This window comes from Leptosomus discolor, chromosome 3, assembly GCF_034619465.1.
Source record: "Leptosomus discolor isolate bLepDis1 chromosome 3, bLepDis1.hap2, whole genome shotgun sequence".
Taxonomy (NCBI): Eukaryota; Metazoa; Chordata; class Aves; order Leptosomiformes; family Leptosomidae; genus Leptosomus; species Leptosomus discolor.
In genome coordinates this window covers 39,437,519-39,509,323 of record NC_141393.1, presented here as the reverse complement: position 1 = coordinate 39,509,323, position 71,805 = coordinate 39,437,519, and the positions used below count along the sequence as shown (strand labels likewise).

Sequence of the window (71,805 nt, the reverse complement as noted above, 5' to 3'; positions counted from 1 at the left end):
GTCTGAATGCCTGGATCTGGAGCTAATGCAGTAACACATTTTGTGCATGATGACATTTAACAGATGGTTTAGATTCAGTTCTGATGGTGTGCCTTTGTCCCTGCCACATCATTCAGTGAGACACAGTTGCTTGAACAAGGATGTCTCCAAGCTGTCTTTCATCTGCTGTCAGTGTGAAAGCCAGAACAACATGGTTTTGATTCCTAGGTTGTGTGTTTGATTCCTAGGTTGTGCCTTTGCTCTTCTCTGCCACCGAGCCATCATTGCACATTTCTCTGCTTTAAGAAATGTAGCTGCACTGGTGAAGGACTATGCACGACAAGAACTTAAGTTTCATAATTTCCTTTGAAAAGAGATTTTTCTCTAATGTGGGTACGTGCAAAAAATCCTACACCCTTCCAGCAGATACGGAGACTGAACAATGCATAGTCATGTATTCCGTTCGAACTGCTGTAGTGATGGTTTTTTGTGATAAACTGGGAGGGGAGTGGACAGGCAGTCAATTAAGTAGTTAGAAATAATAGCTTGCAAAATGAATCGCCTTTTCACTTGTTTTAACAAAAGGTGTCTTGCAATGTTTTATCTTTCAAACTGTCTTTCCCCTCCTTCTCCCCAAATCCTGACTGCCTCAAACTAAACCAAGTATTTCAATCTTGTTTTGCAGAGTAGGATTCTGTCCTAAAAGAATCAGACTTTCTAGCTGAATTTACTCACTTGTCACAGTCACAAGGTTACCATGATGTTCAAGCTGGCCTCATCAGGAACAAAAAAATCTAGATGCATCGTGGCAGATAAATTTCTGCCAGCAAATGCAGTTTCTGCAGAAAATGGCAGGAACACAAAGCACTGGGGCAGAATATAAAAATAAAACTAGCAGTTTTCTAAGCAGGGGAATCTAACCACTGCTAGCAGAGAGGGAGGATCCTAAGTGAAAGCTGCCAGGGTCAGCATGGATGCAGAAAGAACACAGTAGCAGATGCTTTAGGCTGAGTATTTTTAGTTTTTCATTTGTTGATGTGTAGGCAAGGATTGGGCATACAAATTCGACAGCGCAAATCTTATGTAAGCCTTTAGCTGTAAATACTCTCAAGTGAGGAAATCATCCTGTATTGCATTGTGTTCCTTGGATGGCACATGCTGGAGTAGTACATATAAGTGGTGTTCTGAAAGCCCATTGCATACCTTAATGAAACTTCTAGTAGCCTTCCAAGGCTAAGCAGATTAAGGGGAAAGAGGGCAGGTTTTTCTATACTATGCAGCTGCAGCTCGTATGATAAATTAATCTGCTGTTTCCAGTGAAATTTGGACATGCTTGGCCCTTATGCATGGCAGAAAAAGGAGAGGCTGTCCTGCTGAAGCTAGGCTTAACAAGAACCTAATTAATTGTAATGTGAAAAGTTTGCAGGCATGTTGGTATCAGGCTCAAGCAGACTAAGCTTTAGCAAAAATGCTGGAGTGAACATGGCAACAACAAACATCAGAGTATCTTAACAAGGGTTAGCAAGCTTTATCCTCATGCTTGGACACAATTGACACTACAGTTTGCTCTGGCAGGGAAAGAGGAAACAATTGTGACTAAGGATGAGCAAAGCTCTGGGGCTTTCAAGTAGACTTCAACATGCTTTGTGGCTCTTCACTACTTAATCTGAAATCTTATTAAATGGCATGTGATTTACTTTCTGTTAAGTCTTCATTAATTTAACAAAGAACAAATCCAAGCGGAATGAAAAGAGGCAGGATCAACTGATAGCACTCCAACACAAAGTAGAACAAAACCATAATCGCTTTACTAAATATAACCAAAGCCTGTACACTTCATGCCTGCAAAATTTGCTCTGAAATTTGTTCCTTCCTCCCAAAATCATGCTCTAGCATCTTGACTTTGATAATAAAACATGGGTTTGAATATTAAAAAAAAAAAAAAAGCCTGAATGGGTTTACCTGTCACAGATTGCAGCCAATATTAAAAGAACTATCTCTCACGGATGTGAATGTCTTGTGCCATTGTGTTCTCCAACAGGACCCTGAGCCAATAGTCGGAGAACTGGTCATTGTACAAAGAGCTTACTATTTTTGCAGCAGTGTGGCATTTTTGGTTTTAGTGATCTTCCTGCAGTGGTATCTGGCCTTTTAGTTTTTTCTACAGATAACCCCAGATCTTGCAGGACCCAGTCAGAGGTAAAAGGATCTTCTAAGCTGGTGGTTGTTCTAAAGGACAGTTGTTCTTGAAATGGCTCATGATGATGATTTGTGACTGGAGAAGCTGAGGCAAAGGACAAGGTCTTATGTTGTAGGGGAAGGAAGGAGGCAAAAGGCAGGAGGTTTCTTTGCTCTTGTCTGCCTGCAGAAGGGAAGGGATGGGTGGAACAGGAAGCAGCACTGAGGTGAATGTGGATCAGAGCTTTGCTGGGATGCCACAAGAAAAAAAGGAGAAACTGGCAGAGTGGCCACAGAAGAGGAAATACCCTGGCTGATACCTGATAGTGCAGCTGCTTTCTGCCAGCAAAACAGAATGTGGGGTCCTACTTGCTCTTGTCCCAAGGACCTCCACATGCAGACAGTCTCCTTTTCCTCCTTACCCTAAGACAGAGCCCTCACTTTTCACAGGGGCTCCTTCTCTGCTCTTCTTCAGGACTACTGTTACTCAGTTCAAGTTTCCTACCTTCCACCCTGTCCAAAGCTTCTGTTCCCAGAACCCTCCTAAATGAGCCTTCTAGGTCTCTTGCCTTAGAGTCGCTGTACTCGCCTCTATCGCCATGCTATCATCTCCTCACGGGTGACTGGTAATGCCTCTGATGTTAATGTGTTGCAGCATCTGTGGAGGAGAGTCCACTTCCTGCTCTGCTGGAGTAAAAAAGCAAACCAACCCTGAAATACTGATCTGCTCAGGGTGATTTTGAAGCCAGAGAAAGGAGGTTTCCAATAAAGACCAAACCTAGGGTTTTCACACTCTATCTGGTGTGAAAGAGAGAGGCAGAATTTGCATCTATCTGTTTTTGAGGGTATAAAGGGCAGGGTAAGTGACTAGAGTGACAAGAAGCAAGTACAGCAGCAAAGAGAGATGCCCCGTCACCAGCTTTGGGTCTCAGCCCCTGCCAAACTGAGCGAGAACCTTGTCTCTATAGACCAAATTATCTCATTACAACTTCTTCCAAACAAGCAGATGTCAGTGGTGTCTCTGGGCAGGAAGAGCCTTTCAGGCAGGCTCTGTAGCACAGCTGTAATTTCTGCTACTCCTTCATTTGCTATTTCTGGGGCAGTTTCAGGACTATCTCAAGTCAGCACTGAAAGGATTTTAAATTCAGACCTGCTCAAGGCAAACCCAAACAAATTCCCTCCATAGGAGGTATTGCACCAGTAACATTGCTAACTCATGAGTGAAACTTCCGGGTATACATATATAGCTTTATTAATTTAAAAACTTTATTCTATTCATCATAAATATAGTCCTACAGCAAGTGAAGGTTTTCTGAAGAGCCTGCCCATGCAGTCGCTGCTGGTGGTAATTATCTGTGGTGGTATCAAGGTTATACCTGTAATGTTTTCGTTTCCTTAATTAAGTTTTTGTGTCAGGGAGTAGCAATGTCAGGTGCCGCTCCCTAAGGGAAGATGACCTGGAGCAAAGGGTGACAGCAGAGCAGCGGCCTCACCAATGCAGTCCTGGGGTACCTGAGCAAGGTGAGCAGAGCAGATCCAGTGACAGTAACCAGGGCCAGTCACAGTCCAGCGATTGCCAGGTAGGTCTGTAGGAATAAGGCAGGTCCAAGATCAAGCCAGGAAGGCAAGAATGGGTCTGGGTCAGCAAGGTACCTGGGCAGGCAGAGCCATGCTCATAATTTCGCTGAGGCAAGGACCATGGGCAAGAAAATGTGGCTACCTAGTGAAGGGGGGGAGGCTGTGCTGAGGTTTCTCACAGCTGTTGTCCCAGCAGTAGTGTCCAAGGCCACACAGCTGTATCCCTCTGAGCTGGTCTTGAGCCCAAGCAGCTAAACCTGTAGAAGGTGGGAAAGTTGTTACAGAGGCTGTTGGGTACTCAGGGGGGCAGACACCTATTTGATGACAAATCTATTATAGTTCATAATTATCTTGGTTTGTGCTTGTCTAGTTCTATAGTTCATCACTGTAATCAAGTGCAGTTGGAGGAGGAGAGGAGGGCCAGGACCCAGGAGCTTTCACTACCACTGGGGGTTTCAGAACCTCAGTTTTTGCTGAGTCTGGCGGAAGAAGCAGCTCCTGCAGCCTCAGTGCTTAGTGCCTCCAGTACAAACAGCTGAGATGGTTAAAAACCATTCTCCTCCTCCATGCAATTTTCCATCTTTGTAATCCAAGCTCCTTCTCTGCAATCAGATAGGTTTCTCTGGAGCTGTCATAACTGCATTTTTCTCACCTGCATGCAATTCTAACATTAGGACCTTGCTGTTCTTGCAGCCACATGTCAGCTCTTCTGGGTGAGCCTGAAGTATTTCTTGCTTCACAAATTACATGTGAGGTAAGGCAGCCACTTTTTTCTCCCTGATTATGCACATACCTTCAAGCAGTGCCATTTCAAGCAATGTCCATCATTCTCCACCTGCCTAGAGACATGGATGAGGAATTAACATTATCCATTCTTAATTCTGAGGTAGCATCACAGCAACTTAAGTCTTCAGGGTTCCTCAACTTAAACAGCCGTCACAGATTCTTTCCCATCCACCTAAGCACAGAATAGATTCTTTAAAACCTGTTGTTGGACAAAGCTGAAAGTGACTGGAGAGCCTAGAAATTTGCTGGAATAACCTGCTACTTATGCAATTCCTTTCTAGGCTTGTACCTACACAGTCTTCAGGATGTAAGTGCTATCTAGTATCTCTCCAGTAAAACAGGGCTTTCGGGACTAGGGAGGGCCAAGGCAGAAGCTGCCCTGAAAGCCTTTGGACATCAATGATGTTAACTATTGCATGAGCAACCGGTAAGGCTGTTGGAAAAGGTTTTCCTTCCCTCATCTAAACCGTGTGGTGGTTGGGTAACAGTTGGCAGGCTTGCACACAAGCTTTCTAGCTCTCTAGAATAAGAGCAGAGCTTTGGGACCACATGGCTGAGGAAATCTGAGGGCCTGACCAGCTCTGTGCAGCTCCCGTTTTGTCTCATCCAACAGAAGATTCCTCTCGGGGCTGTACAGCAGGTCTGAACCCTGATTTTGATCCAGTTCTTACCACTTTGAGTTCCATCTCAGAGTGGCAGTCTTTGTAAACTTAGTCTTCTCCAAAGGTTTTGGTGTGCATTGATAAGTTCCCTGTATATATTCCAGCTGAGAGCAAGCTATGCTGGTCTGTAACATTCCCATCAGCCTCTCTTTTGTGGCTGAAGCGCTGTGTAAACCATCACTTTAAGTGCCATAGACCTAGCCCTGTAACTCATACAGCCATCTTCTTTGCCCATGGGTCTGTTTCAGTTTGCTGGTATTGGCTGCTGAGATCCACCACGGGAAAGCAGACTGAAGATGGGAGACCTTAGAGCTGGCTGAGTGCTTGGATTAATCTTCCCAATGTGTTTCCTACATGGTTCATTACACCCCTCCTTTAACTGCTTTTAGAATGGGGATGTTTGTTATACACGTACTTCTCAGTAGACCACAATGCACAATATAAGATTTTTTAAAAATTATTTTCCCTGTGTGTAGGAGTAAATGTGATTTAGATTATACGTGTCTCTCACCTTTATTCAGTTTTCTTTTATCTGAAGTGATTCTTTGCTAAATTGACTGAGATGATAGTTGAGTGTTTCTCTTGATGGGTAGTTGAAACAGAAGCTGTTGGAGTTTGTGTCCTGTGGTGACTATGCATATGGGAAGGTAACCCTCTCTGCTGGCATCTAGAAAAGTTTTGCAGGTACTGCCTGCGACCCATGGTTGGGTCTATTTGCATCCCACCCAAGGCTTTCATGGGACAGCAGGTTAAGCTGCTTGGGCCCTGCAGCTTCCCCCCAAGAGCCATAGGGGGTGCAGGTCTGGCTCCCACCGTGGGTTGGGTGTCCCTTGGGAGGTTCCACAGGAGGGAGGGTGCAGGTCCCACGGGGTGTGGGTGGGCAGCGGGACAGGGGTCACAGCCTCTGCCCCCCCATCCCTTAGGAAGGGCGTAGCTTTTCTTGTCATTCAAGCGTATTTGCCTGGCACCCCCTGCTGTTATACCCAGGTACCTGGTGGACGTGTCTAAGCTTTTCAATGCAGGCAGGGGAGCAGAAAAGCAGCAGGACTTGGCCAGAGGTGCTGGTGACCCTGAAGCAGAGCCCTTGTCTCAATCACTCTTCACAGGTATGTATGCACATCACCAGGCTGGCAAGCGGCACAAGAGCCCTCACTAAGTGCAGCCCAAACGCACACCTGTGTGTTTCCTTTGCTTGCTCTTGCCTGTGTGAGGGATAGCACACGGGTGCGTATAGTGCTCTTACTGCCTGGGCTGGGCTCCAGGGTGTCACTGTTAGCCAGAGTTTGTCCCCATAGCATCAATGTTCCCTCTGTGTGTCTGGAGACTCTCTATCCTGACCTCAATTCTAATCAGGAAAACAATAAACAGGGAAATCATTCTGAAGCCCACACCTGGATCCATGTGGGTGTGCAGAGGGGCTGAGTACCTAGCCACGGGTGAGTCAGAAATGCACAAATTCTTCTTGGCATTCTGCTCTGTATCAGCCTGACACCGACTTCCTATGCCTCGAAGACCTCATTCATCCTTACTTACATCCCTACCTTTGGCTTTTAATACAGCTCAGTGACTGTGCCATGTATTTATTCTGTGATAGGAATAAACACAGTATTCATCTAGATCTTGGCATCAGGCTGGAGTCTGAGGGACATGTATTAAATTTAGAGTTAAAGGGACAGGCAAAATACATGGATTGAATGTGCAAGGTGTATAGGATTCTTCACCAGCTGCACTAAAGCATGGATTAATTTTATCCTCACAACATGCAGGGAAAGAGTCAACACCTCATCTCCCTGAGAGTCACCATGCGGCCTGCCTAGATTTCTTCTTTTCTAGAAGGAAGGGTTTTGGTGAACACAGTGCTGCTGCAGCTGGGAACAGTGCTTAAAATAACACCGAGGCTCCGGCTCAGATTGGTAGCCTCTGGCAGCTGCATTGTGGATTGCCAGGAAGAAACTGTTTGCATCCTCAAACTGTAGGGGATGTTCCTATCAGTGCAGAAATATTATTAATTGCTAAATGCTTTGTGCCATGACAGGCTGGTAAGGAAGTGGATTTACCGTAAAAAGGCAACCCAGGATATAAACAGCAAGTTTGTGCTGCTGTGAGGCTGGATGACTCAGGCTGTGATGGTCTGTGTCCTGCTTAAGAACTTGAAGGACAAAATTTGCTGCAATGACTGTTTCATTTCAGCACTTTAATGCCCGAGAAAATTTACCACATGTGCATCTCAGTGCAGTGCTGTGTCAGTGCGAGGCCAAAAATAAAATAGTTTCTTTTATTGCACGAGCATTAGACAACATGGTAAAGAAGCCTTGCTCAGATAGGTCATTTGGTTTAATTTGCTTCAGCTCATGTAGTAACCAGCAGTCACTCTTACGCACCAAGCACTGGGTGGCTCTGTGCTGTATGGATTTTGGTTCCCCTAGTCAGTCCCAACACAGAAGCTACTACCCCGTCCAGTTCCTGTTGTACACCTGAAGGATGCTTTATCCAGACATTACCTTACACAGGCCTGCTCCCAGCCCAGCCACGCAACTGCTTAGTAACCCTTTGTTAACGTGCATGAGCCTCAGTTTTCATCCCTGCAAGCAAAGGGCTCCTGCTCCCTCCCAGGAGGCTTATGAGGACAGAGACTTTTCTGTGGGAGCAGGGGACATCTTGTCCAGAGCCTTTCCCTTTGCTGGTAGCTGTGATGGTGGCGGTGGGTTGTAATTACAGCTGACTGTGTGCTCTTTTTTCTGCTAGTTGCCTCACTCCTGGGCAGAACTGAAGGACACAGGCTGAAGGTATCTATCTCAGGGCTGAAAGCTCCTTATTTCCAGGACTGCGCAGCATCAGAAAGTGGATGTGAATATCATAGTGGCCATCTTGCATAACCTTTCTGGCACTTGTATTGGAAGACCCTGGGAACACATGTGTATTTTCTTTCCCATTCTATGTTTTTAATTCTATTCCTTGCCCCAGTCCCTCATCTTTCAGAGCACTCAGCCTTTATTTAAAAATAGATTAAGGGTTTCTTGCATGATTACTAGCCAAGAAGCAGTCTCTGATGTGGCTCATTCAGTGCCAGTTCAGTGCAGATGAAGGGGAAGTGGGAAGAACCGCACTAGCAGGTGATGAGTCACAAGGGGCCCCACGGGTGTCACAACACCCTTTCCCTTCAACACTCCTTGTCACTAGTCCGAGATGGTTAGTGAAAGGGCAGGGCTGTTCCCAGGGTGTTACACCAGGCAGCAGATCTGGGCAGTTTGCTGATCCTCACCCTGGACATAGCACAGCGCAAGGGAGCTGCTCAGGCCCTTTGGGGGTCACACAGCTGCATACGGGCAGATAAGGGCTGGGAGCTTAAACATGCCTGTGTCCCTGATGTCTCTGGCTGATAGTGAGACTTGCTGATTGTTTTCCTGTCAGGATCCACATGCCTCTCTGGCAGCTGAAAGATAAAAGGAATTCTGTGGCCAGAAAGGAAAACATCCAGAGCTCCCATTTGGGTCCTGCAGCCTGAACCGCACCGGAGCAGGGCTCCACAGTGAAGAGACGATACTATAAAGGATCCACGGGAGAAACAGGCTGGGCTCCAGCCTTTGTTGCCCAGGCAAGGAGCAGGTGTGTGCTCAGTCCCCGCGCCTTGCTGCCCTCTCCTCATCCAGTGTGCAGCTTATGCAGAAATTTTATTTCACCGAGGGCTTGATTTTACAGCAAGCGTTCAGTGACTCGCCAGCATGCAGCTTGTGCATTCACAAGCTGCAAAATGCCAGCTTTCACAGGTGCTGTTGGGCTTTCGGTGGTTCCTGCAAAGCCACCTTACACACTGGTCAAGTGTGAGTGGTCAGACAGAAGGATGCCTGCACAACCCAGTCTGGTGTCTGAGCACCGTGAAACTGTGTCCCGTTGCTAACTCCAGGAGTGATGACTCCCCATGTGCTCCCTCTGTACCCCTCCTCTCCTCCTCTTGCTTCCATGTGTACCCGTTCAGCTTCCCCGTTCCCACCTGACCTTCTCGGATGTGTTTCCAGAGCCTCACCTGCTAGCACTCAGTTTTTCAGCTTATGTAGCTGTGCCTTTTTCTGTGTTTTCAAACAGATGAGATATTAATTGGTGTAGATTATATCTATTTCCAGATGAGCTGACTTTATTTATAGGCACCAATCACAGACTGGTAACTAGGTACAAGATAATGCCCAAGGTGAGTTCATGACCACCACAGAACTGGGCTTTGCTCTTGCAGCTGCTTACATTTGATTCTGTAATGGCTCTTCAGATTTTTTTTCTTCTGTTTCTCTTTATCAAGGCTTGGCTTTTTGTCAGTTTTGTTCCAGGCACAGGCTAAGGCTTGTGCTGATTTTGTCTGGCAGTGCGCATTATGATTCAAATGCAAAATTATGTGCAAATTATGTGCTTCCATCTCCCCAAAGCATCTTCCTGGCCCTTCTGGTTTCTGTAAGTTGTTCACTGGCTAAATCACCTCGGTGAGCTGTGAATTGTGTTTTGGCTACCTGTACACATCTTTGAGGTGGTTAAAGCTGTAACACATCTCAAAACGAACACCTTTTGCTTTCTCTAGATTCAAGGAGGGAGCCAGGTAAGTGCAGACCACTGAAATGAGTTGGATTCCTCCAAGGAAGGGAACCGCGCACACACATTTACATGAGGACAGAGCCTTTGACTCAGCAAGGCCGTGCAGCATGTTGTTGTTCCTGGCCTCGGGTGAAGGAGCTGGCAGAGGCAAAGCCAAGCCGCATGCTGAAGGATGAGAGGTAACTGGTGTATGCTGCAGGCAGGAAGGCTGAGAGACGGCAGCGAAGCCACTCTGGCAATATGGACGTGAAACCATGGCAGCGCGCTGCCGTGACCTCCTTTCCAGCCATGTGGCCTGAGGATCAGGAACACTTGGGAAGTACACAGGGTAATTGTGAGGCAGGCATTTCTACGTGCTCCTTTCCTTTCCTTTAAATACACGGTGGGGGAAAATGATCATCACCTCGCTATCTTTCCTGTTAGAGCCACTTTCTTAACATCCACTGCAGATGTGTCTGGCTGCAATTTGAAGGAGTGCACATAATAACCAAAAAGGAGGAAACATTTGTAAGAAGAAAAATTTGAGAGTGGAGGGTGGGAGAAGGAAATGGGTAGAATCGCCATTTTGGGATGAATGTATTGTGATTAAGGGGCATAGGAAGTGCAGACTGACTTTTTTGTGTGCATACTTAGCACCTTAAATCCAGGATCTTTGCAAACGCTGTTTAATATTCCAAAAAAGCCTTTTCCATGGGTCAGAAACTGAGGCAGAAGGAGGTTAAAAAATCTTTCCCAAGGTGCAAGCTCTAAGCAGAACTAAAAGTAGTGCCTGGGAGTCCTGTTTCTTAATTCCCTTCTCTGGCCACAGCTCTCTTCTTCGATTTTCTACAAGTATTTTTTGCTTGAGGTATACATTAGCTTGCTCCCTTGGACAATTACGTTCAGTTGTTAGCAAGGATAATGATATTAAAACAAAATGGCTGGATATCTCTAGAGGTCTACAGGGAAGCACAGGATGCTTCAGTAAAAGCAGCACTACCAGGAAAGTGATGAATGCTATAGCTAGGTACTGAGTAATTTAGCACAAGAACGAGCCTTTTAACAGCCCATTAAAGAAGAAAAATCACATGCAGAAGTTGAGGCTATTTTTTATTTTCAATAATTGTTTCCTAAGAATATGTTGCATTCTACGCAGAGAATCAGTCAAACACTGTGTTGTGATTTTGTAGACTTTAGCTAATAAAAAGGAAGATACTAACAGGTGTGTGAGTGCAGAACGATAAAGCATTTCTCTTCATCAAAGCTTAAAATATCCAGTGAGGGTCAGCATTCCTCAGCAGTGCTGTATGTTACATGTAGCAACTCTGAACTGCTGAGCCCCCATAATCCGAGCCATAGGTTCCCTTACGCACGCCATCAGAGATGATCTCTGTGCAATGTTTACTGTTCCCTGCTGTGCCAGGGGCAGCAGGGTCTCCCGGCTCTTCAGAGAAGTGTTTTGGGCCTCCTGAGCCCACCAGACCCCGGGATTCGGATGGGTGCTGGCAATCTGTGGCAGATGGTGGTTATCTGCCACATAATCTGGTGGGCAGGGTGAGCTATTTGTCCTTAACATCGGTGACTCCTGAGGGGACCAAAATTATTTGGGGATCAGAGTACATGGGGTCTTTCCTGCTTCTACTTTTCACTGCATGTGCTAATACTTTTTAATCGTTGTTCTCGCGCACTCTGGTCATATACAAACAACTAAATCTTAATGCCAGAGGCTCTTCTTCCCATTTTGACCTCTATTTTGCACACATTTGGGGGGGGACAATACTCAGCATACAGGAGATACCTGTGGAAAAGTCAGTATTGGTACCTCTGCATCAGTGTGTGTGAAGACAGGGAGGCAGGGGCTGGGAGGTTGCCGTAGAATGTATAGGGACAGGATATAGATGGGTCTGAAGCTTTGCTGGGGAAGAGCCATTGTTTTTTTCTTTTAGTGCCCTGCAGGAGGCCACGTTTATGCCTTTCATCCTCTTCCAACTGCAGTTCAGCCATTTGCCTGATGTTACTGACCTAGGAAAACTAGACAAGTCTGGGCTTAAAGTGTCCTTTTTGGGACAGGTACTAGTCCTTCAGTGTGTGGTATTGGTACTTCTTACAGTAGCATGTTACACACCAGTACTGATATCCTGGGTCGATGCTGAGAACCTCTTCTGAATAAGCAGTACTTTAGATAAATTAGGTGGAACTAATGAGATTGGATGTACTGGGAGGTAGAAAGCTATCTAGCTGCGCATCACAAATGCCCATTGCAAATATAGGCTAGGCACATCTTTTAATTGAGAGCATCTTCTTTCCTCGGGATTTCATGCGGCATTATGCATTGGATCTGCATAAAGGACAAAGTTGGATAACACCAGAATTTGAGGGGTGAGGGAAAGTAGGCAGATATGAAATCTATGAGTGTCAGAAAAGGAATCAATAACATGAAGTTCAGAGAAACAAATACAGTGTGATTGAATGTTTTCACGCCATACAGTATTTACTGCTTGCAGTAATTTGTCCTAGATACAGGCCATGATCTGGAGTTATTCACAGGTATTTGAGGATACGGTTTCTTTGAAAGATGCCTTCTTAAATAAAGCTGTATTGATTCAAAGGAAAGGAATAAGCTTTACAGACATGAAAGAAGCAGGGAAATACTGGTTGAGAAGCAGAACCTCCGAAAAGGATCTGAGGCTGGAAATAGAGTTGCCTGTGGATTAACACTGAATGCTAACATAAAAGGGAAAATGGCAAAATACTTTTTGGTGAAGATAGGGATAGCGCTCTCCTCATAACCTGGGGAAGAAAAGTACTGCTCTGCCCTACACCGCTTAGGACCCAGCACAGTAGCTAAAGGAGGCGAATGATACAGGAGAGATGGACTTAAGTTGTGGGCTGTCGTTGTAAGATAATATGTCCTCCACTGATGGGGAAATGAGTGAGGGGACAGGAGTCCAGTGAACTGAAGGTCCTTTTGCCTTTGTGCATAGTATATCCTGGAACTGCCCTTACCCTGGAATCTGGTCTTTGATGTTCTGCACATTGGCTTTCATTTCATGAAGTACCAGGTGTTCCTAACAGCTACTCGGTGCTGATATCTAAGTCTTGATCCCATTTAATGCCCCTCTGATGGGCATTGTGGGGTGAATACATCCTTCTCATACCCACTCTTTTTGCTGTTCTAGCTCCAGCAGCGGACAAGGAGAGGAAAATAATTTCTGACCTCCCCTAACAGGTAGATGGTTAAGCATGCTAGATAACATACCCTTCTATATAGATAAGAAAGAGAGAGGCAAGTCAAGACCCTGGCGCAACTTTAAATTTAAGGCAAGCAGAGAATTAGCCCACGTTGAATGGCAAGGGAAGGAAGAGATCCCCTATTTTCCTGGGCGTGTCCTCTCCCTATGCCCTTGCCCTCTCTTGCCTATGTCCATTCAACAAAGATGATATTCTGGGCATCACTCCAATGAACAACCTCTTTGTTCAACAAAATGTAAAAGGTTTGGCACTCCAGTCATATTGCCTAGGGATAAGACTGAGGGCAGAATGGGAATAACTGAGCTGGTGAAAAATGGCCGAGGAAAGACGTGCTTCTCTGAGATTGAGAGCACGGGCCATGGAAGAATCCAGGGATCTATTGGTGTCATTGAGTCCCCCAGGTCCAAACAAGAATTGATGTACTCAATCTACATCAGGGGAAGTCTGATGTGGAATTAAAATCAGTTTAAGTGAGGGAGCAAATAGCCAAGGAAAATCTGGAATAGCTACACACTGAGCTTCAGAGGCTGGGATTCAACAATCTCCTTTTGCAGATGGGATAAAGTTGAGGGAAATACAAAATACCTCTCAAGTGTGTATGTGCCTGTGCATTCATGTTCTTCCCCACACGTGCACCCAAGCGTGCGTGTGTGTTGGAGGAGGCATCTTCACCCAGCTCAGCACAGCAAATCCATTCTTTATAGCTTCCAAGAGGGAGTTACAGCTGGTGTCAGAGCAGCCCTAACCCATGCATTGTGAAATCATTAATTAAAATAAAAAGAAAATTCTCTTCTCACTCCTAATGATATTACCACTCCTAGTAACACTTGCTTACTATAGAATACAATTCTAAAAAAGGCAATTTACTTCAGCTGATTTTTCTACACTTCTAGGGAATATCAGTTTTGAGGCTGTAAGACTTGGTTTAGGTTAAATGTGATGCCAAATGAAAAAATAGAAGTAAAGCATTTAGCTGCTTTCTGGATCATACTGCAGTAGTTTGCTTTCATAAAATGGCGAGTCCTACAGCTAAAAAGGTGCAGTGCAGAGATGATACAAGCTAAGATGAATTCACCACATCTCCCTGACTCCTGCTAAGTCAGTAGGGTTCAGACTGAACCGTGGAAGTAAAAAATGCCATCTATTTTTGTAATCGATTGTGGCTATAATACAGGGCACAGAATTTGGGAAGTAGGTTACAAATCTGATAGAAAACCCAAGGTACTCTTGTAAGAAATACTCCAAGAGTGGAAGGAGAGCTTGAAGTCTTTTGCCTCAGGAAAGGAAGGGCTCTGGCACTGTAGGCAAAACGTGCAATGTGACCAAAACATTTCTGTATGAATGAGGGTTGCTCTGAGAAGGAAGCTGTCAGACTTTCTGCCCTCGAGGCTGTGGGCTGCGGCATTTCAGTAAGCACAGCCAAGCTATAATCAAATATATTCTTTTTATTGCAACAGATGACAAGACGTTTTTCAGCAGACAGTCAATTATTGCACGAAATAGATGATTGAACATAAGGGGAAAGTTCTCTTTTTAAATAAAGCTACTCTTCACTTGGGACTCCTGTAATCAGAAAATGTATTTGTAGCTGAGTGATACTTCTGCGTCTGTGAGCTTTTTCGATCTACATCACAATTTCAAAGGTACAGGCTTCTTAAAATATCTCTGAGATACTAGACTCTATGTCAGACTAAAGTATGTAACATACTGCAGTGTAGGTAAATAATGAATAGTGCCATTCCATCGCTGTCACCTTCTTAATAGGAACACTAAAAAAAAATGGTGTTCCTTTTCTGCTAAATTTATCATCTGTCAGTGACTGCCAGCTGAAATCCCCTGGTTTTACAAGGAGTGAGAATTTACACTCCCACTGTCCCTTCCTCCTTGCCCTCTGTCTCCCCGGCAGTCACTGCCAGCTCACCCATTTGCGCTGGGAGCATGCCACCAGCCTGGTGGAATCACAGAATCACAGAACGGTTTGGGTTGGAAGGGACCTTAAAGGTCATCCAGTTCCAACCCCCCTGCCATGGGCAGGGACACCTTCCACCAGACCAGGTGGCTCCAAGCCCCATCCAACCTGGCCTGGAACACTGCCAGGGAGGGGGCAGCCACAGCTTCTCTGGGCAACCTGTGATATTAATACTGTTCCATTATCTTCTCTGCAAACCTGCCAGTGCAATGGCAAACCCTTGACTAAGTGCAAAGTGTGGATCAGGACGAACAGGTCCAAAGGCAGTGCTGATCAAGGTAGATCAATATTGATCCAAGAAAACAAGCCGTCTGCAAGCTTCCTATATAATGAGGTGTTTTAAGCAAAAGTCTCCAAAAAGGAGTACATAAAAGAAAACTAATGAGAAATCTTTCCAGTGATGGGAAAAACAGAGGTTCTTGAATTCCCTTTATTGCTTGTGGGATTCAGTGGTAGAAACTGGTGTAGAGTTTGCATGGAATTGGATTAGCTGTTTAAGGTACCTCCTTCAAGCCAAATCAAACCAGATTATTCATCGTAGTTGTCCTGCAAATGTATATATGCATGTGTGAGCGTGCCTATCTTGGAATACACTAAGAATTTCTGAGCTGTTAAAAAAATTCTCACTGCAAAGCCACTGTTTCTACTCAACCTGAAGTATTTTACTCACTGCTGGTAGAGACAACTCACAATGAGTAGCCAGTTCTCCAGTCTCTACATCGTGTCAGCATGGCTGCAGTAGTGCCACAACGCAGATACAAAACTGGCCGTCTCATCTGCAGCCATCCTGAAAGGCTGATTGGGCAGTTGTGGCTTCAAGTGTCAAGGAAATGAAACCGTCTCAGTGTTTCTTGAGGGGGCACTACAGGCAGTGGTGTGATGAGCCAATTTTCTGTTGTCTCAAAAGTGACTGTAAAAATGGCATCAGAGGGTTTCTGGTTTATTCTTTCTTAGTGTCTCTTCCCAGTCAGATGTGTTCAGCCTGCAAGTAATCATTGCTTTTTATCTCAGTAGCAGGAAGGCACCTCAGAAGGTGAAAACTTCAGTCTGTCGCTGACTGTAACCAGCAACACAATTTCTATTGTTAATGCTCAGGTGACCAGATCGTGGAGCTAAATCAGGGTGTTGAAAGGCTAAGAGCCGGTTTGTTGCATGGCTGAGTCTACCTGTTTACTGCTGCTGTATTAATTCCTCCAGGCAGAATCTTACGGAGAGTTGTTTGGATTCTTTCCTATTTAAATACATACGCGGGTGAGAGTAAATGGATGGATTTTCATCCTGCAGAGCAAACCCATGCCCGCTGAAGGGCCTTTTCTTTCTCTGATATCTAATCCTTTCCTTTGGGAAAGTAAATAACGAGACACTTCTACAGATCTGATTAAGCTCCGAGTCCCTTTTTAAATGACAGAAGATCAATACTATTACTAAATCCATTAAACAGTTCTTCACACTTCAGTTGTGCTCTGTCTAGGATATGTGAGAAAGAACAGAGGGGTATTTTGGCTATTATAAAGAAAATGCATGATAAAGCCTCTTCTCATGTTCCAGTTTCTCTCCCTGGCTCCAAGCCACACATATCTTCCAGGCTCCCCATCTCTTGAATCTGTCTCACAGGCCAGAATTAGCCAGAGACCTGGGATGCAGAAGGGACTTTTTTCTTTCAGTTTCTTAAGCCAGGCTTGAATCTGTCAGTAGTACCTGAAAAATCTGATTTTTGTTTAGCTCTGATGACAAGTCAGCTGAAGAAGGTCTCAGTTTCTGGTTTAGTTTCTGCTTTTGTGCCTGTTTTTTGCTGGACCACTGAAAGCTTTCACAGTCCCTGAACAAGAATCAGGGCATTGCAGCTCTGCGCACATAAATGACAACACAGATTCGCAGCAGATTTTGAGGTCTTGTATCCATTTTCAAGCCAATGATTGACCATGTATGAGCAAAGGCTATAGCCTTAGGGACAGGAATGGGTTTTCTTCCCAAGACAGAGCAGAGGGAGGTTTTCATGTGTCATTCGATGAAGAACAGAGACTTCGCTGTACAGCTCCCATAGTGCAGGCTGAGCTCTGTGAATGCTGGTATCTTTTTTCAAGCAGTTCTCTGAGGTAGGGCATCTCCTATCCCATTTTTAAAAACTGTTGCAGTTTTGGTGTCCACAACATGCCACAGTTTCACTAGTTACTGCTTCTACATTCTTACCAGAAAGGTCAAGTACCAAAAAAGCTGGGGACACTGAATCCCCTTTCTCCACCAGAGATGGTCCCTCCAAATCATGTAGTCCTTGGGTATCTCAAAGGTCAAAGGCAAAGTGTTACAACAATTCAGAAAATGAAGTATGCAACCTGACACACATCCGTGCTTGTCTGTGGCCTGACGTCACCACCAGCCAACCTGAGAGCTCCATCTGTATCCTGCTCCCTGTAACCACTCTGTAATTATGTCTCATTGTACGGCACTTTTGTTCAACAACTTGCGGGCTATTTTTCGCATCGAATGAATTATTCAGCAGCAGATTGTGTTCTTGTTTCTAACAACAGCAGCAACCATACTTCATGCTCATAGAGTCCCTTCAAAAGTGTGCTGGAAACGTGATTTGCTGAATTATTCCATACTCAGCAATAGAAGATGGGGCTAGTTCAATGAAGTGCGACATGAGACTCAGCACAAATCTCTGACATGGGTGAAGTAAAACAGAGAGCTGCAGAACTAGGAGAGAAGTCCAGCTTCTACTGCTCTACAGAACTTTTCTTCCCCTCTGAGCTACTTTTCAGCAAGATGTGCCAGATCCTAAACTACTTTAATCATCATTATTTCCTTCAATGCTTTGGAAGATGCCAATATTTGTCTGGACCCAGCCCACACTCTCAGGCTAAAGTCCCATGGATTTCCCATGGATACTTAACATTTTTTTAGGTGTCTTTAGCTCACTGCTGCCATCAAGAGTGGTGAGTGTTTGGATTATTTCCTCTCTAGGCAGAAGCTGAACCCCACCAAGTTGGGTTACGAGGCCAGGCTGAGTTTGTATGTGCAACAAGTTATTCAGCGAAGGTAGATGCTGCATGTTTGTGCCTGGCCACTTCACCTGCACTTCAGAGGTACCCTTGGAACCCCTGCTTGCCTGAAGATCTCGCATAGCAGCATACATTACAGGCTTTCTGCCATCACGGATAGTCTTGAAGAGCCAGGAACCTACGTGTGCTGCAAGCCAGGATCCAGTCTCAGCAATTAACACCTTTTAACATGAAACTGGGCATGAAGCCTGCAATGGGTACGGAGTTCTAGCAGTGTCCTACAGCCTGGTTGGATGCAACCAAGCAGCTACGGATCTGACTCTGCTCTTGCCACAGGTCTGCCATAGAGTGTCAAAGCTGGCTTTGTCCTGTAATTAGATGTTCAGTGATGTTAGGAGATCACTAACACCACTTCAAGGTTTTCAGAAACCTCATGTTGCTTGTGACTTGAGGGGCTGTTTCTTCAGTGTTTATTAAAGAAAGAAACACTGGAATGTGTGCATTCAAATCCCATGACCATTATCAAACCAAGTCCTCTGTTGCATATGCTTTCTCCTGTTAGGAAGGAGCATAAACCAAGCCAGACATCCAGAAAGACTTCCTGGATGGCACTTTGCTACTCACTACCTGTAAGCATAGGATAAAAATATATGAAGAATAGAATCAAAGCCATAACCTTCACTGGAATCTGGACAAACATTGATTAACATATTCTCTCCTTTTTCCCCCCATCTCTCATCCTTAATTTTCATCTCTGCTGAGTATCTTCTGGTTTTCTGTTCATGGTCATGTGCATGAGCTGCTAAAAATCCAAGACACCAAGGAGAGCTGGAAATTTCAATCTATGGGCTGTACTGCCTGTGACCTCTGCTTAGAAGTCTGTGAAAGAAACATCTATCTTCTGTCTGACTGGGGGATGCTGGGGAAAGAATTTACAGGGTGTGGTGAACAGCACACTAGGTCTTGATTTTTGTGCCATTGTTCTTCAATGTTCCCAACTTGCCCAGGCATTATTAGTCGTACTTGTTTTGGATGATCTGAATGTGCCTGACTCTGTAAGGTAATCTAAAAGAGCAAAAGGAGTTGCTTTGCTTGATGAAAGACAACTGTGATGGGAGTGATGCTCCCAACAGACTGTGACTCTCAACTATCAAGTAGTGTTTTTCTTAGCTGCTAAAGCACTGCAGAGCTTGTGCAGCTATAGAACTTGTTAGCAGCACTACAAAAGTGGAACAGGTATATTGATTTTCCCCTACCCCAAAAGCTGGTACTTTATGCCGACTCTCACTTTTGCTTTGTCTTAAAATTTGACCACATGTATCCTTTGAAAAGCAGAGAGATGCAGATCTGTTCTTTCATTGGAAAAAAAAATATGATGTCTGATTTCCTGGAATCTAACTGTTTCTCAATCAAATAAGATGCAACTCAGAAAGGAGTGTTGGCTGCACAGATACAAAAGGACCTGATGGTGATACAGCAGAAGAAAAACTGCGATGAGTCAAAGCAGTCTGGGGCGAGACTTGAACATGAGCCAATAATGTCTTGCTAGTGCAAAGATACATAAGTAGGCCTATCATATATCAGACTTCAGAAAGAACGCTTCTGCTCTATCTTGCACTGGAATGCCACACCTGGAGAACTGTTCTGCTTTCAGCACTGCACTCCAATAAAGATGTAAACACCTGGAAGAAATCCAGAGGAGAATGAGGAGAACAAGCAAGGAGCTAGAAAACTTGCTGAGTTGCAGAAATGTTGATGGAAGCTGAAAGATCAGAGTCCTAGAGAAGAGCTTTTCACAAAGATCAGGAATTGCTGCAAAGCGAGAGAATAATTTTTGGTCATACCTACTGCAGCTGAAACAAGAAGTGTTTGGTTTGAATCATTACAAAGGAGACTTAGTTTAAGCTTTAGTAAACAGTGTCTTAACTTTCCCTCTATTAAGGCAGCGGTATTCTGTCATAGGAGGCTTTTAAGAACAGGTTAGATAAACATCTCTCAGGAGCAGTTTAACTCGATCTGACCTAATTGCCTTAGGGCAATAGAGTGATGTAGATGCTCTCTTGAGGATCTTTTCCAGTCCTATTTTCAGAGTTGGTACTTCCTCAGATTTATGGTATGAGATGATGTGTCTTGGCTTGCTCATCATGAATAGAACTGTGAAGTCCCTGCAGGAAATCTGTATTTATACTGGTGGTGAACGAAAAGGAGAGATCCCATCTTTTATTAGACAGCCACCTTTCATTAGGTAACTGAGTCTATATGACATTGAATCACAGGGTTGTAAACATTTGGGATCCCAAGAGCTCCACATCAGTCTCTAGACTAATAACAGGTGGAGTGGGAAATGGCTGTCCCAGAACACTGAAAAGAAGAGAGATGTCCCTCAACAACAGCATGCGTCTTAGAAGAAGATGCATTGCTTGAGAAGAAAAATGGAGCTCATTTTATAATGGAACACGTACTGACGACACTGTAGGGTTTATCATTTTTCTGTTGATTTGAATTCTGACTGTGTATGCTATAAATTATAGAATTTTCCTAACGGACAATGTTGTATTCCCAGCCACTGCTCTGAGAGTCAAGCTGTGCAGTTACTGTAATCCACAGGTTCAGACCCTATTCCTGTGTACAGCTCTTCATCTTCTCCTCTCATACGGAAATAACTTTCCAGAAGTCAATCAAATCTCCCAGACTAACAGCCTGAAGTCTGCTGAATAGCAGCTAGAACTTGCCAGGTTGAGGTGAAAACTTGAGTTTGGGGTGCTGCCGTGACATGTTGGTTTGGTGATGTTCAAGGCAGGCTTTCCTCTTGCTCAGCCCTTCTGTTTTGCTGGGCCACTCACTAGATAACTATTTTTCTGTGCTTACATGAAAGCCCAGGCCTGTGTGATACATCAGCACGCAGCATTGCCTGCCACAAACGTAAAGAAGTGATGAGCTGAGCCCTTCCGAATCATGAGAGCTCAAAAAATCTCACGGAATTTTAAAGTTTGACTGTTGATGTTTGGAGTCCTTACTACTCAGGTTTTAAAGGGCTTTCAGAAACAGGGACCTACCTCATCTTAGGATGACAGTGCATTCCCAGCACCAAAGACTGGGAGAGTCAAAAATCATGAGAGTTTTAGCAATAGGGGTATGCCAGCCAGAGGTCAGCCCTGGCTTCATGAGCCAGCCCTGCAGCTTGCGGGGCTGATGTGAAAGCCTGGCCTCTGGACCACAGGTGGATCACCCACCTGTTCTGCCCGGCTGACACCGAGACCTGGCTTTTTGTGAGCATCCTGGCTCAGCCCCCATATCTAGCTCTTTAGAGGCCAACTAAAGAACTCCATGAAAGTGCTTGCACCTTGGCTCGCTAAGCTTATTACAGCAAATGGGCTTGTGCACTCTCCCTGAGTCAATGCTCAGAGCTTGCCAACAGGCAGCCGAGCCTCAAAGATAACCTACTGAATTCAGCAAGCTGCTGGTTGGATCTAATTCAGCTCCAGCAAGATGCAGGAGATGCGCTGTGAGTGAAGGAATATGCCATCTGCATGTGGCCATTTTTCTAACTAGAAGTTCGTAGGAGGTGATACAAAACAGCTGGGTTTTATCTGATGCCAAAAGATTTGCTGTAACCCAGTACTGCTGTTGTATGGAGGGAGTCTGTAGCTCTATCACCAGCTTTTTTCAGGAAGAGGATGCCACAGTCCATCCAGCATGTGACCTACCCTTGAGGCTGTTCCAGGCCATACTAAGCTGCTTTCTTTGGGCAGCCATCACAAAATGAGAATAACACTGGCAGCCAGGCTGGCTGCAAACCATCCATTGTTGGTTAAGAAAGTGAAAATCCTTGTGTTCCCAACCGCAAATCTCCCAGCTGTCTTTGCTAAGCAAAACCAGAGAAATGCTTGGTCCACCTGTTTCATTCTCGGTAATCTAAATACGTACTTTTTTTCCCCAGCGGCCATTAAAATACATTTAAGTTGTAGTATCGCATGCTCAGCAACAGTTTCAGTCTAGACCAAGAGTTAAAGATACTGCTGAGGAAAAAGGTGCAATTGCATTGGAGTTTGAATCACTGCTGAAGCAGAGGCATTGACAGCAAAAGCCCCCCCTGCTGCTAAACTGGAACAGCAGCTTGCTTTATGGACAACTTCGGCAGAAGGGCTGGGAATCTGAAGTCATCAAGAAAATCAAACTCCCTTATCAACCTCAGGAAAAAGCTCTCATTTGCTTTGTTTCAGGTCTGTCCCCAAAACACATAATGAAGGTGGGTTACCCCTTCCAGCTAATAGAGGTCTGAAAATGATGACCCTAGGCATGTTGTTCCCATCCTCCCGTGCCCTCCAATGCTGCTGTCATGTGTTGAAAATTAAATTAAGGCAAGGCAGTTGTTCTGTCTCTTGGTTCACCATACGGAAAGTAATATAAAGGAAAAAGAAAGGGATCAGCAGTTAAAGGTCCAGCAGACAGCCACTGTCTGAGGCCGCCTCCTTGTATCCTCAGGAAGATACAGGTCTCCCTCTCCCTCTCCAGGGTCAGAGCTATGGTAGGGTCTGGTCACCCAGATGCCCAAGTCCTGCTTGGCACAAGTCCTACTTGTATCACAGATGGGAAGACTTGCTACCAGGTCCGTATTTTAATTTTTCTACCATATTCTATTTCTCTACTTCCTATTTCTCTTGTGTTTCACTCCTTGTTGTGTCTCCCATTCCAAAACCCCCTCCTCTGCCCTGGAGTCAGAGCTCCTGCCAGGCCCTTTGGACTTTCAGATATGGGTATCTGTATCTTTCTCCTCTGTCTCTTTCCATCTAAACTATCCTTTGAGATGGTCTCATTTTCCTTTCTCACCCAAACAGGATCCCAGGCTGAGAATTGGATCTGCTTTGATTGATTTGTCATGAGTTTTTTTACTCAGGCTGGTTTTCACATTCAACAAAGCTCTCACTTCACTTTGGATATCTTCTCCCTCCTCTCCCTCCATGAGGAGCGTGTGTAAGCAGTTACATTCACTGCAGATTCATGGCCTGCAGAGCAGGGAACTCATAAAAGCAGTAATCAGTAACCAAACATTTGCCCTGCTCTCATTTCAAGAGAGTCAAGTAGTCAGTAAAAACCTGTCAGGACTGGTTGAGCTACAGCAGGTCCTGCTGTGGGATGGACTGGAAAGCAGAACAAGGTCTGGTCCAGCTCCTCTTGCACATTTCTGCCTTCAGGGCTGCATCCTGCAGCCCCCACTCACATGCACCCACGCAGAAGCACAGTTGCATATGCATAGACCGAGGAATGCCTCCATGAATGTTGGAAACAAAGTTGCTGGTCAAGATGACTTAATATTAAATCTAGCTTCTGTTACTAGTAACCAGGTCTTTCTCCTTTCATTTTTTTTTTTTTTTTTTTCTTGGCAGAGCTCTTTATAGAAAGCTTTTCTGTCATCTTCAGTGCTCATATTTTGCATTTTGGATGTCAGTATTTCACCGTAGTTAACACCAAACCTTTACAGTACTGAGGTAAGCTGGGGTCTAATACAGAAAATGTACAGTTTCAGGTTAATCACAGTTTTGATTTGTAGCTCTGACAATAGAAAAGAGAACATATGCTCATATGCTTCTGTTAGCTCAGCTCTGGGGAGAAAATAGTATAATGAAGAGAGGACACTGGTGATTGACCCTTCCTCTGAGCTAATCTCCCATCGCCTCTGTAGGCTGTGGTGGGCAACAGGGAGCTCTCATGAGTGCCATGTATAACAGGAGTCTGGGCATGCATAATCACTGCAGATCTGGTGGCACTGCTTGTATGAGGATCCGTGTTGGCTCCAAAGCCTCAGCCCAATTCCTCTTCTTATTCCCTAATGACCTTGCCAGTTCCACCTGGCTATGTTATTGGTTGTTTCATCACCAGTGATGGGGAGTTGCCAGAGATAGCTATGAGCTGGCACAGGTTCACACCCCCTGGCTGGCAAAATGGAGTGAAGAGGAGCCCTCTGGAAGGAAACAAAAGTTGTGGAAGTTAATTTTGCAGAGCTGCTGCTATTTATAAAACCTGGCTGGGGATAAAGGAAGGAGAAAGGCTGTGGGTAGGGCCTGGGAAGCCAGCCTGTCTTGGAGAGCAGCTTCATTTGCTGCTGCCAGGGTTGAACAGTGCCGTACATGCCCCCTTACCTGTCCATGTAATACAACAGATGTTTTCCATAGGACAAGGGTGAGCATGAATGTAGGATAACAAGGTAATTTCCTGGGCACTACACAATCTATTTCCTGATTCCCCACCACAACTGCTACTGGAAATGGTTGCTGTAGGCACAGCTCTCTGGGATGAACAGAGTTTGAGCTGGCCCCCTGCAGTGACAGAGGGAGCATCTATCTCCAAGAAGGAAAAGAGAGTGGTTTTTTTCCCCTCTCTACATCTGTCGGACCAGTTACACCCCCCTTCCACTTCCCAGGCTGCTAACTGCCTTGAAGTCACATATTGCCACAAGTTTCCTCTCATGTTCTTATCAAGTGTCCATGAATGTACCTTCCTTTAATTGTAGCTGTGAGAGGAGCCAGGAGGGTGTCTTGTCTTCTCACCACCTTCACTGAGGCAGCATCGAGGCTGTTGTTGGTGTGGTAGTATAGCCTGCAGCACTTAGCAACCAAGGAATGCCTAAAAATATCAACTCAGAACAACCTCTGGAAACCATCTCATACCAGCTGCAGCAATACAAAGTCCTACTAACTGGTTATGTGAATCCATGGATAGTATTAAGGAACCCAATAATTTACTGCGCCCTCACGAGCAACCCATCTGGGTGGCACATTGGCTGACCACTGTTCCTCCCTATTCAATTAACCCCTGCCCAAGCCTTTAAACTGCTGTGCATAACAAGGAGTTTCGCAGTAGAAACTCGGGAGGAACATCAGTGTGCTTCAGGGTGCAGAAGGAAAGGTGAATAAATGAGCAGAGAAGAGGGGTAACCAGCAGGTTCTGTGCAAATTTGGTTTGATTTCTCATTTGCCCAGGGCATACCCTCCCCCTTCCCTTCTCCTGCCCCTTGGAAAAAGAAAAGAGAAAGGGTTTCGTCAAGGCATTGAGCATAAAGAAAAGAATGCAGAGAAAATCTCTGCAGATTTCAAGTGAAGCATCATGAGAACACCGATGCTTCTGGGCCTGCTGGGCTGTAGTTTGGGGAGGATATTTATGCAGACGAAATTTGCAGAGAAATTCTGGGAAAGCAAAACGGACATGCACAGCTAAGGGGGTTGCTCTGCTCTCAAGATCCTCCTCTTCATCTTATGGGCTCCTGGGTTCACTAGCAAGCAAGAATAGCCAGACCTTTGCCTTCCTGTCTGTTCTGGAAACCAGTCACACCCTCTTAATTTGAACAAAGACTTCTCCACCCTGTCCAGGCCACTTTTACCAACTGCAATGGTTAACATGTATTTGGAAAAATTCTACAGCCAGCACGTGTTTGTCTTCTCCTCGTGCTTTCAAAAATCATTGTGCTGGAGGAAGGAAGCCTCCCCCTCTTTTGCCCCATCCAGCTGGAAAATCACCTCTAATCTTACTGCCTTTTTTCCTGCTGTGTATCCTGCCAATTAAAACTGGGTCTTGTTATGAACTGCAAATACTGTGGCTAAGCCTTTGGTCAGGTTTTTTTCTAGTTCAATCCTCATTCTGCCCATGAAACTGGGTTTGGCTTGTATTTTGCATCCCATGATCAGCTCATCCCTCTCTGATTTCATCCTCAGTTGCTACTTGCTGTCAGCTTTCCTACTACTCTGACTGGCATCTGCCATTTTATTCCTGCTGTTTTTTCACATGTGATGAGTGAATGAGCTGACTTCCCATTGCACTGGAGACATTTTAGCCCTGCTGCTACAAGCAGAGGCCTGTGTTCATTCCCCTATGTACCACATGTTGAGGACATACATACACATATATCACCTGGCTGAGCTAAACCCTTGTTTGCTTGTTTGGGCTTCCAGAATGTGTATGCCTACATTGCCGTTTGACTGCTCCACAGAAAAATACTGTCAACTTGTAGTGGATGTGACTGCTTCCAACAGAGTGTCCTTCTCTGTCTCTCCAACTCGCCACAGCAATGGCTGGGTAACTCAGGTGGGATTGGGTGCCCTGCCCACACCTCCACATCTGGCTGTTAAGGACTCATTGGAAAAGGTGTGCAACTCTAACTATGGCCTCCAGAGGGTCTTGTTGTATATATAGATCTCTTTCTTGGGGGCTTGATACTAGGTTCTCCCTTTTATGGCCAATCCTTATTTCACTCTTCTGTTTCCTGTTAAGGCAGTTCTTGGACAAAACCACAAGTTTCTCCCTTGGGTGTTCTTAAATTCAGCAGTGGCCAGGAGATAAACCTGCCCATGGTCTTTAGGGCCTTGCTCCTCTAGAGCTGAAGAGCCCCTTAATGTACTGGATGTCAAATACGCCTTCTCTTTCTTTCTGGAGAAGACAAAGCCTTTTAGAAAGTTTCCAAGGCTCTTCCCTACTTCCCTGACACATGCAGTAGAAGTGGTGACATGTCTGCACATCTTTCCCATTAGACTGCATACTCTACTGGGATGTTTGACACTGCAAGGCAGAGCTGGCTACTATGGGAAGAGTGCAGTCCACCAGAGCTCTTTTCGCTTTGGTGGCATTGCTGCTGTCTCTCTCCTTGACATGTGGAGGGCCCCTACCTGAACTTTCATCCATGTTTCTCTCAAGCTCTGTGTCACTGTGGAAACCTACAGCTGCTACATAGCTGGCAAAACAGTCCCTGACTCTGTTTTATCTTTGGTGACTTCCTTCTTCCAGCTCCTGGTGTGAGTGTACACTGCCTGTAGCTACTCTGAGTGTCAAGGTATGTAAAGACAACCACTTTCTGCAGAAAAAGGTGGTTGTGTAGCACCTGAAGGCTCTCTGAGGTTTTTTTCATATGCACAGTCACAAACATCCCTCTTCCCCCCCACCCTTTGCAGTGCTCCTGGAGGGAAAGAGCCTGAGAACTGAGGAGACTGTACTTTGGAGTCTGCTGTGCCCTTTTTATACTAATGCATACATGGGACTGATGCAGTGAGAGTACGTCAGTGAAGCCATTGCTAGGGCTAAAATTGTTTCCAGACAAAGTAACAGTCCACAGACTACATCTCCAGTGACTGGAAAATGCCCTTTCTCTTACATTAATGTCATGAGTAACAAGCCTGCCTCTGCTTGCCTGAGCTTTCCTGGGGCAGAGACTGTTTGTGTAGGATATGTCCTTTCCTCCTGCATGGCCTGCAGGATGAATCCTCATTTCACTCCTAGTGAAGACACACACAGCTGTGGGATGAACTGTCATGAGCAATATGAAGTAGCAGGGAGTCACCTCTATTTTAATTTGCTGTATGCTGTGATGCATTTAGGATATGGAGGACTGCATGCACCTAAGAACTGGAATCTTATTAGCTCTGTGTTTTATACAGTCCCAGGTACACCTTACAGGCACCCAAGCACACCTCTGCCTACCCTTTTTTCTGGTCTAGTTAACAATCCCCTACAGATTTTTTCCTCATTTATCCTCTTTGTCTTTAACTCAATTGTGGTCCTAGCAGCAGCTGTAGCCTCATTTATTGCTTAAACATGCATACTGGTGGGCTGAGGTCCTTGCTGTTCCTGGCATGGATGTGTGAACTATCTGAAGAAGGTGACTGTGCCTCCAGGATGCAGCCCTTTCCTTCACAGTAGCTGCACACAGTGTTCCAAATTTTGGGAAGGAGCTGCTTTCCACCATCCACCTGAGGAACATGAACTTCTGGTGCCATCCCACATAATGTAAGTTTCACACAACTGATCCAGTTCCACTTTATCTCAGAGACCTATATGCCACTTTAAGATGGCCTCTTCCCCACCCCCGATGTGGGCTGGATGTCTCCCTGAACTGAAGAATATTACTTCATTTTTTTCAGAGACAATGACAGAGATTTGCCCTTTCTCTTGATGTTTGTCTATCAACTCTTTCAAATTTTGCTAGAGATAAATGTGTCAGGATGCCACAGCTGCAATCTGGGATGCCATAGCCAACTGCCTGCAGACACCATGTCCGCTAGGACCAAAGCACAGAGCACTTGGCTGAACTTTGTCTGTTCAGCTGTCTGTGTTTCAGTTTCTATGTTTCAGCTGAGGGCCGAGTGAAGTATCTCTGGGTACACTCACAATGGGATGAGACCACCTATATACATCCTGCAAATGGGAGCAGGTCCCTGTGGGCCGCTGATGGGGCAGTGACACTGGAAATGTTTTTGTGGCACTTACTGATCCCATTACTGGTGGTTTCAGAAAAGCACCCTTGAGCCAAGGAGCCTGAGCTCTTAGAAATTATGACTGCTGGAGGAGGTCTAAACAGGCCCTACGGGCTGCTGAAATAAGCTCCAAAGCTGTTGGTCCTGCCCTGTTTGTCAGCACCATGTTCTCCTACAAAAGAAAAAACAGGACACAGGAAGCACCAACATGAGGTGGGAGAATCAAGACCTCAATCCAATGTACTAATAATACTTAGCACTGAACATGACTGTACTGTTACTTACAAACATTAACTAAAACATCCTCACAACACCCCTGCGAGGTAGGGAAGTATTATTATCCCCAGTACAGATGGGGAAACCGAGGCACAGAGAGGCTAAGCAACTTGCCCAAGATCACACAGCAAGGCATTGGCAGAGCCACGGTAAAAATGGAGACATCCCTTGTTCCCTACCCCATGCTGCCCCCCACTAGACAATGTAGTCTGTCTGGACACAGGGAACCCAAGAGGTCCCTTTGAAAAGCAATGCCTGCACATGTTGCCTATTAATAATTTTTATTTGCCTTTAATGAATTATTTCACAGTTTTTCCTTCATACTGTACACCACGCTTTCACAGTCCGTTCAGCATTCTGTGGTAGCCCACAGCCCTCTCCTCTGGCACCGGGACAGCTCTGCGGGGGGTTCGTAGGGTGGTCTGTGCTTCCGTTAAGAGGATGTTTAGAAACAGTTTTTCACTGGCATTAGACTGGGAGCTTGTGAGCTCTCACTGGAGACCGATAACACACACTGGAGAAGCAGGCAGAGGGGGTTGATGGTAAAAAGGCATTTGCTATTCCCTGTGAAATGACCAGCGGCTCTCTTGGTTCCTTAGCTCTTCCAAGCTCCAGTGATCACTCAGAGCAGAAACTGTTTGTCTCCAACTTGCCTGGTTGCGAAGTCATGTTCTAGGGGTTGCTACCCTAATAGGCAACATGCAGTCAGCTCAGGACCAGAAAGGTCCCCCAGCATTGCCTACTCCAGGTGCGTGACACTGTTTTGAAACAAGGCTGGCTGTAGCCATTGTGCTCTCTTGCCACGGGGAAGGGATATTACCACCGTTGGCACGCAGCCATATCCAGCATCTAAGTCTCTTTTTTTTCAAAACTGGGATTCAATGAAGAGCAAGGGAGAGTGGATGGATGAGGAGATGAGGATGAGGCAGAGCAAACAGGAAAATCCACCAAATGAGCTTCTAGGAAGGAAATGTTCCCCCTTGGGCACTTCAGCTGAAGTGGCTTCATTTTCACAAGGCTTCTTTCTCTCTCTGGGAACATCTGCTGAGCTTCATCTCTGTCAGCTGGATATATCGTATGACATTGGTATCTGCAGGGAAAGAGCACACACATACATGTACGGTGGTTACAATTCCCTGTGGAAGACAGACGCACTGCACCTTCATCCTTGGTGCATCACCTGGCGAGCAACATGGCTCCAGTGCTGCCTGCAGGTACAGCATCAGTTGAAAGGGGCTCTGAGCCAAACCCTGCAGCTTGGGTTTTGGAGAACCTGGTCTGATTTGTGCTTGCCATCCCTGTTGCTCATGATCTTGCCTCAGCTAGTTTTTACCTTCTCTCTGATCACTCTTGATCAGCACAGTTGAATTCACAGAGTTGAAACTATCCAGGCCATCCTTGCCTGTTCTTGTGGAACAGCACCTCCATCGGCTTCCCTTCCCCCAGTGCCTGCATGCAAGCCCCTAAAGCATTTTGCACACACTTATGCTCTGCTTTTTCACCCCCCTATTCCTTTTACAGCCTATTATTTCACTCTTCTCACATTTTTCCATGACGAGTTGAATTGGAAAGAGCACCCTTCACATCCTCTTTGTACCCTTGCTTTCCTTAAATTTAATATTTGGAAGTTCTTCCACCATGACACTCTATCCACATTTTTGCCATATGCTGTATGCTGCATACTGCCTTGTCCAGTCTGTCTAATGCAGTTCTTAGGGGCAGAGAACCACTACTTCATCCCTGTAGAGAGCTGTGAGATCCCAGTACTGTGTAAGCTCTTTTTCCTCCAGTATTGCAGTGCATCAACACAGCACACAGAACATGTGAGTTCTGTTTTACCTCTGGGTCTCAGCAGTGAGGGAAACTGTTCACCCTGAAGCATAGGTTGATCTAAATGAGTATGTGTCTCCAGGCGGACCCCATGATTCTGAAGTCATGGTCAATCCTTTCTCAAATAATTGATGTACTATCATGAGGGTGATGTCCCAAGCACATGGCAGCCACATAGTGGCAAAAGACATGTGGTATCAGAAGCAAGCAAAATAAAAGCCACCTTCACTTATGTATTGATTGAAAAATGGTTCTTTGCTCACGGCCTTACTCAGGACAGCCAGCCAGGACCAGCTTAGTCCATTTCACTTATTAGAGCCTCAGAAACCAATATCTGAAGTGCACTGCAGTCCACAGTCAGAGGGCAATGTCTCCTCTTCATCCAAACAGCAACGTGCTCCATATCAGCTAGGGAAATGGGAAGTACTTCAGCTTTCAAAGAGATGAGCAGATTACTGGTAATACATCCAGCACTATCAACTGTGGGTATTGCACCCATCAAAGCAGTTGCAGGTGCAAAGTTTCCTTTAAACGTGAGAAGGAGACATCTGTGTTGTGCCCTCAGCCAGAGTGGAAACAGCAGGAGACAAATCAGTTTCCCTTCACACAGAGCTCTCCACAAACATGCCATGGGGCAACACTGTTGTGACTTCTCAAGCTGTCTGGTGAGGTGGGTCTCCCTGCTGAGACTTCTGCAGGTTCAGCTGCATCATCCTAGTCAGTCCAGAGGGTGGATTCAGTAATTAAGTTACTTGCCCCATTTGGGGCATTCTTAGCAAGCCAAGAAGTTCTGCTGTTGCCTGTGTTAGACAAGGTGCACCAGCACCCTGGGCTGTTCATGCAACAGCGTTTCATACCAGCCCAGCAAATTTTAAAGCAGCTTTTTAAGAACGGAATTGGTTTTAGTTGCACAGCCTCCTGGGGTGAAGAAATTCAGGTGAGGGGGTAGCCCTGTAGTTTAGGCCTAAAATAAAATCAGTTCACGTGGCTGGCAAGTGGCTAACTAACTCCCAGCAGTATAGGGACAAGGGCACACAGGCCAGGGTCCTGCCGTGCTGCCTGCACCTTGCTGCAATCTCTCTGCTCTGTGTCCTGACAGGCTTTGATGGGTATGGTCTGGGTGCATGTCCCTGCTGCTGAGGTTCACACTTTGGATGTCTGCCTGGTGCAGGTGATAAGTGTTAATTGCACAGGCTTGTTAGGAAATCACACCTGCCTGGGCTTGCAGGGATGCCTGGCTGAGAGGGCAGAGGAGTGCTCAGTGTATAATTGGGCAATGAAAGGTTGCCAAATCCCTTAGGCTTGTGGGTAAGGTAGCTAGCTGCTGATGGCACAGCTTCACTCACCCGGGAGATTTCCACACGCCTGGGAAGCTGGGGGCAAAAATAAGGTGTAGCCTGATAGAGGGTGGGAGGTACTCCCATGGAGAGCTAGTTATAAATCTCCCAGACAGGTTTTGGCATGTTTTGCTTCCTTTTTGAGGGCTATTATTTTACTAAAGAGAAATAGTGAGAGCAGCACCCTGTTTACAGAAGTGGAGTCCTGTCTTTGTCAAGTCTTTTCCATCAGATAGTATTGCACCATACTAGCTCTGCCTGCAGAAGTATTTCAAAGCTGTGTATAAATGTTAACAAAGAGAAAACTCATCTCCCAATGAGGAAGAAGTGATCCCCTTCTGCTGATGTGGAAATAACAGGTAAGGACAACTCAGATAAGGAGTCAAGACCTATACAAAGAGATGCTGACAAAACTGCAATGGGGATAGGTCTCCTGGCTCTTAGGACCATGCCTGTGTCCTTATGCAGACTGGCCTCCTGCCCTTTTAAAGGTAATTTTTGCTTTTCCTTGTAGCTTCAGAGCCCAGTTGCTTATCTGCTGTGCAGACACTATGGCCTGGGGTTTGTTCTCAGGACTTCTGAGACACAGGGGTTCAAGAAGGCAGGTCCTGAGCTCAGCCATGAGCTGCTCTACACAACATGGGAAATTTGGCTTGTATGTGCAGTCTGCTTGATGTCTGCATGTGAGCTTTCAGCACAGGGCCAGCAGAGACTAACTGCAGGTGTTTGATATTACCAGGCCAGACGATGGTCTGCTCTCAATCCCAGTCAGTACCTACCCCAACGATGTGGCCCCACCGGTGGGAAAGAGCTGAACAAGGCCTGAAAGTAAGGTATATGTTTGGCTGCCCGTGCTGCACCAGCCTCTGGACACAGCATTCATGGAAGGCTACATGTACACTTTGCACAACTTACTTAACAGCAGCTTCCCTCTCCCTTAGTTAGGAGGGTTATACAATTGTGTTATTTCTATCTACTTTCGTGATTTTTGTTTGGAGGTAGCATAAGGAACCGGGCCAAACCCAACCTTCACACTTGACTGACAGTAAATAACTATAAGGGATTTTCTGTGCGGGCAGCCTTTTGGAACAGTAAACCCCTTTGCTAGCTAATTTCTCTTTACCACTTAAAATCTTCCCCACCAAAGAGAGTAACTGCCAGTGATTTGTGCCAAAAACATTCCCTATTAGAAAAAAGAGAACACTGAGAACATGACTGTAATAATAACCAAGTGCTTATACCAATGAGCCTAGTGAAACCTCAGATAAAGGAAAACAATCCATTTCACAGATGGAGACACTGAAAGTGGGGACGCTGACTTATTCCAGGTCACACAATAATTCCTCATAGTGTTACCTGATTCCTACTGCTGTGTTTTAACAGCCACATCCTTTCTTACTGTGTGTGTTCACTTCTTTCCCCCTGCATACCCTTCAAATTTTCCATAATCATAAATAAAACAGTGGAACAATGGCCTTGAATGGTCTAACAAAAACAGGGAAGAGTCTCTGATGCAGAGCTGAAGGCCAGAACTGTTTTTTGTATACATTAAGGGCCTTTGGGGACACTTTCTGGTATGCTTTTTCAGCAAGCCGTGGTATTTGAAGCTGTTGCTGTTGAATAAATTATTATTTATTTCAAGAAGCAATGAGGGATACCAAATAAATAGTATCACAGGGGGTGGAGGAGCATGGGAAAGTGTATTTTAAAAATGGAAGCAAAGTCTTTCAGCTAAAATGACTTTTTCACATCTGAGCCTCGTCAGAACCTCAAGGCTAGGATAACCTCTTATTTTCCACTGACTGTTTTTCTCTTGCATAGGCTTCTCCATTTCCTGGTTCTGGCAAGGGCTGAAAGCAGAAGGGCACACTGTAAACAAAAATAGGCTAAACTGAGCTTTTAAGGACATTTGCTCAGGGAGTGTGGGGTGCACAGCTGTGCTGTCAGACTGCCTGGAGCCCACGGCCAAGCATGGCAGATGGGACCAGGCACCCTTATGGGAAGTGGAAGGGGAAGGAGACCCCAGCACACCCCTAAGCACACCCTCCCTGGTGCTCCCCCAGGGCACAGCCACTGCAGGAGCCCCGCAGGACCAATGCCTGTAGGACATTAAGCACAGCCAGCTCTGACAGCCTCCCTTGCCTCCTCTAGTTCAGTGACCACCAGCTCCACCGTGCTCTGCTAGGACCCAGGCTCACTCCTGTTTCAAGCCCAGTTCTCATTCTTCCGTCTCAGGTTCAGGTGGAAGAGCTGCTCTGTGGGGTTTTCTTTGCACATAGCTTCTGGTTTGCTTTCTTGTGATCCTTCAATTTTTCTTTATTACAAAATTCCTGTCTTTCAGCAGGTTTAAACCACAGTGTGTTTTTTATCTCCCTGTTACTATCTGAAATATAAAAGCACCATCTCTGCATCATGCCCTTCTGCCTGCCTTCTGAGGTTGGGTAGGTTATCATAAAGCTAGTTGCTCTGGCAAGTCTAATTTGTTTGAATATATAATTTCTTTGCTGTCCCACAATTAATTGTTGGGTTTTGACACATGGATGACAGATACTTGACAGGTAAGTGGCTGATTTCATGGCAAAAGTTGAAGCATCCTGATGAACGCTTTGTGAGTAAATGTCTGTCTCTGATCAAAGTAGGACACTAACCCTTTACTGAGATGGTGGAAGGCATGGCATTGAGGATTACAAATAGTCTCCTGGCTCTGCTAAGGGGAAAAAGCTTTTTCTCAAAGAGTCAGAAAATGTAATGGCTGGGATATATTCTTCCCCCTTCTGCCGCCTTCTTCAAAAATAAACTAGGGAGGGAAAGAGAAGCAGGATCCCCTCCACAGCGATGGCATTCTCGCAGTGCTGTCATCTTCCAGGTTGTGCTGCAGCCTCAGCAGTGGTTAATCTTTGGGCACTGCAGCCTTGCTGCGCTACGCGGGAGTGCTTGAAGGGGACTACAGCGAAGGATACAGTGAGTCATGCTCATCCCTGTGGAAATCAATGCAGTCAAGTCAGGGACAGGCTAAGGGTCACGAAAAGAAATGCAAAAACTCTCAATCCAAAGCCATGTACCCCTCACCCCCCAGCCCCTCCTCAATACCTGTTGGCTGGCGGGTTCTTGCCTCTTTCAGGTAGTAGAGGGCCTTGTTGAAGTCACCCAGGTGGTAAAACGCCACTCCCGATCGATAGAGCGCCTTGAAGTTCTCGCCTTCTTTCTGAAGCACCTTGAGGCAGTACTCCTTGACTCGCTCATAATTCACCAGCTCGGCCTGGAGCAAGCAGGCTGCAGGGTATGGGGATGATGGGGAGACGGACAGACAGACAGGAGAACATCAGTGCTGTATTTGTCCCTGGTCCTGCAATCTGCATGGCGGAAGAGAGCAGCTTAGGTGAGGGAAGTGACTCAGCCCCGTGATTCAGAAAGGATGCAGTCATATGGATTGTTTGCCAAACCCGATTGTTCGCAATTTAAACACCAACGATTTTATTTTTGGCACTGCAAAATGAAGGGATTGTGTTTGCTCTGGGGCTGGGAGGGCAGGGGGAGAGAGCGAGAATGTAAACATCCCTCTGCAGAGCAGGAACACCATACAGTCTTGTGGCAAGTACTGGCCTCGTTTGTAGTAAAATCACTTCTCAGACTCAGGGCTGGAGGTCAGGGAAGTACAAAAAGGCAGTCAAACAGTTATCTGACAAGGAAACAAGGGACTATATTGGATCAAATTTTGTATTGGGCTTAATCCAAGGCTGTTAGATTTACAAATAATATGTAACTGTCTTTTATCCACGAGGTCTTGTATGGAGTTTTACTACAGCAAATGACAACAGGCTCTGCTCTGTTGGAATGTGGTGCTAGCAAACCAGAGACACCTGAACTTGTAGTACAGGGAACAAATGTGCTACGCTCTGTGGTTTCTGCAAAGTATTGCAACACAAGCTCATCCTGAGAGGTCAGTTCTGCAGACTTCCCAAAGGAAAAGGTAAACACAGTGAAGAAACAGCATGCTGAGGACTCTGTCTGCTGAAGGATAATTGTTGCATAAATGTCAGGGAGCTGAAGAAAATCCCCATAGTGAGTTTCCCACACTTAGGAGCAAAAGAAAGAGGAAAGGGGGAGACCCTTGAGGCATGTTTTACAGCCCTGTTTGTGGCTTACTACAGCCACATTATTCTGGTGGGCTAAACTTCATTAGGCGTTTTGGGCACCAAGAATGGTTTAGGGGACAGGGACAAGAATAGGACATGGTGCAGCCACAGTCTTTGGGGAAATGAAGAAAGTTGTGCTGTCCACAAGTCCACCTGGTGCTGCAACCTAAGGCAACTTTGGGAATGACACAGTTTGGGGAAGGAAGGCAGGCAGGATGCCACTGCAAGAATCAGCTCAGAGGCTAGCAGTGTCAAGTGCCAGGGCATGGAGAGAAATTTCCCATGGCAGGTGGTGTTACTCAGTGTGTCTCTGGCAAGGAGACTCACTGCTCCTGGAAATCCAAGTTGTCACAGCTCAGGTGTCACCAATGATCAGCCAGGCTTCATTTTTTGCATGGTAACTACAGCTGAGAGTATACAATGCTGGGTCAGGAATATGACACAGTTCTTGATTTCCCCTTCCTCTGCACCCCTGAAGTAAGCCCTGCACCCTCTGTGTATCTCACATTTCATGAGCAGGAGGTTGGCTAGGTGACCTCCAGAGACTCCTTCCAACCTGAATTAGTCCAAGTCTATGATCAGTTAACATGGACAGAGTACATTCCTAACCCAAGTACACATTTAAAGCTTAAATAGGTAACTGGGATCCATCAAACAGGCTTTTACCAGTAGAGAACAGACAGTAGAGATGTGTTGAGCAAGGACTGCAGAACTAGCCCCACTGCTGGTACGTTTGGTTGAGAGACGCAGTAATTACTAATGAGAGCTTTGACCCATTTGCATTAATGATGGACTCAATATATTTTAACAGCTCCTGCCATTAAAGCGCAAAGGTATTTCAAAGGCATCTGGTTGCTTGCTATTTGATTGCCAGTCAAAAACCACATATGTTTCTTAAAGCTTAGCAGCATTTTCTTATCCAGAATTTGTCCCTTCCTATTTGTCAAACATTGATTTTTCTCACTCTGTTTCTAATGGAGCTTGAAATGACTGTGCTTTGTTTTCCTTTATTTTTCAAAGCTAATAAAAAGATCGCTGGTAAATTTACTGCTGGCTTCACAGCCCTGGAAATGGGATTGCTTTGTTTGTCTGCTGACCAGTAGCATGTACAGCAGTGGCAGTAGCTTTCTGCACGCTGCCAATCCGATCCAGCCTTTCAGGTTCTGTGTGTGTGGATTTCAGTCTCTCCGTTCATTTACTACTTGGTATTTCCACTTAGAGTCATAGAAATGACTCTCTGCCAGTCACAGAAATGACAGGCAGGCTAGTCACAGAATCACAGAATGGCAGGGGTTGGAAGGGACCTCTGGAGATCATCTAGTCCAACGCCCCTGCTAGAGCAGGTTCACCTGGAGCAGGTCACACAGGACTGCATCCAGGGGGCCAGAGGAGTTTTGAATATCTCCAGGGAAGGAGACTCCACAACCTCCCTGGGCAGCCTGTTCCAGCACTCTGTCACCCTTAATGTAAAGAAGTTTTTCCTTGTGTATATTCATGTATATTAACTCAGTAATTCCATATTGGACTTGGTTTAAAAGAAAAGAAAGAGTCTCCCACATCCTGCTAATTCATAAACCCAAATGGGCTTCCAGATATCCAGCTGGGTTCTTTCTGTGGCACTCAGTAAAGATTCTGCAGGGCAACCCCACTAACCATGCAGGCAGCAGAGAGAAGTCAGTACCACATAGCTAGCAGGAGAGACGTGTGGTTATCTGAACAAAGCGAGCAGATGGATGTGCAGGAAACTGTTTTGCTGGAAGAGTTGGTCATTTGGAAAGCCAGCACTGGAAGAGGCTGTTGGAAATGAACATGGAAGGAGTATCTCCCTTACAAATATTCAGAGGTGCATGCTTTCAGTTCTTGGTGGTCTGAAATGATCTTAATGGACCGTGATTCAATACAAATATTGAGGCTGTTGTTAGTAATACAGCTTTCAGAAATGGAAGGGACATGGAATCCTTGTATTTTCTATCCAGTCAGGGGAGAATTGTTTTGAAAACGTGTCTTTTTCCTAAACAGACGTGTGCATCCCTGGCTGGGAGTGTTTGTTTACCACGTCAAACACCTCATCACCCTCCTTCTGGGCTCATAATAGGCCCCCAGTGAATCCTTCTGAGGAACAGAGCTCACTCAAAGAGACAGAAATCGGAGGTTTATCCATCTCCTCCTCCTGTTTTCTTGAAACTGAACAGGCTTGATCCTGCACAGCACCATCTCTAGTAGCTCTCTGGCAACTAGAAGGGTGCCCTTTACTGGCAGATGCAAACCTATGTCACCCATTCCCTGCAGGTCTTGTTGTCATTGTAATACAGCATCTGGTGGCTGCATTTCTCCAGCTTGGAAAGTAGGGTGTCCTGCTTCCCCGCAACACGCAATGGTTATCTGTCATACTTGGTTATCATCCTCAGTTTGGCAGCTGATTTATTGTGTCAGCTTAAGCTATAAGTAACTCCTAATTTTTAAAACCATGTCTGTCACATGGTGATGAAGAGTCCCTATCTGCTGTAAAATAAGATGTTTTGAAGCTACTGGGCGAAATGTGCTATGGGGAGGGGGAGAAGATTAATGCTATTAGCTTCAGTGGAGGGGCTCTGTCTACTCTGTCTGTCACTTTTCCCAACTCTTGATGTTTAAGCAAGGAAATAGAAAGTTTGTCTGTTGTTGGTTTTTTGGTTGTTTTTTTTTTTTTTTTCATAGAAGGAGTGTTAAGCCTAGATTTCTAAGTTTTAATTTGTGGACTTAATCAACGCCAGCCAGTTCCATGAGTTGCAACAATGAGAGGTGCAGTACAGATCTGGTACCAGAAGGTAACTGGTACTGATTTGTGTGGCCCTGCTCAGCACAAGGTTAAGCAAAACAAAGGTTAAAAGACCTGCAGAGCCAAAACTCATCTACACCTTTAACCTTTACCAGTAGTTGTGGTTAGCAATGGTGGGTAGTTGTAACTAAAATCCTTGCAGTTGTGGGGTTTGGATTCTACTTTATTGCACCCCGAATTAATTTTGAATTCCAGAGTATCTTTCAGGAAGTATCTAGGCTTGACAGGTGCCAGTGAGAAAGGATCCATGACAGCCCTTTTCTCCCAAGTGTCAATTACTTTCATTGTTTAAGAAACTACATATCTACACTGATTTTCTTGTCTAGCTGCAATCACTAGCCACTGGTGCAATTACTAGCCACACCTTTGCTACCCTGAGAAGCTTGTGTTTCCTTGTTGCATTGGTACTCTGAGACTCTGATGAAGTCACTCCATCTTCTCTTTAACAGCTTGCATAAACCAGAGCCTGGAGTCTCTTACTAAAAAAAAAAAAAAACCTGTATTTTTCAGCTTTCCTCACTTTTACAGCTGTGCTCTGTGCCCTCAAAATAAAGTTCAACTGAACATGCTATCAGCTAGCATCTTACCAGAGAAACCTCTTCTGTGTGAATACCTCTGCAGGTTATGCAAATAGGTCAGTTTGGCCCAAACTTTTGGCTTCTAATCTTGGCTGAGCTAAGAACCAAGTCTGGAAGCAGGATGTATGGGTTTTAACATGGAGATTTTGAACAACAGTATCAAGAGCCTTGCCTACCCAGCAATTTTCACCAACGGGTAAATCTGCATGCCAGAACAATCCTCCAGACAGAGTTTGTACCCATGGCTAAATTCCCGCTGCAGGCAAGGCTCAAGACCTACCCGTGTTACAGAACACTTAAGAGAGTGAGCCAAATTACTGTGCAAACAACCTTTGCATATCCCTACCCCGTGGCATGTTCCTTGGGCTCAGCCTCTGTGTTAGTCATAACAGGAATTCCATTTGCTGTTGTTCTGGGAGATGAAAATGCCCTTGCCCTGCAGGAACATCTTGGGTTGCAAGTTCATATTTCACAAACTCCTGTCTTGTTTGCAGTTCACTATCACCCAGGTAAGCTGGTAGAACTGCCTACTTTTAAGACTGCCTTGTGCCTTTCACTGTAGTCTCAGTTGCTTATAACTTCGGTCATTTAATTTTGGACTAAAATATTCCATGTGTGGTGTCTGCTTTTGGAAAATGCCAGCCAAGACTGTTCAGGTATTTTTGAAGAACAGGCTAGGGAAAAGATCTTGTTTTTCCTGTGCTAAAGATCTCTGGTGACGCTATCTTTGCACTTGTCTCATGCCCTCTCATCGTTTGGCTTTGCGAACTGAAATCTGGCAGGTATCATTTGTGTCAAGCAGGTGCCTTCTGTTATCCCTGGAGTAATCTATACTGGCCAACTGATAACCTTCTGAAAATTAAAACCAGTATAGTACTGCATATAGAGATGCTTTAGAATTTGGTACCCAAATCCACTGAATATTCAGTCTACCCTGGGCACAATCCGATCTAGGAAAAAGCGGGGATTTGGAAATTTCGAGAGCAAAAGATTTGCTTACTGGCTCACTGGTCACAGGAAGAAAGAATAGCAGAGAGTGGAAGTCAAGCTGAAAGGAGTTGTCTCTGTTATGACAGAAAGACAGGGAGACAGATGCTTGCAAGGGAAGGAGACAGGCTGAGAGCCACGTGGGGACAGAGGCACAGAACTGTTGGGGTAGTAAAAGGAGTGTATGAATGAGCAGTTAAGGTCTATTGAGGAGGCAAAGTGTGTGGGGGAGAAGTGGAGTTAAGAGTTTGGGACAAGATGCTAAGGACATAGAGACACAGTGCAGCCAGCCTGGGGACCAAGAGGAGCATTTATAGCAGTGAAATCCAAGCAGAGGAACTAGTCTCTCTAGGTGTGTGTGGCAGCAGCTCCTCTAGAAGATCACTTAACCACAATCACACTCCTGCTCTGAATCATCTTCTCTGCTGGGTATACTCACCAAGGGATACTAATGTGCAATGCTGAAAGCTAGCCCTTGCAAATATTCCCTGGAGACTGGAGCCGGTGTCCTACGCAAGAGCTCATAGTAAGTCATGCAGTTGAACCGCTCCTGAATATCCATGCAAAAGGATCTGAATCCAAATGACCTTTGTTTTCCACCCCTTAGATTGAAAAAACAGCCTGTATTGATTTGTTTGGTTGCAAAGCAGAGAGAAGTAGCTAAACCCATTACTGCTTAAACTTGAAGTGGATGTTCCTTCTTTACTGTATATATTCCTGCCTCTACCACTGCAGTTTAACAGCCTATGTGGACTATTACTCCTTACCAAGTGCTAGGTACTCCAACCACTACAAACCTAATGTGTATTTCACAAATGGACAGTGTCATTCCCAGAAATAACCACAATTAAACTCTGCAAAATACTTTGCTTTCTGATATGATTTGCCTTAAGTATAGCAGCTAGCAGCTCACTTAAAATCTGTTTAAGTTGCAGGAAGATGGTGCATATTCTTGCTCTGGTTCTACTTTGGAAAACATATGATTGATGGTTTGATATAACTGCTTCAGAGTCTTATTCAGACATTTCATTAAGACCTTTATACATGACTGAACAGGCTTTGTTCTCATATCTCTTTAAGACTTGAAATAATAGGGTAGAATAGGAGAGTCTCATACTTCTGTTACTTCAGAAGGCTTGGCATCCTTCATGGTGATGCTCTTCCTCAGAAAAGAGAAAAACACGATAGTGATAAGTTCTGGTTTGATTTAAGTGTCTGGCAAGAAAAATTATTGGAATATAACAAAAAAAAACCAAACCAACCAACCAAACAAAAAAAACACAACCAGAAAACCCAAAAAAAAAAAACACAGGGGGGGGTAAATAAAGGAAAAATGTTTGTCTTGGAATAGACAGAAGTCTCCTAACCATGTCACTGATGGATGTATCATTAATCTCTGCGTGCTGCAGTCTCTGTAAATGTTGTTTACAAAAAGCACATGGAGCTTACAGTGTCCACTGGAAGAATTAAAAGGGATACCATTACCACATGAGACTGAAAATTTCAGCCATGTGTTAGTAATTCAAATTATAATTAACTTCTAAAGTAAATTGGGTAAAATGTGTCTCATAAGATGACGCTGAAAATGTAACCTTGGACTTAAACTACCACAATTTTAACATAAAACTTAAAAAACATAAAAAGCTCTGGCCTACTGGAATGCTTATCCAAATTTCTCTGAAGTTCAAGTTATTGATCCTGAGCATGGAGACTGCACAGGCTACATGTGGATGGCAGAGCCCAATTTTTAACACATGTTTTAACCCGTGTTAAATTTTCAACCCTGATTGGAACTAAAAGAAGCCATATAACATGTGGGAATGTAAGAAGCCTACACCAAGGGAACAGAGCAGAAGTGGTAAAGCATAAATATCTGCACTGAGTTTTGTGTGTGCTGTGCCTTTCAAGAGTGCAACCCAGCGTTCCTCAAAAGAGCATGTTTAAAGCACCTTTTTTTTTTTTTTTCAGAGAAATGCTGCGTGCAGTTTCACTACTAGGCTGAGACACTAATGAGGATCTGCAGTTTCCAAACAATCTCTTCCATGAAAAATTTCTCTTCTTTCTCTGTAGTCCAAGCTTACAAACAAAGACAATTTTCTGGCTTCTCACCAACAAACAGCTAATTATAGACAACTTGATAATGTCTGGCAATAATCTGATCAGCTGACTCCTAGTTCCCGGACAACCTTAATGGGATGAAAAGGGAGTATCAGAATGACAGTACAACTTTCCAGCCAGTGGCTCTCATTTATTCCTCTCCAGGTACCAAAAAGGCCTAAACATGCCCGTATGTTTCTGCTTGCGGGGAAATGGGTGGAAAATTAAAATCCAAACTGTATGACAGGTTGTCTCTCTCTGTAGGGACAGATTAATGCTAAATGAGGTGTGGATCCACAAATGTTTGGAGAGCCCAAAGAGAGACACCTCTTCCAAGCTGCCTTTCTCCTCTTCCCAGCCTGCCTCTCAATTTGTAGACAGATACCAACTGTTTCTCCCTAGCCTGCCGCCTTGGCCATGCTTTCCTTCCAACACATAGCATGGTGTCCTCCAGTTCTCTGCTGCTCCTGAGTCCTTCACACATCTTCCAGAAGGAAGACCCTGACTTCACCATTCAAATTAGCTTTTCTAGGAGAGAGACAGTAGTAGTGACGGTGGTATGCTGTCCACGATTACGCCCATTAAGAGGTATCTAGCAGTTCTCAAAGCAGCCGCTGAGCCTGTGTGTCAGGCTTTTTGTGGATGGCAGCCCACCCTAAGACTATTCCTATTGCCACCCCTTGGAGTGCACAGGGCTGATAACAAGGAGTTAAGTAAGAGCTAATGTGAGCTGTCAGAACAGATCAGTTTAACTTCAGTCTGAAATAGGGTGATCAATCTTGAAGATAAAGCAGAAACAGTAGATGTTACATAGCTTGGCTTTTACACTAGTCAAATGACAAATTTTAGTAACATTTTCTTAAGCAAATTGAAGGAACACAGTCTAAATGAATCTTCAACTCTTTTAACGAAGTGAAAGACAATATTAAGAAGGGTTCTGCACTGATCTGTCCTAGATCCCATGGTATTTGGTATTGTCAATAAAGACCTAAATGACAGACTGCAGACTGTCAATTTGCAGATAACACCGAGATGTGAGGAGCTGGCATACCTTGGAAGACAGGGGCAGAACTCCAAAGGATCCCCACAAACTGGTGGTGTCCTGATAAAAACAGGATGCAATCTGACAGGGGCAAGTTAAAGGTCCTACAACTAGGCAGGGAAAAACCCCCCACTGTGCAAATACAGCAGGGGAATGGTTGGAGAGCAATTCTGCCGACAAGGGTCTGGGAAGTGAAGTGGATCACCAGCTGAAGTCAACAAGACTATACTGTTAATGAAGAAAAATGCACAGCAGTGTGTATGAAGAGCAGTTTACAAGACATGTGTGAGTACTGTGTCTCAATTTGGATGCCTGTCTTGAAAGAAAATGTGGATGTAATCCACAGGAGGACCCTGACAACAAGTAGTCCAGAGAAGACAGACTATAAGCCCTGAAGAAGACAGTGAGGGAAAATAGGCTAACAGTGTTCACACACTTAAAAGGAAAAAACAAAACGAACTGTAATGTAAAGCAGGGTATAACCAAGATACAATGTGTCCTTTTTGTACTTGGGAAGTAAGAAGAGGGCTTGCATTTCGGCTACGAAGAAGTTTCTAGTAGTGAAGAGAGTGAAGCATTGAAAGAGACTGCTTGGGGAAGTCACGAAGGATCCTAGCTTTGCAAGGGTTTAAGAACAGCTTAAGCAAACGTAACCTGGGATATATCCTATCTGTACCCTTGTACCAAGCACGGGTATGGATAGAAGACTCTTCAATTGCTGTTCAGCTTTGCAGTCCCGTTATTGATTGTTATGTAATACTCAGAGCATGAACAGTCCTCAGTTCTCCTTGATGGCTGCCATTTAGTGCTAATTCCTATCAGAAGGTCCTGTTGGAGGATGTCAAAGCAACATCCTAGCCAGACATGTGAATACATGAGCACTTAAGTAACAGCAGGCCTGAATGATTTCTGCCTTTGCGGTGTGTTTATGTTTCCATACTTCAGACTTTTTTTTAATTTTCAAGAGTGCAGTTCTTTAGAAGCGTTCATTATTTCGAAATGATTCTTAAGCTACTTTAAGGCGAGTTTGTGGTAATTTGTGCTGCTTTTTTGTCACAAATCCAGTGATATAATACTGCAGTTTTCCTGCTTTAGGAAGCAAGGAATTTCAGCAAACTTTTCATCTGATGCTCATAGCTTCTGTTTTGAAAGAGTGTTTTGACCTACCAGTTCCTGCAGTTACTCATCCTTCAAATCAAAACCAGAGGTAACATTAAAGAAGTAGTTAAAACCTAGATGTCAAGCAAACAAGAATTGTTTTCTGAAGCCAAAATCTGCCCTCAGCTATGTACCAGCAAATCTTTATTCTACCTAAATAAAGAGCTTATAAGGTGGAGATGATCTTCATACTGCATCTTCTAATCTCCATGCCTTTGATCTTCCCAGCCAGGAGAGGTAGGAGCAACGTCCTAGCAAAGCACTGGTAAAGCAAAAGCTTAAGTCAGCTTTTAACTACTAGATTATTTTGATCCTCTAATATCCATAAATACTAGCTCCTCCTGCAGCCATGTTAGAAGAGATGGAAGTCCCTTCTGTTTGTTTTTGCCAAGACTGTTATTGTTGATCTGCCAGGTTAAATCCTCTGGAGGTTTCCTTCTCTCTGACTTTGTATTTACGTAGTAATCTTTGACCTGTCTTTATCTTTTAAAACCAGTACTCATCTAGTCCAGTCTAGTCCAGTCAATATGACTTTAGATATATCTGGCCTTCAGATAAATAGCCAGTTGCTATTTATTCTGGTGCCTCTTCCTTGCTGTTTGCTTTTGTTCACTTTGTGTTCCTTTTCAAGCTTCCTTCTCTACTGAAGGGTAAAGCATCCTTTGCTCATAGTGGTTCAAACAACTGACAGCAGTACTGTAAAATGCAGTTGGAATAGCTTGAAGGCTCCCAGATGAAGTCACTGACAGTTGTGCAAGCCACAACTGTCTCAAGCCTGGCTTACTGCAACATGTTCAATTTGGGATGAAAGCTAGCACTTTATCCTGTACCACAAACAAGGCAGGATGACGTGGCTGTGTAACATCTGTCTGCTGTGCCCTGTGGAGGATCACAGTTCACCACCCAGGACATGTGAAAGAGCTGACAATTGCAGAGTCTGCTAAGGGGCAGAGACCAGGCTGTCTCTGAGGCCACCTCTTTGTGTATTCGTACCATGTATAATTTATAGGGACTGAAATGCTTTTGGTTTTTCCTTGAACTCTCCCTAGCTGAAAAGACTCATCTGGCAACATGGAAAGGTCAAATGGGGAGGAACATTTCCTTCATTAAAATAATAAGCGATTCACCTGTTTTATCCAGGTCCAGTGTAGCCTGAAGCCCTTCTATTTTAATGATGTTTTGAAACAGAGAGAAACCTTTGTGGCCTCTGTGGGAGGGATGGAGAGGACAACAACTGACAGAATCAAAGAGGCAGAGGATGCCCAAGTCAACAGTTTTCTGACTGAAGACAGAGGTATAAAACAAAGCTCTCAACCTTATTTTCCTCAAAAATGCACTAAAACTTACAGAGAAAAATGGATTGTCAGTAACAGAGCCAACTAACTGTGTCAGGCTGTGTTACCTGGCTGAGCTTTGACAGGCAGTGTCAAATGAGCTGAAGCATCACCTTTTCACGTAGCTTGGCCTCTAGTGTCCTTGCCTCTTCCCTGCCCTCCATTTATACCATATAAACTTAGTACCATTAAGACCTCTGTCTTTCCATCAAATCTAGTTGGCCAACAGGTTTGAAAGCTATTGAGAGGGGACTGACAGGCAGACCACAGAAAACATATGTGCTTATGACTTAATTCCTTTGGAAATCAGGCTGAAAACAAATAAACTGAAGGCCACAGGGATGATTCAGTATATTGTTCACCTGAAAAAGTCAGGGTTTGAACTGTAAAGGAGTGTAAGCCAGCCCTCTAATAAGATGTCTTCTCTTCAATATAAGCTGTGGCAAAGTGCTTCAGGTAAAGATCTGAGATCATTCCCAAACCCGTCATAAACCACGTCTGTGCAATGCATTACTGGCAGTGGAAGAATGAGGTAGAAGTGTGTGTGTGATTTGGAGCATATGGAGGGTAACTTCCACCCCAAGCAGAGAGCTTGTTTTCAGGCACCACGAAGAGCAGAAACATTGTATTGAATCAGGCCAGTAATCCAATTCTCTGTATTGACTACGCCTTTTCAGTTAAGGTAAGGAAAGTGAAGATACAGTGTAAGAATTACATGGTGGCTAAAGAAGCTGAAATGGGTTCTGCTGACAAGCACATTGGTCTGTAAACAGAGACCACTAGTAGAATACCTCAGGAATTAATCTCATAATTGAGCTTGTTTAGTGTTTTGTTAACACCCCTATGTAAAAGTAGGAGTGCCCTACTGACTGACATCGGAAGGTACTGTCAAAAGGGATGCGGACAACAATGTGATATAAAAAGGAACTACATGATCTGGTACGCAGCAGTAAAATTTATTTGGGATGGAACCTGGTAACACAAAATTTAAGGCCGTGCTCTTTGGGACTAATAAGAATTTTTGATAGAATTTGTGAGCTCATGAGCTGGAAACAACCAAAGAGGAAAAGGATGTGAATATGCTAGCTGATCACAGGATGACTGAGTCATTTATGTGACATGGCCATGGACAAGGAAATTAAAATCTCAGGGAAGTTTATTTATAAATCCAAACCAGTTAGCAGTGGTTCTCAAGCATGAAAATGTAGTATTTGCTTTACAGTTTTTATCCTATCTAATACAGCAGTGAATGTTCTCATTAGTTATGTGTCTAAGCCTTCTTTTCTAACCTTATTAGGTTCTTTAACTCCATGATACCTTCTGGCACTGTACTCCAAGTTAATCAGCCCTGGGTTTTAAAAATTATTTTGTATTAATCTATTAATTTAATTTACCCCCACCCCACGAGCAAAGCTCCTGAGCTGCTTCAGTTGGAGCTCCATCACAGCAGTTGGAGAATGTATAAAGAAAAATTAATACATTTTCTTTGGACTTCTAATATAGGTGAGGATCTTATGCTGCTCTGGTTTCCTTGCAATGTGAATGCACTACTGTGTCTTAAGCAATTAATCACTGCAAAGCATTTAAGAGGATAGTAATCTAGGATTTCAATTATGCTAGTATTAAAAAAACATGGTGACTAAAGGAGTTGAGGCTTAACTTTGCATCACGCTGTTTGATGAGAGAAACACTGCGATAGGCACAGGGCAGAAATCCTGATTTTATTTTTTTAAGCACACGACAACAAAAAAGGTGCCTTTGCAGAACAACGGCTAGGGCTGAATTATAATTTTCCAGAACATCATAACAGATTCCTTCCCTCATTGTTCTGCTTTTGCAAGTTCAGCTAGGTGGGGTGATGTCCTCCCTCGGTAGCTCCTGTTTGGGAAAGGCTATAGCCATTCCATGGGTTTATTCTCTGAAAGTGTGGATGAAACATAAATCTTTCTGCCCTCTCCCTCTCTGGGAGCAGAGGTGGGGCAGAGAAATGTGAATTCTTGCGTCTTCTTCCCTGCAGTTGGGTGAAAGATCATTCTTTATATCATAAAGATGCTTTTCATATCAGGGTGAATTTGTGGATTAGAAGGTGACTGTAGGGATTGCACAGCATGCCGGAGGTAGATGTTTGTTAGTCACATGAGCTCAGGAATAGCCGAGGGAAGCACTACAGGTCTGACACAAAATTTCGAGTCCCAGACACTTCCTCTGCTTTTAATTTGCTTCCAGGAGTAAATTTCCTCTCCCACACACTACGCTGGGGAACATGCAGGGCAAGGATATCCCACCGCTTGTTTTGTATTCTCCTCTCCATCTGCTTCAGGTAGCAGTAAACAGCTCTGCTGCCTGGAGTCGAGTTAAGCCTTTCAAGTTGGAAAAGATAAGCAGCATCCAACTGGGCTGATCTGAAACCAGCCTTTGCATGTTAGGCTAAGCCTTACAGATGCATCAGATGGGTTGTACATTTCCACCACTGCCTGATTAGGTTCTACCAAGAGAGCCCTGAACCCTCTTGCTTTACAGAATAACCTTATTGATGACTTACAGCAAGGTAGATACCTCACTTGACTTTCCTGCAGTAGGAAATAAGCTGTTTAGATGTCCCTGATGTGGCCAGGCCAGAGTAACACCAGCGGTGTGAAAACTGACAGCTGTAATCAGGGCATCATAGGAGCTTTAGAATCCATAATTTGAGGAACACTAGTTTGGTGGCTCTCTGCTGACTGACCCAGCAGCTCCTTTCCAGCAGCTCCCAGGCAACTAGGTAGATGGCTACATTAGCAGAGTTTTGCTGCCTGCCACCCTTGATATGAAAGGAGTTGCTGTTGCCATCGATGCAGAACAATCTACGTGACAGCCCCTTAAACTGGCAGCAAGCAAATGCAACGGGCAGTGTTCCTACTAAAGAATGAAAGGGAACACTGAGCAGTGACTAGAAAAATACTGGCTTTAGTGGGGCAGACATCTGACCTGTGAAACATGGATGTACTGGAGAAGGAAAAACGCTGCAGCCTTGCAACGGACAATCTGTGTCCTGCATCCTGAAAGGCTCATGCAGCAATGTAAGGATGGGTAGTTGCTCCCTCCACTCGACGACGCATACAGAGTTGCAGTTCCTGCCTTGTTGATGGTACAGATGAGTAAACAGGACTGAGACGTCATGATAGTCAGGAGCTTGGGACATGGGACTTGTCAGGCAATTTCGGTTTCTTTGGCAAACAGGTTCACAACTGCTACAGGTGCAAACAGCACGAGATTTCTTTTTTCCCTTGACTCCTGTTGGGATGCTGTTGCAAACCTTTCTCAAGGGTGATAACTTACACAGCCTAAGGCTTTCAAGATGAGTACATGCTGCTGCAATGGGCAAAGTTGTGATCATGGCTACAGAGGACAAGCATGTCTCAAAATTCATGCCCCTGACTGGAAGAGTTGATTATTTTATCAAGGTGAATGACAAAGGGAGTGAAGATATGGAATATAGTCACACGCTTGCACATGTACAGACTGTTGTAGAGAGGTGCTCCTCCTTGTTATAAATGGGTAACCAGCACCAACTGACTAGCTTCCTGTAGGTGGCACAGCAGAGATGGTCCTTGAGGAGAGCCAGGAAGGCAGAGAAGGTCCAACCTGCACTAATATACCGCAGGCAAAATCAGCTTAAAGGAATCGGGCACAAGGTGCTGTGGGGCAGAGTATGGGAACAGAGGGGATGAGAGGACCTCACTGGCAGAATAGAGATGGGGGAAGCCTAAGAAGGGACAAAACTTTGTCCAGAAGGTCAAAAAGTCTGACATAGCTGTGTTGCAACTGGGAGAGTGAGCAGATGAATTCAAAGGGTAAAGGCACAGGCTGCGGAAGCAGCCCTGACTCCTTAGCTGAGAAACATGATGGGAGGACTGGGTACACAGGACAAAATCAAGGAGAAGCAGATGGAGCTATCCAGCTTATTAGCCTCAGGGCGATGGTGTGTCAAGAATTTTGGAGAGTGGGGAGAATGGAGTGGATTTTGAAGTAAAGATCATGACATTAGCTATTGCCTATGGATAGAAAGAGATGAGCTCTGGCACATCAAGCTATGACAGCTAAAGATCATTGCTCCCAGCTGTCGCTTCTGCCATGGGTTATCGCAGGAGAAAATGTGACTGTGCCTAACTAACTTCCATGAACTGTCTTAGTATTGTTCCTAGTAGTGTCCCAAACGCCAAATGGCTATACCAAGACAGATTTGTCTGCTCCAACCCCACCTTCAATGCTTGCAATTTGCGGCTGCCCAGGCAAGCGTATAAGAACCAGGCAAGCTATGGTGCCCTACTACCACCTCCCAGACCCCTACAAGTGCCCCAGTTGAAGTTGCCTTCAGCAATTCCAGCAAAGCTTCCAGAAACTGACTACAACCTTTGTTAAAGAGAACAGAATAGTAACACTCAATGCCACCACAAGAAGATTTACCTGCATTCATCCATCAATGTCCTAAGCTTACTGCTTCCCATCCAAGGTGCAGTACAGGAATGAACAAAAGGAGACAGATTCTTGAGCAGCCATTAGTGACAACTTTCTAGTTAATGATAGTTAATATTGACTCTTTTTCGAAGCATTTTTGACCTCAGTCACTGGTATGGTTGCCTGAGTAAGCTGAAAACAAGACTAATAAACAGTTGTCTTCCTTCTGTATCAGCTTCTCATCCATGAAGACAGAACGAAGAAGAAAATAGCCAGTAAATTTTCTCAAAACTTCATTATGTATTTTCTTCCTTCTTCATTTTGTTTCCTCAGTTTCACAGTCCTTTGTATGTTATTTTCTGTGAGATGGTACAATGTCAAGAAGAAACTGGGACCTGGCAACATTTAGACCTTCTCTTTTATTTATACTGTTTACTGTCACTGTTCCTTTCCTCACAGCAGCTCCTTTTATCAGATGTGCATTAGATTTCATCCTGAAATTCTAATGCAAAAAATTCTGACGACCCTCTGTTCTTGGAGCATCAGTTGTACTGTGGAGGACACTGATGAGATACCGGGGATGTGCTGCTGAACTGGTAAGCAGTTCTAGAAGAAAGGACGGAGAAACAGATCTGGAGTTGGGTTAGAAATCTCTGGGTCTGAGCCCAAGTGAACAGGAAGAAGAGAAGGATGCTCCACCTGCTGAACCATGCAGAGGTGGCCATGAAGTTCATGGGTGTATTTAGCAATAGACTGGGAACCAGCTTTCATTTTCACACTAGGTTTTATTGAACTAGCTGAACCATCTTCAGTGCAGCACTGATGGAAGCCTGTGGAGGTGTAAGAGCTGTGACCCATTGTGGAACTTTTGCTGGAGGAAACTCTAGGACAGCATTTCAGAACAGGATGGAGTAAAGTTGGCAGGACACGCTACTACAGGACTCTCAGAAAACATAGCAGTGTTCTCAAGGTGGAGAACAACCAATACTCTTTAGGTAAACAAATCAACTACTGCTATGTTCTTGAAGAAGCCTTGTGATTTTTTGATATATCATGCTTCATCTCCCATGGTAAGCTGTAGCTAGACTCTCAGCTCACCAAGACTGCAGCTCCTCTGGGCAGTCTGGCCAGGGATCTATACCTTCTCAGTACTCTGTTACAGGCAAATGATGACAAGGTCAGCTGGAACAGGCTTCTCCTTGTGCAAAGGGAACTGAATATGTGGTAGAAGTGGCTGCAAAAAAACCCACCAGAACCTCAAGTTTTGAAAAGGCCTAGCAAGAATAGTGACATATATAGAGGAAAATGCATCTCCTGCCTCAGTAAGAGAGATGAGAGATGCTGTCAGATATGTATCACTTAAACCAAGTTTGGTGGCAGCTTGCCATCCTTTCTCTTCCTCCCTCCCACCCTGCCTGCACTGCCCCCCCCCCCCCTCCAGCATCTGAATGTATTTCCATCCCATCCTCTCAATGCACATGAAACTCCCTGAACACGGAGAACTTTGTTTTGCAAAATAAAAGAGAATAGGTAAATACTGGGTATTTCTAAAGAGTAATTCATGACAATGGCTTCAAATCCCACTTCTTTCTTAAAAACGTGTCAGGGTTTGGGCCCATCATTAAAAAACCTCATGTAGTCATCTGCAGTTGCACCTACCTGGAGCAGTAATTGCGTCAGGCTTGTAAAACAAGATATTCCCATGCACTCTGGATGGGTAGATGTACCTAAACCGAGAGTGTTGGGGAAACTCTCCCCTCAATCAGTTAAAGTGCAGACCACATCCTGCTCTCTTTGCTGCTATCTCTCTTTCCCATTGCATGGCATCCTTACTGAGGGTGGGTTTTGTTGATGCAGCACATAAAAAAAACCCACTTCACATCAAGCAACAATCCAAGACTGCTTTAACACCCACAGCACCATGTGTCCTGGTAGAGTCTGTACTTGTTAACGGCTATATACTGGGATGGGATTTTAGCAGAGAGCCCTTGTGAGGAGTCTTAGTGGGTGGGCAGTGGAGACGAGTTTTACCAGCTTTTCTCACGTTTAGTTATATTTTTACTTGGATTAAGTGTTGTATGTATTTTTACTTGGATTTCTCAGCGGGACTACTCACCAAAGTCTGTGCAACTGGTGACAGTTGGGAGTGGTACCAACACCCCAGCCTAGAGCCCAAGGGTGCTAGAAGTTTCCTATGCTGCTGGAAGTGCCATTTTTGTGCGACTGTCACTATGATCTTCATGCAGTCATGAATGGTAACAGCTCACATTTCTGCCAGTGTAGGAGGCCAAACCTCATTATCCAGGCTGAGGTGTATCTTGGGTGGCTACCTTTGGCAATACTTTGTGCAGGTATGTGTGCCCTCCTGCCAGAACACCTGTACTAAACTAAACATACCTGAATGGGGAGATAAACACGTTACATTTAATTTACATTCATGTAATTAACAAAGCCTTATAGTGCTCCCAAGAGGTCATAAAAGCAGATGGATAAACTGAGGTTTAAAGAATGGAAAGACTTGGTGAAGATAATGCAACTGGTTAGCACAGGAAGGATTAGAAACCCAGATCCCTCAGCACCACTCCTTGTCCCTACTTCTTCCTCTGCTTCTTTCTCCTGCCAGGATTAGCTCGAGCATTTCTGCGTGCTTAGGAAAACCAACAAAGGTTTGCTTGTCGCACTGCAACATTCCCTCACCAGAAAAGCTTAAAACTATGCTTATCCTTAGCATTTTGCTGCTTTGGAACAACTAGGACTTGTTTCTCTCTGCAGAGCAGACATAGTCCTTTTGACCCTGTAAACTTTTCGGCAGTAATGCTGGAATAAAATAATCATTGCATTTAATGAGAGTCATGGTTGCATTTGTAGTAGGTAAATAATCCCTACCTGCATGCAGTACATAAAGCATTTAAGCTTCTCCTAGATCAAAGATGCTGCAGGAGTGGAAAGAAGACTAAGACCTGAGGAGTATTTGGACAGTTGGTTTTTCCACAGGTATTCTTCATACCTCCACCTTTTTTTTAAAAGAACACAAACCACTGACTTGGGGGAAACTCAGTTGAATGCACCATCAGGATGAGACTGTGGTCCCTGTTCTTTATTTTTCAATAGGGTTGAGAGCGGCAAAAAGAGGTCAAGTGACTTCTTCAAGGTCAGAGACCGGCAGTGAGTCATAAAGAAAGGACTGTTTGCCTTACAGCCCCACGTTCATTCCACAAGGCCCTGTGCTGCTGGTAGGCTTTTTCTTTGCCTACCCTAGCAATTTTTGGGAGCATTGACCACGCTGCTGCTTTTGCCTCTGGTGACATTTATCAGAGAGACTTGTGGTAAAATGAAGGGGTATTGGCAGGCCCGTGTAAGAATGCGGCAGCACTGGATGTGAGGGGGAGTCCCTTTAAGGCAAAACTCTTGGAGCTTAAACTGAAGCCCAGCTACTAGCTTAGGGAAAGAAGTGGGAGCAGCACTGCCAATGGCAAGGGGTGAAAATCCTAGGCCAATTTAAAATATATTAAAAAAAAAAATCACAGGAATTTAGAACGCAGCAGATTTAGGATCCTTTGAAATGGGCTAAATAGTTCAGATTGTGGGGGTGCCACACAGCTCCACAACAGGGGACCTTCAAAAACCCACCAAATACTGTGGGGCTCCAATTAAATATGAGAGCTGGCCACCCCACCTCATGGTATGAGAATTGCCTGTTGAAGGTGCTCTACAAAGGAAGCGGAGCTAAACAGGAATCTGTGTGGACGTTTGTGCCTAAATTCACATTCTGCAAGGCAATACAGGCACTGCCAACAGTTCAGTGTTTGCACACATGTTCTTACTCAGGTAATCAGTCAGGTTAAAAAACAACCCAACCAACCCCAGCCTTCACCCATGAGATTGTCCCAAATCCCCTTTGGGTGTGTATTTCTCACCTACTTATTTGGCTAAGTGTGTATTTACCAATAGTTGATGCTCTCCTCTGATTGGCATGCTGTATCTAAATAAGCAACTGTGCGTGTGTGCATCTACATTTGCGATGCAAAACATCTCTGACAGGTGGATGGGTGGTGGCCACATGAAAAATGACAGTGCAGAAGCAAGGTGGGCTTCTTAAATGTTAAGCTTAGAGAGTAAGCGGAGGTGCTAAAAGAACTTGATAATAAGGACACTCAGATGTCAGCTGCTAATGCTACCGGCTATACATCAGAGCTAAGCGAAAAACTGCTTTCTCTAGAATTAACATGTATTGCTGTTATGCTCTCTGCACTATGCAGATTTATTTATTTTAAAAACAGCTCTAGGCACCCATTCCATGCTCAGAAGCAAAACTCCCCGCATCTCCTCTCCTCCCCACATCCAGTAACACTGACTTCCACTCGTAACAGTGTGAGCTGGTGCCTCTGCTAGAGCCCACTGTGTAAAGAAACTGGTGGCTTCTGCTGTACCACACTTAGAAAATAAAGTCCCACTGCTGCATCTTTTGAAGTTGCTATTAGAAAGGTACACCAATTATAATTATTATGACAGTTCTGGGGAAACTCCCTCCCGCCTCTTCCCTTCCGTTCAGACACAAATTCACAGATCCTCCTGCTAGAATAGGAGCTCTGGGACTGAGCTGGGAGTAGCAACACTGCAATCCCAGTTTGACTGCACACTCCCCTCTCCAACATGCAGTGCTTTTCTTTAAATTACTTGCAGACAGCCCAGAAGACACACGTGAAGCTATGCATTTCCGAGACAAACACTGTTCTCCGCTCTGTGCGTGACATCTACTGAAAACATGTGACAACTGTCTGTGCAAAACGACAGCTTGACCTGCTGTGAGGTTATCCTAGGAAAAGCACTGCTTGCAACTCCAGGGTTAATTATGCTCATCTCCTCCTGTGTTCACACTGGTTAAATTTAGGAAAAAATCTGTTTGAATCTAGGTTAAAGATGGAGCATGTTTCTCACACTGTCTGATTGCTACTGCTGACAAGATCATATACAACCAACAGTGAAAAAAATTCCCTGCACAAACCCAAAATGGTAAATAAATGAGCTGGACAATGACCATTACGCAGGACAACTCCGTCAGCAGGAGCAGACACATTTCTAGCAAGTGGAACTTGTGTACTCAGCAGAAAGTGCCACAGAAGCAAAGCCCATCCCTCCCTCCCCCTTCATTTACCTTCTACCTACCACGTCTCACTGGTATCTAGCAGAGATATTGCCTGTGAGTATTTTTTCAAGCCCAGGAACTTGCTAAGCTATATTGTTCAGAGTGTTATGGGCTCTTTGTATAACCCTGCCAATCTAAATGATCCTTGCCAAATACAATGGATTTTAATTAACCTGTGAACAGAAATTTGGAGAGAGACAAAATTACAGCTGTGCAATTATGGTATCGCTCTGAAATCTCAACTGCCTCTCCCTCTATGCAATTTCAACAGGCTTTTCAAGGATGAGTATTTGAAAACATGATGAAAGGGGGCTAAATTGTGCCCCCCATTACATTCCAAAAGGCATGTCAAGTATAACAGATTGGCATGGATTAAGACAAGAGAAGATGCTGGCTTGGTGTTTCAAACCATTTGCTTTATTCTGCATCTTTTTTTAGCACTAGATGACAGGAAACAATGCTAACCAACTCTGTCTGGAAAGCCAAAAGCCAAGTGATGGTGACAGCTGACACACTAATGTCCTGATTTTTGCCATTCCCCGCCCCCCCCCCAGGATACGATGGGTAACGAGTGACCCTTCATCCTTCTGGAAAACAGCACAGCTTTATTCATGTTGTCATTTTGTGCACCTTGTCCAGGTTATGAACACTCTCTTCCCTGTACATACCTAGGAACAAGTTTTTGGTTTAGAGATGCTTTCAGTCTCGGAAAGAAAAAATCCATGCGCTGCTAGGGATCAAAAATAACCTCTGATCCTGCAGTTCTTGCTTGGGTAAAGCTCCTTGAAGTCAACAGTTCTGTCTCTGTAAGGACTTCAGAATCAGACTACAAAGTAGTTAAACCCCCCACCCCTCCCCTCCGTCTCCCTGCAGCACTTCTCCTAAACAGATGGCAGGGAGCAAAGGGAGCGATGATCAAATGTCAACTGACCACAGTGGTAACTGGCAGCTAGCGAAAAGTCAGTACCTCACTGCTAAGAGGCCAAAAAATTCTTTTTATATCTAGTACTATTTGGAGCTACTGCAGTAGCGCCCAAAGCCTCCCCCTTCCTTACATCAAATGTGGTAGAAGGAGTCTCTCGCCCTGTAATATTACAGGCAGCGGAACTGGAGTGGTGGTGAAGGGACTGAAGGACACCTCGGGCTGAGGGGGAAAAAACCCAGCACGCAATCTTGGCCAGCTCGCCAGCCACGACTGCTGTCAGCCCGAGCACCCCAGGGACGCACCGCTGCCTTGTCACCGGTCTCCCGGGGAAAACGGACGCGGGGCTCGCCCGGCGGCGGCTGCCGCAGCCCCACGGAAGGGACAGGGGGCCGCAGAGCAGCCCCAGCACAAGGCGCGGCCTGGCCGTGCGCCCCCTCCCCAGCGCTACCCGAGGCAGCCGGGCACCGCTGCGCCAAACGTGGGGGCACGAACGAAATGGAAAGCGACGGAAGGCAAGGAGACGACACGGGCAGGGAAGCGAGGCAGCGCGGAGGGCTAAAGGGAGGTGTTCGCGGCGAAGGTGGGGGGACCCCGCCGCCCCGCGGCCCCGCTGACCTGCCAGGCTGTTGTAGCAGTCGACCTCGATGGCCTCCACCGCCTGCCGCTGCTCCTCGCTGAGCCCGCCGGCGGCGGCGGCGGGAGGGCGCTGCCCGGCCGGCTCCTGGCTCAGCAGCAGCAGCAGCGCCTTGAGCTCCAGGAGGGCGCGGTGGTACTTGCCGATGGCCTCCCGGAATTTCTTGTCCTTGTAGCACTGAGCCCCTTCGCTCTTGAAATCCAGCGCCCGCCCGATGAGCTCGCCCGGCTCCGCGCTGCCCGTCGCCGCCGCCCGCGGCTGGGCTCCCCCCGCGGGGCCGTGCCCATCGCCCGCCCCGCGGCCGCCGGCGTTCAGCTTCCCCGCCGCCGGGCTCGCCCTCTCCATGGCCGCGGCGCCGCCCGGCTCCCGCGCCGCCCTACGCGGGCGATGCCGCGGCGCCCGCCGCCACTGCCGCCGCGCTCCCGGCCTTGCCCCCGCCCCGCTCCCCGGCTCCGCCGCTCGCTCCCATCCTCCGGCGGCCGCCGCTCCTCCTCCCCCGCCCCGCAGCCCGCGGGCCGCCCGCCTCCGCCCGCCCCCGCCACCAGCCGCCCGCCGCGGGCACCGCCGCCCCCCTCCTCCGCCGCGACCTTCCTCCCAGGCGGCGGGGGCGAGGCCGAGGCGTGGGGAGGCACCGGCCCCGCTCACCGCTCTCCGCCCTGGCTCCCTTCTGCTCTCCGCCTCTGCTCCCTACGCTGGCCGTCCCCACAGTTACCCCCCCACCCCGACTGGGCTCCCTGTGGCGCCTTAGGGTCTCATGGCCCTGTCTGCAGGCTGGGATCCCATCTCCTCCTTTCCCCCTCCTCACCCCAATTTCCCTTCTCTCTCGCCTCTCCCAGATCCCACCAGTGGCCGTCCACCACCTACACCTGCTGATGGTCCCTCAAGGTGTTTTGGTGTGTGTACTCCGTATTGCCGGGCAAACGAGCCTGCTGCGTCCTCTGCAGCAGGGCAGGAAAAGCAAACAGCCGGCAACTACCCTGGCACCGGCCACTCGGGGACTTTTGGTTTTCCTGAATCTGGTTTTCCCATGTGCTGCTGGAAAACGAGTCAATGCTCACTGATGCCTGGAACATTCTGTGATTTGGGGGTACCGATGGGGAGTGGCTCTCCTCCTGCAGACAAACAGCGGAAGAACTGCTCTCGGCACCAGGCTTTGCTTTGTTAGGCCAAACACCATGTCTGCATTGTGTGTTAGAGCTGTTAGATGTATTTTGGGTGCAGTTTTTTGCGCCAAGATACTTTGTAGGTCGTATTTAATGCTTAAAAACATAGAGAATGGATGAAAATGAGATTTTTTTTTTTTCTCAGTAATATATTGGGAGGTGTCTTTTCATTACCGATGTAACTTTTACATGGTAAAGCTGCAGCTGTTGTACAATGGGTTCAAGCTTCTCTCTGCAACCAGGAGGACATTTTAAAATGGAGACATGAGTTTCTCTTTGAGGTATCTCCAGCCTAGTGTGATGCCATGTGGTAGTGCAGTGTTGGGAAAATGGGTATCTGCGGCACAGCTCCGTGTAAAGGTATTAATGCAGGTCTGGAACTGGCACCTGGATAATTCCTTGCTGGCAGGGCTAATAAGTTGGGCTTTATGCATTGGTACTGTGAGTCCACTGCTGCTGGATTTCTGGACCTTGCTGAGGTTGTGGTCACAGTCTGGTACAGGCATACATCTGTTCACTTGGATCCAAGAGCCAGAGCCTCAAGGAGAAGTAAATAGCATCATACTTGTGATAAAAGTATAATTTTGAAAATACTTGTATGAGAGAAATTAGAGCTAATATATTCAGCAATGATTATACAATTTCAAGTGTTTTGATTTCCAGGTGCCTACATCTTCATGAAATCTTACTTTATGAAAATGGATGCTCAGCATTTTCAGGTACCTCAAGCCAAGAATAAGATAAGTTACTTACAAATCTTTCTCAAAGTATGCGTGATCTAGAATCAGGAAATCCTGGGAGGGCAGGTGTGGTGGTGGTGGGTATTAGTCACAGTAGCTAGAGTGGAATTGATGTGTGGAACCTAAAAATTAAGGAACGAAAATTCCTGCTGGGTCATTTTTTAATCTATCTGCTAGGCACATTGCACAAAGTAAGTTTAAGTAACTTAAAAATGACGTTTCATCATACCATTATTGATTGCTATTCAAGAAAATTCACAAGGACAATGTACGTCTCTTGTTCTGGAACACTGACTTTGCCAGAGGAAAGGAGATTGCCACAGAGGTTTAATTCCTTGGAACTGAGCAGCTGCAGAACCAATCGAGGAAGGGACTGGTTTCTTGGAGGGTGGTGTGGCAAAGTGACATTGGGAGTTGATGTTGCTTTCCTCTTTCAGACTTTGCCTGAGCCCATGGACATATATGGTATAGGGGCCACTGAGACATAGGTAACTTTTACTTCTGTCCCCCCCGCCATGCATTAGCCTTAAGGAAATCTTTGAGATTTCTTCCTTTGGTTACTGGTCAACAGTGGATGCCTGAAACAAGCCATGCAAAATCTGAGTTTTCTTATCGAAGAGTCTGGCAGTGGTCACTGCCAATATGGGTGCAGATGTGGTCAGAGAAGGTCATAAAATATTGACAAAACTGGGTGCTCCTTGCATTATGAACTATGCTGAATATACCGAACTGTGGCTTAGTCTCAACTGTTGCCTAAGCACCCAAATGAGTTTTCCATCTTGTAGTTCTTCCAGAAATGTCCAAGCTCTCTTCCTGACAGATTGCTGGTGAATATGAAGAGGAATGTCACAACTGTGTAAATCCCAAAATAGACGATAACAGAAGAGTCCGAATGATTGCTGTTTGTTGGCCAACTCAGACTCTGTGTTGATACCAAACAGTATCCCTCAGCTGAGAGCTGGATCTCTCAGCCGGAGATTTTAAAGCTGCCATAAGATTTGTGCAGGATGACTGGCAAAGGTCAGTTTAGCCCATCAGCTCCTTGCTCCTACAGAGAAGCTAATTAATGTGTGGGGTGCACTAAAATATTTAGGAAACATCACAACGTCAGTCATAGAGTCACCACATCGACCGTTCTTGTAAGGGACTGCTTTTGTTTGTTTGTTTGTTTGTTTTTTGAGGGGAACCTGGTACTTGAGGGAAAACATGAGAAGCTTTTGCCTTCCCAAGTCAGACAAGATTTGTGCTTGAGAGATACCTCACATTTCATTTAACATATGACGTGATGTCCAGATCTAGATTTTGGCTGCCTGGGGCCCACTAGACTTCCTTTTCAGCCTTACAGGTGGTCAACACCTCTAATGATATCAGCTTGAAAACCTGACAGGAACCTGAAAGTGTCAGAAAGAGTAGGTTTATGTTTTATATAGTTACACTGGACTGTGAAATAAGGCACACATTCAGATAAAATGAAGCCAGTTTACAGTCGTTATCTATATGCCACGAGATGAGGTCATGGTATTGGTCAGTATTAGCTATTGTGCCTGTCTTTTGTCCAATGGTGAGGTTTTTTGTTCATGGAAGCAGTACGTGCTTATCTGTCTCATTCTGTAATAGATGGGGCGTGCCTGTCTGGATGCCCCTAGGTGCCGTGTCTAAAACTTGCCTGGGTGTGCCTGTCTCTCCTCCCCCACACTGAGATTTCCTTAGCACGTTCCAAAAGCATACACTTGCATCGCTCAATTGTTATTATTGTGATTATTATTATGCAGCGGTCACATGCTTTGTAGGGATGTTTTAGGATCTGTGACTCACTCACCCATAATTTCCTTCTCACAGCTTACCTGAAGAAAATAGTCTTTGTGGGGTCCTGTTCATGGCTGGGAGATATGTTCTTGGGTGAAACTGTAAATATTGAGAAAGATACTGGACACATATCTGTGAGATCTTCAGACCTTCCTCTAGCTGCAGTTGTTTCTGTGCCCAATAGGGTGATTAGTTTACAGGCAGGTGTGGGACAGATTCCTCACATTTCAGGACAGTGCTATAAGAAAACTGGAAAAGCTTCTGAGGAGAGAGAGCTAAGGAGCCTGGGCACCTGGGCCCTGGTGATGGATTTCTCTAGCTGGCTGTGAATTTGCTGTAGCATGTATGCTGTAGGGTGAGATTTTTATAAATTGAAACTTTAAGGGCCGCTATGAGGACTGAAGTCTATAGACATTCAAAACCAAATACCAGTTTGGAAAGCAGTATAGCCTCTAGCACCTCAGTCCAGTTCTCCTTGTGCATTCATTGATGGGACTGTTGGCCATGCAAGAATTATTTAATGAAGTACTTCATGAGTACTTATAGGGGAAAAACACAAGCCTCACCGTTTTCTGAATGGGCCAAAACCAGGTTGTGATGAAAATGGTGTTAAGCCCTTGTGAACAGGAGAAGAGATCCCTCACTGCCACAGTTCGGCTGCAGAATTCCCAAGCTGCAGTGAGCTTCCAGCATACACAGCTGCTGCTGCTGCAGTCTGTCACCAGCTTAGTCAATCATCCATTATTTATTTCCCAAGCATATGTGAAGCTCTGCCTTTCGTCCATGTACAGGGAAAAGAAGAGGCAGAGCTTCTGAAAGACCTGGGAAAACAAAAGCAGAGAAGCCTCTGAAATCCTTTGTTTGGGAGATTGTCTTATGTAGTTATATCCAAGGAAGAGAGGAAAGGGAAATAAAATCATATGCAAGCAAAGGTTGCTACCTCAGTACAAATTCCTTTGATCTCTCCACATCATTTGTTGCAGTCAACAATTCCTTGTAGCACAAGAGAGCCTTTGTTTACAAGTATTCACCAAATGCAACACCCTTCACTTAGAGAGTGTTGTGCATGTGTTTTCTTCCATGGTCTGGGTTGTGTGATCAGTCAGTTGATGCTGCTGGGCTGTTTGCTGCCTGCTGATTGCCTGGGTGAGAACGGTTAATCATAAGGCTACAATTAATTTCCCCAGAATAGTATACCATCAAGGAAGAGTAGTCAACAGAAATGTTTGCAGGCAAATAAGAGTGTCTCCATGAGAAGCCATTCCTTGGGCGTGTTTATGAGCAGCATCTTTGTCACAGAAATGTGTGCTGATAAAGAATATTAAGACGTAGATGGTTAAACAGAAGAGCTGTTCAGAATTAAAATGACTGATCCAAATTCTGTTTTTAACATACTGGATTCTTTCTTTCTTTTTCATAAAGATGATAACAAATTGCTAACTAAGAGGCTTAGCCGTGGAGGCTAAAGGAGCCAGGACAGGCCAAATCAAAACCATTTATCATCATTCCCAGTGTTTCTGTTTGCACTTTAATTAAAAATGTGTACTCCGATTTGCAGAACAGTCGCACTGGAAGGGAATGCTGCCAACAAAGTTTGAGAAACACTTTTAATCTCTTAAAATCAGTTATTGACAGCCCATCTGCAGGCTGCAGCTATAATCTCTCGAGTGAACCCCAGTGTTCTGGGAAGGCTCTTGCACCTTGCTCAGGCTGGACTGAAGAGCAGGAAGGTCAATTCCTCTGTTGTGTGTAGAAAGAGCAGATTTGGAAAAAACCTGACCCACATCTCTCTTATCAGGTGAATATTAAGAACTGCAGTGTAGGCACTCCTATATCTTTCAGCCCTCATTTTTCCTCTGTCTTATCTACCAGCATCCAAGGCTGTCCTAATTCTGAAGGCACATCTACACCAGGCAAAGGAGCATGGTGTGAGGTTTTTGAGTTAACAGTGACCTAGATCTGACTTGAGAACAATGCTTTTACTGAGACCCCAAGGAAGCAGACCCTCGCTCCATTGTCCCAGTTACTACTGCCCCAGGGAGACCTGCAGAAGTGCTTAATGCTATGCCATGGCAGTACGGGCTCCAGTTACTGCGCATCAGCTGCTCCACCATGACTGGCAGGGTGCTTGCTCTGACCCTTCACAAAGGTGAAGGCACTCATTCCTGTAACGCTGAAAGACTTCATATAGTGCAGCATTAGTAGGGAGTAAGTAGACTGCACAGAAGCAGTTACTGTAGGGCTGGCATCCCCTTACTGCCCAGGTAAAGGGCCAGTAGTTCAAGGTTAGTAAAAATCATTTAACTCCAAGAGGTGGACCAGGTGGCACTTGGCATTCAGGTCTGTACAGGAGTGTGGAGTAAGTCACTTGGGTTTAAGTCTAATCAGACTATATGTTAGTGTAACTGGAAATTGAATTACTGAACAACATAAAAATAATCCTAGAATGCACTGGCACCCCATAAATCTTGAATTGCTGGTGCTCAGAAGAGAAACGTCATCCAGTGACTACCAGCAGTAAAGCCTCCTCAGTTTATGTATCTACAGTAGGACTGTTACCTAGTCCTTATGTCATGCTTATACCTTCAGGATCAGTGACTCCGGGATAAGTGCATATTTATTGTGCATTACTTGCCCATTACCTACATAACCAACAGCATCACCCCTGGGTTGAACTCACACGTATGGCTGTGACTCTTATTCAGCTGAACTCTTCCATGGTAACATATAGACACACATCAAATGTGCATCTAACTGCCCCTAGGCTTGAAAACATCTCCCTCCCTCAGTTTTGTGGCTCCATCTCTGTTTATGAGATTAAAAATGAAGCGTGGGAGCAAACGAGGACACTTGTGCTTCTAATTGCTTGCTTTGTGTGACAGCCACATAGTGCGAGGCACAGCTATTCCCAACCCTTCTTACAGCTGAACTGCAAGAGGAAAACTGTGAGCATTGATTTTACAGAGCCAGCAAACCTGCTAGAGAAGCGGTTGCCTTTTTAATATCTGTTCCAGCGACATCCGAGGGACTTAAGATCTCACAACGAGCAGAGCTGTCCAGAAAGTTCCTAGTTTGTTGACGTCTGTAAAAAACAGGGCTTATGTGGATTTTCTCAGACGTGGCATCTGTTTTTATTGTCTTATGTCACAGGGAAATCTTTGCTAAGATGAATATGCAATGCTACCAACTTTGTCGTGCCTGATGGGTACCAAACCCTGGACTCTGGGAAGGCTCTTACTGTGCCACACATACCAACTGGGCTGATGTCGAAGGGAAAGTTTCTACTGTTTTCCTGTCTGGTCTCAAAAGTCTCTGCAAATTGTAGATAATGATCAATGGTGTGGCCTCCAAGGAGAAACAGGCTATTTCAGGAAGTGTGGCTGATGATGCAGTAAATGGTACTCTCCCCTAAGAGAGTACTTAGCCACTCTGTCTGCAGACTGGATGGCACTGCAGCTCAGTTAACTATGCTATCTTTGGAAGAGAGGTGAGATGAAGGTGTTTTATGCTCCTGACCTTTAATACGCTTGTGCTGTTATTGAGTTTGAAGTGTAAGCTGCAGCACCTGGGTCAAATTTCAGTGTAAATGCATTTGCACTTGCTTTTCCAGTTGGTTATAATTATTCTGCTTGCTTTTCTCTCTCTCCTAACATGTTGAGGGTGCTGCAGTGCACAGCTAAGCAGATGGCTCACTTCATCCTAGAGACAGATCCATTTCTGAGCATGGGGATTCTTGTATCTAAAGAAGTGCTTGAGTGAAACCACTTGAGTGAAAGCTGCAATGGAAACTGGAGATCTTTAAGGTCATTTACCATGTGTATGGGTGATCTGCTCACAAGAAAGCAGAAAAAGGGAGAAAAGCTCTGAAAGAGGAACGCTTCTTACTGCTTCCCAAACATTCATCATCCTGCAGCATGCGGGGTTTTCCTGAGGACGTGTGATCCCAGATTTGCTAGAAACAAATTTGTGAGCTCTGGTGAGCACAGAGCCCCAGACAGCATGGTCGCAGGCTTACCATCTGTGCGTGATCCTAGTAGCATCAGGCCTGCAGTTCACATGTGAGGTTCTTGGCTTTCTTCTTTTGTTGCAAAAATGGTTCTGTTCTCCATCCAGGCAGCTTTCCAGGCCAGACCTCTTCTCCCAGGACACTGCAGTGATGGAAGGTGGCCAGTACAGTGTGGTATCGGTATAACTCTGTGTATACTGGGAGCTTAAGTGAACCTTAAGCGAGGAAATGTCATTGCTTCATCCTGCAAAGAGAACAGAAGCTCTAATGGGCCTTGATCTAAGAAAGCCTTTCAAACTCATTTAGAGGTGCCACTGATATTGCAAATGTAAGGTCCCAAGTGTGGACACGTAGAGATTAGCACTACCCCTATTTAATCGAAGCTCGCTGAAGACTTTACTTCAGAACATTTATTTAGTGGTTCCTGCAACATACTGTTGTTGCATTGTTGTACTCTTCGAAAAGCTATTTCTTTCCCCATAAGCTGTTATGCTCAGCCAAAATTAACAAGATCACTCTGAGGATAGTCCGAAGAGCAGTCTTTATGGCCCTACTTGTCTGCACACAGCTGTCACAAAAATTTCTTAGCCCGAAGCAGGAGTGTCCTGATAGCTCAGGAAAGGAAGGCTTCCTGGTGTTGAGGAGATTTTGGCTGCTGTCTTGGCATTTGAGTTTTCTCTAATGTTTTGAGATTTTTTTCCCATGTTGCTGCCTGCCTTGGGTCTTTTCTGTGCCTTTGCTATGATTTCCTAATTCACTTCTGCATTTTGTGTGACGGTGATATGTTCCTTGGCCTGGTGGCTTGGATCCCAAATGTCATTGACAGGCGATATGTGAAGACTTTTGATGAAACATCCTTGGTGAATGCAAAAATGCATGTCCTGCATACATATACCTGTACATGTACTTACACAAACAGGAATAAGAGTCCTTAGCTAAATCAGCAGCAATGGGAATACGATCCAAAGACTCTGATTCTTGAAATAAACAGTTGCCATTATAAAGTATCGGTTTTAGCATTACTCTCATGCAGCTCTATTTGGGTTATTTCTAAATTAGGCCATCTAAAATGTGGGCAGGGTGTAACATGGGTCAGTTTTGCTCTGGAGAAACTATCTTGCACAAGTTGTGTCCCTAAGGTAATACAAGGTTAAATGACACAAAGTTTGAAATAATTTGTGTATGACTGTTAGTGAAATATAAAATACATTTAATCAAAATACACTGGGTAAAAAAGGTAGTTTCAATGCAGTGTTTCCAAATTTCTCAAAAAAGAGAGCCATTGTAAGCTATATTCATGGTCCTGTTTCCCTACCCTGCACTTGCCTTAGAGGATCAGAGTATGAAAAGCAACAAAAAAGATAGCACATGTTGTCAGAGAGCTATGGGAAATTGCTGCTTTGAGCACCTAAACCTGGAAATTCCTTTGTCTTGGACAGCAGCTATGTGCTTCCTATCTTGATATATCAATAATGTATTTTGTCCTTCATAATGGCTTATTTAAAAACTTTAGTATATACAATATATAGTGATTACTAAAACCAGAGATACAGTCCTGGTTAATGTTGGATGTGGAGGCTGGAAGTAATTTTTTATTCCAATCCAATGTTTCTGTAAAATACCACGTGGTTGCAAGGCAGATGTCAGTTAAATACTAGCTAGGAAAAGGGGAAAATATATTCCTAGCAGATATTTGAAAAATGGAGAATCAGTGGTTAAAGAGCATCAGATGGATGCTCCAGATAAGGAGCTGAACAGGAGCTTTGACATCAGAGGTAGTGAAAATACAAAAGAACAAGGACAGAGTGGAAAGAGGAAAAGACAAACTAAAAGGATGTCGTGGATGAAGAAGAAAATGGAAAATACTACAATAAAACCAGTACCTTTGCACTTCAGTAAGGAAGCAGTGGATGTTTGAAGATGGGGCTGGTGCAACTTGAAAGATGAGCTGGTGGCTGGAACACCTGTACAAATCAGGGTTTGTAAAGCAGGGACAAACAGAGGCCACAGCAGCACAGGAGTGAGGAAGCAAAGCTAAATATTGGTGGCAGTGAAAAATCCATGTTGAGGCATAAACAGGCGAAACGTGCAAAACCCTTTTATCTGTCATCACCCTACAGGTAGCATTTGGTATCCAGATGACTGTTCTCTGGAGAAGCCAATTTAATCCTAAGTTAATTAAAAAAAAATGGCCAGCCTTTTTTTAGTAATCCTTGTGACAGGAATAGCAAGCGGAATTTGTCTGAGCCCTGACTCATTGTTTTCTTCAGACAAATCCCTGAGGTGAGAGGCATTGATTGTTTCCTAGATTGTACCAGCGGTGAGTTGTAGTCAATACTCGAAAGATGTGGATCTCTACAAATAAAATGAGGAGATACTATTCCCAAATGAGTAACCAAACTTACCGATATGGGCACAGTGGAGAAAGATGGTTAAGGAGAAACCTCATTTTCTAAACAAGCACAAAAAGTTGTAAGGGCTTGATCTCTCCAGCTGAAGTCAGTAAGACACCCCTTCTACAAAAGATGGACTTGCAAAATCCCTATTGCATAAATTCAGAGGTCTGTACATATATCAGTGAAGTACATGGGTATATGGGACAGACTTTCTGAGAGCCCGTCTGCAAACCTGCCAAATCTACAGTAGATAACAGACTTTGCATCTCTCTGGGATTTTCTCATGCTGAGGTCAAGTGCAGTGTATGAGGAATTCATCTGAAACCAGGCTTTTCTTGCCCTCAGTATTCTCATAATTTATATTAACCAAATCTACACTGTCTGAACAGAAAGAAAATGGACATTTTTCCTCTGAATTAAAATATCTGTATTAATATAGATTTATGTAATTACTCATTGGCCATGCCTCTGTTTGTTTCTTTGCTTGCATCTTCCGTGAACTACACACTGACTTCAGTATCAAGATTTCATTTAATTCTTAGCCCATCGGTTTTCAGTTCATGAGGATCAGCCTAGAAAAATCTCTCACTGAGCTGTTGCCTTCCTTCATAGGGTTGCACAATTATTTGACTGTTCTCATCACAGTGCCAGGCTTGGAAATACCAGCACTGAAAAATGCAGAGCAGTTAGAAGAATAAGCTGTGCTTGACCTTATTAGCAAGATCCCTCATTCTGTGTTGGGAGGCTTTGGGGACAATGGGAATTGGGCCAGTCTCCTGGGAGTAATGGGGTATGTCGCAATTGCCCTTGTGCTGTTTACTTGCTAACCCATTTAGTAGTTGGTTTAGTTTATTGATTATTCTTTTTTTCTCTGTGTTTAAGGGTTATTTCTACGGTAACTCATATATATATCTTACGTTACTAAATGTGAAGGACTCCATATAAGCCACACAGTTTTCTCACGTTATTCTTAGGTGATGCCCTCTGTAGATAGGTACCCATGAGAACAAGAGACACTGCCACAAACTCACCAGCTGATAACACAAAATGGGTGAACACACACTCATGAGCAGCACAGAGCTTTTGAAGCTGCTGATTTTAGAGACTGACCGCTGTGGCACGCCAGGGCATTCACCTGTGGGAGTGCAATCCAGGACAGGGGACAGGGGCCTGAGGTTAACACCCAACCTCTTAGCAACACCTTTGTGCACCTCAGCCGACTTACCTTCCTGCTTCTCTCCTCTGAGTCTCTCCCACTTCTCCCAGTGACCCAGTCCCTCTGGCATGTCCCCCAGCACCACCTGCTGGGATGAGGCTTCTTGGCTGTAGCTCTTACAGGGGCTTGGGGATGAAGGCCAGCATCAGTGTACTTGTGAAGCCACCTTATAAATTTATGATGTGTTTTTAGCATTTTCCTAGTGAATGAGGGAATTAAGAGGTGACAGGCATGGACAAAATACTTAGAAACTTGCTTCTAAATGTTTACCACATGCATTAAGAGTGCTTTAAAATTAGGATGGATGCTGAAATGAGGTATATGAGCTGCATTAGGGATATAAGAATTTGACTTAGTGACACTTAGTGTCAAGCTCACGTTACAGATCAGACCATTATATAACACACAGTCTTCCATAGACTGAGAGCAAGCAGGTCACTTTTATATGCCAGGAAATATATTATGAAAAGGCTGCTTTGTGTAGACTGACTGGTTAAGCATCAAGATATTCATAGCTTCATTGATGATTTTTTTCTTCTGTTTGAGAGGTGGTATTCTGACATACCCTTACACTCATAAATCCAGTGTTTATTTGCTCAACTGACTGAGGTCTCAGGGTTACAGAAACGAGAAACACAACTCCTGGAAAGAACTAGATTCTGGATGTCATTGAGACAAGCCATTGCATTGTAAGTTGGTACAGGAGATGGTACAGTTGCGATCTGGAAAACAAGTGCTATATATAGCCACTTCCACTCCATCAGCAGTGAAAGGCAGCCAGGCTTCAGAAACATAGTATTCATCAAGTGGGAGAGTCAGTGGCTCCTGACCTGAAGGGCCTGGGGTGAAACCCAAGAATGTACAAATTTAATATATTCTGTAATTTTTCCATAGACAGGCTGAAATTGTAAAACGTACTGATAAATATGATAAATAATGACTATAAAACACAGGTAGACATATGAATTTTAACAAGTGAGACTCCTACAGAGACAGAAAGGTGTGATGAATACAGCTTTCCATGTCCACTTTTGCAAATGTTCAAAGACAGAGGAGGCATTCGATCTGCCATAAAAACCACTGTGGATGAGAAAGTAGAAAACCCATGAGCAACACAAAAATTCTGGCTACAGCTTTTGTATCCTTGATACTCACCTGAGATACAGTTTGAAATGATCAGTTATTCTGCCCAGAATGGAGTCCGAGGTTTTGTCTCAAAGGCTAGTAAGTCACAAGCCATAAAATGTTCCTCTTCACTCACCTTTCTCATTTAGGAAGGAGCAACCACAGCGAGTTGCATAGATGGACAATATGGATGGAAAAGATACTCCAGTCAACCTGGAGCTTACAGTCTGAAGGATATTGCTTTTGCCACAGCTCTTATAGTGGATTTACAAAGGCAAGGAAACTCTCTTAACCCACATCCCTTAAATCCAAATGTTGTTATAACTTGGAATATAAAAAAAATAATTAACATTATTGAGAGATTTGGTGAAGCAGCAGACTAAACAAGGGTTATTTTGGGGCTGGGTGAACAAGTCTGTATAGCTTGGTAAGGCTCCTAATGTCTTTTTTCAGTATGGAGCCCAGGCTCATTATGTGAAGGCGTTTTCTGCTGGGCAGAAATGCAATTTCTTACACATGCAATTTTTTACAGACGCAATGCTCTATATGTCAATGAAACACTTTGCTGCTGGTTTGTCCCATACTGGGGAAGCCTGTCCTGGAGAAACAGCCCTGTTGAAGGAGGGTGTTCACTGCCCTGCCTTGTCTTTTGTTCCCTCAGATAACAGTCTACACTTTGTGGCACTGAATCAAGCTATGAAGGGCAGTCATGTGGTGTATTGCTGATGGTAAATGTTAATTTTTGACAGATTTGCAGGAGATATAGCTTGTCTTTATTCATCTCCTGATGTTCCTATTATCATTATTTATCACTGGATCATGATAGCTTCTGAGTCCCAGTGATCATGACAGCTTTTGAGTCCCAGTGGAGCCCCACTGTGCTAAGTACTATAGAAACACATGCCTAGCTTTGCTGTTTTGGCTTCACTCCAGCAGATCAACCACATTCGTGTATCTCCTGCCTTGCTGTTCTGATTTCTTCCAGTACAACAAAGGGGATATTTAAAACACTGGGGAGAGGGGAGAGGGGGGGAATGATCAAATAAGATCTTTTGCTTGTTATTCGGTAAGTGTCCTTGCTCCACTCTCCATTGCACTGATAGAAAAACATGACTAGTGCTTTGCTGGATATGCAACTATTCCAGCGTATTCTGCAAGCTGCCACATACCTACTGACTTCTATATGATCTGCAAAGCAGAGAGGTGCTGTGTCATTTTCAATTATACAGATGAAGCTCTGGCATCAGTGCAGGTTTGTCACTTGTTTGGAGCACATGTTGAATCTCTGTGATATGAGTTTAATTAATTTAACCTACTCTTTCCTATCAATGTCTGGTGTAAAATGCTCACAACTGGCCCACCCTTGGCTGATGTGATCAAGAGAATATCCCCAGATGGAGGTTTCTCTCATGTGCAAAATATACTGGACAGTGTCCTCCTGCTAAGCTAGATTGTTTCCAACTTTGTACATTGTGAGGGCAGGGTCACACGTCAGCCTCTTTAAGTTTCCGTGAAGTGTCACAGCAAGACTAATCTCAGTCTGGGATGACGGAGTACAGCAATAGCATGGTGGGCTGGTATTTTCCTGATACCCAAGGGATCACCCTTGCTTCTTTGGGACCATGCTGAAGCCAAGAGATAATCTGTACTTGTGGAGGAAAACATAATTTTTTAATGCAGCCTGTGATAGGAATTTTGCTGCTTCTACAGGAGAAGGGATGGGTGCTCCTGAGAATGGGATTCCTCTGCAAATTGCAGTCCAGAGCTATTTGAGCAGCCCTATGCCCCAGAGCCCATGCTGAGCACTGATTCACTAGTAGTCTCCTAGCCCGTAGAGGACCTTGTAGCTTAGAGGCTATAGGGCAACAAGGTGAAGTCTATAATGATGCTCTCTGCAGCAGCTTCTGAAGAGAAAGGAAGAGGTATCCCTGCCTTCTCAGCCACATTTGCAGTGATTGAGTAAATCCCCTCTCTGAAAATATCTTGTGCAGACTAAGCAGGCAAAAGCCTCATGTAGCTGTTGAGCTGAAAGGCCCCTGTAAGCTCATGCCACCTCTACCAAACTGGAACTTTCCTCTCTCCAAAACAGCATCCAATTACCTCGCAAATAACCTTCGATAATGCAGTATTACACGGCAGAGAAGGAAAACTTTGCTATAGCTCGTTTTTCACAAGCCCATCAAATGGGATGAGTTCCCCACCTCAGGTTATCTCAGTCGTTAGCGTTAATTCACTCACTGGCTGGGCCCAGGGATGCGCAGCCCTGACTGTGTGGAGATGGCTATCCTGGGGTCAACACTTGGGGGACTTCAACATCCTGTAGTGTGGAGGCATAGTGTGGGCATAGCAGTCAGGATGGAAATAATGGGGGGTTTTATCAGTACCTGTCAGGAAGGGGAACATGTAAAATTCCTGGG

The 71,805-nt window shown here is 44.9% G+C and overlaps 1 protein-coding gene across 1 annotated transcript; it reads right to left on the bottom strand.

Moving 5' to 3' along the window:
* Window positions 1–29,487: 29,487 nt before the first annotated feature.
* Window positions 29,488–57,281, bottom strand: TTC9 (tetratricopeptide repeat domain 9). The gene is made up of 3 exons (XM_086463321.1): window positions 56,918–57,281; window positions 34,735–34,917; window positions 29,488–29,567 (listed from the first exon to the last, which is right to left on the bottom strand). The coding sequence occupies exons 1-3, from the start codon at window positions 57,279–57,281 to the stop codon at window positions 29,488–29,490; spliced, it is 627 nt and encodes a 208-aa protein (XP_086319447.1).
* Between the last annotated feature and the right edge of the window lie 14,524 nt (window positions 57,282–71,805).

What these genes read in the sequence shown, in the direction of transcription:
- TTC9 (XM_086463321.1), bottom strand. Translation starts at nt 57,281, where the DNA reads ATGGAGAGGGCGAGCCCGGCGGCGGGGAAGCTGAACGCCGGCGGCCGC. An exon ending in CTGCTACAACAGCCTGGCAG is followed by an intron (nt 34,918 to 56,917) that starts GTCAGCGGGGCC and finishes CATACCCTGCAG; the next exon opens with CCTGCTTGCTCCAGGCCGAG. An exon ending in AAGAACCCGCCAGCCAACAG is followed by an intron (nt 29,568 to 34,734) that starts GTATTGAGGAGG and finishes CTTTCCCTGCAG; the next exon opens with ATACCAATGTCATACGATAT.